The sequence below is a fragment of the Astatotilapia calliptera genome, chromosome 5 (assembly GCF_964374335.1).
Source record: "Astatotilapia calliptera chromosome 5, fAstCal68.1, whole genome shotgun sequence".
In the NCBI taxonomy this organism is placed as follows: Eukaryota; Metazoa; Chordata; class Actinopteri; order Cichliformes; family Cichlidae; genus Astatotilapia; species Astatotilapia calliptera.
In genome coordinates this window covers 36,839,584-36,911,672 of record NC_137426.1, presented here as the reverse complement: position 1 = coordinate 36,911,672, position 72,089 = coordinate 36,839,584, and the positions used below count along the sequence as shown (strand labels likewise).

General features: G+C 41.1%; 4 protein-coding genes and 1 long non-coding RNA gene across 5 annotated transcripts; 4 read left to right on the top strand and 1 right to left on the bottom strand.

The window, feature by feature from the left end:
* Window positions 1–17,181: 17,181 nt before the first annotated feature.
* On the top strand, window positions 17,182–27,955 carry LOC113023058 (3'-5' exoribonuclease HELZ2-like). Its single transcript, XM_080302168.1, has 3 exons — window positions 17,182–17,597; window positions 25,251–26,697; window positions 27,561–27,955. Exons 2-3 carry the CDS (start codon window positions 25,355–25,357, stop codon window positions 27,574–27,576), a joined length of 1,359 nt encoding a protein of 452 aa, XP_080158294.1. The 5' UTR covers window positions 17,182–17,597; window positions 25,251–25,354; the 3' UTR covers window positions 27,577–27,955.
* Window positions 27,956–28,144: 189 nt separating this feature from the next.
* helz2b (helicase with zinc finger 2b) lies at window positions 28,145–42,200 on the top strand. The gene is made up of 18 exons (XM_026169129.2): window positions 28,145–28,282; window positions 29,129–29,236; window positions 30,536–31,044; window positions 31,135–31,767; window positions 32,066–32,864; window positions 33,026–33,101; window positions 33,207–36,633; window positions 36,751–36,836; window positions 36,950–37,072; window positions 37,148–37,303; window positions 37,406–37,550; window positions 37,641–37,769; window positions 37,957–38,149; window positions 38,642–38,788; window positions 39,519–39,728; window positions 39,845–40,001; window positions 40,490–40,657; window positions 41,313–42,200. Exons 1-18 carry the CDS (start codon window positions 28,145–28,147, stop codon window positions 41,423–41,425), a joined length of 7,317 nt encoding a protein of 2,438 aa, XP_026024914.2. The 3' UTR covers window positions 41,426–42,200.
* A 151-nt stretch (window positions 42,201–42,351) lies between these two features.
* Window positions 42,352–44,232, bottom strand: LOC113023059 (uncharacterized). The gene is made up of 3 exons (XR_003272491.2): window positions 44,028–44,232; window positions 43,731–43,854; window positions 42,352–43,319 (listed from the first exon to the last, which is right to left on the bottom strand). It is a non-coding gene; the product is annotated as an uncharacterized LOC113023059 (long non-coding RNA).
* A 116-nt stretch (window positions 44,233–44,348) lies between these two features.
* LOC113023056 (serine/threonine-protein kinase 35-like) lies at window positions 44,349–57,917 on the top strand. The gene is made up of 3 exons (XM_026169127.2): window positions 44,349–44,856; window positions 49,664–50,405; window positions 55,712–57,917. Exons 1-2 carry the CDS (start codon window positions 44,349–44,351, stop codon window positions 50,380–50,382), a joined length of 1,227 nt encoding a protein of 408 aa, XP_026024912.1. The 3' UTR covers window positions 50,383–50,405; window positions 55,712–57,917.
* Window positions 57,918–65,693: 7,776 nt separating this feature from the next.
* On the top strand, window positions 65,694–68,539 carry LOC113021748 (P2Y purinoceptor 1-like). Its single transcript, XM_026166463.2, has one exon. It carries the CDS (start codon window positions 66,295–66,297, stop codon window positions 67,342–67,344), a length of 1,050 nt encoding a protein of 349 aa, XP_026022248.2. The 5' UTR covers window positions 65,694–66,294; the 3' UTR covers window positions 67,345–68,539.
* The last annotated feature ends 3,550 nt before the right edge of the window (window positions 68,540–72,089 follow it).

Sequence of the window (72,089 nt, the reverse complement as noted above, 5' to 3'; positions counted from 1 at the left end):
TATACCACACCCATGAGACACGCCCCACACCCATGCACCAATACAGTGAGTCCATTTAAACCGACCCACTTAGTCAGACAGAAACAACTCATATGGCTCATACTTACCATGTAGGAGACATACTGATAAACATGATCAATCTTTTATCAAACATTCAAAGATACAATTTCAATTCCAAATAAATAAATATACATTAATGCAAATAGATATTTCAAAAAAGTCAATTTTCATGACTCTTCTGTTTCCTGTAGAAGACACACTTTAGTGATCGGCCTGTCCAAACAACCAGTCAGACGGAAACAACTCATATGGCTCCTACAGATGTAACTACAGCCCAACCCATGCAGCAGTATATGAATGACTAACCTCGTATTGTGGATGGATTATCTCAGTTGTTCTCCTGGCTGAAGTTTGGTCCTTTTACAGCATCCTGCCATGCGATTACATTTGTTCCTGACCACCGAGAACACTCACGTTAACTTTTATCGAGTGGAAAAAAAAAAAAAGTTAGCTTGTTTATATTATGCTAACATAGCTGTGTCACTAGCGGTCACGTAGCACATCATTATATACCAGCTAGCCCAACTTCAGTAACCCTACAAACGTCACTGCTGTCTAGTTTTCCGTCTTCATTTATGCTGGAAGTGATGCAGAGCTGTACGTTTTAATTTGTTTCCAAATCCCTGCAGTCAGGACATGCTATATTGTATTTAGATAGAAGCTAGCGAGCTAACTCCCTGCTAACTTCTAACTCCGTTAAATGTCATAAATTCCGTTTTCATGGATGCCTGGATGTTAAACTCAATTGTTACACCTGGTAGAGCAGAACGCTGATCATTTTATTAAAGATGAAAGACTTTAGACAGTTTTTCAACTCTCAGTAATGCCATAGTGATCGTTTGATATATGGACCTGCAGCAGAGTTTAGACCCAGACACGGCCAGTGACGTCAGACTGAACAATCGGATTGTAGGACATGCACACATCAATGAAACTAAACACATTTTTGCTATAAATTCAGTTACTTTTAGTTAGTTTTGTGAACACTCATTACAGTTTTAGTTAGTTTTCCTTTTTTGTTTTTATTATATTTCCGTTAATGAAAATGTTTTTTCACTTCTATTTTTCGTTATTTCGTTAGTTTTCGTTAATGATAATAACCTTGCTCTGCACACTGGAATAAACATACAGTGGGGCAAAAAAGTATTTAGTCAGCCACCGATTGTGCAAGTTCCCCCACTTAAAATGATGACAGAGGTCAGTAATTTGCACCAGAGGTACACTTCAACTGTGAGAGACAGAATGTGAAAAAAAAATCCATGAATTCACATGGTAGGATTTGTAAAGAATTTATTCGTAAATTAGGGTGGAAAATAAGTATTTGGTCACCTCAAACAAGGAAAATCTCTGGCTCTCACAGACCTGTAACGTCTTCTGTAAGAAGCTTTTCTGTCCCCCACTCGTTACCTGTATGAATGGCACCTGTTTGAACTCATCATCTGTATAAAAGACACCTGTCCACAGCCTCAAACAGTCAGACTCCAAACGCCGCCATGGCCAAGAATAGAATAGAATAGAATAGAATTCAACTTTATTGTCATTGCACATGCACAGGTACAGGGCAACGAAATGCAGTTTGCATCCATCCAGAAGTGCTTTAGTGATATAGATATATTACAATATATATTAGCAATAATATAGATATGTGAGTATATTACAGAAATGGGTCTATTATGGTATGTTATAATGTACACGGTATGAAGTATGTTGTGAATATTCTATAACTATAAGTATGTACAGGCTGTAGTGAGTACAAGCTATGTACAGGATATGAATATAAATATGAAAAACTATACAGAATATGAAATAAATAACCAAAGAGCTTTCGAAGGACACCAGGAAAAGTATTGTAGACCTGCACCAGACTGGGAAGAGTGAATCTACAATAGGCAAGCAGCTTGGTGTGAAAAAATCAACTGTGGGAGCAATCATCAGAAAATGGAAGACATACAAGACCACTGATAATCTCCCTCGATCTGGGGCTCCACGCAAGATCTCATCCCGTGGGGTCAAAATGATCATGAGAACGGTGAGCAAAGATCCCAGAACCACACGGGGGGACCTGGTGAATGACCTGCAGAGAGCTGGAACCAAAGTAACAAAGGTCACCATCAGTAACATACTACAACGGCAGGGAATCAAATCCCGCAGTGCCAGACGTGTTCCGCTGCTGAAGCCAGTGCATGTCCAGGCCCGTCTGAAGTTTGCCAGAGAGCACATGGATGATACAGCAGAGGATTGGGAGAATGTCATGTGGTCAGATGAAACCAAAGTAGAACTTTTTGGTATAAACTCAACTCGTCGTGTTTGGAGGAAGAAGAATACTGAGTTGCATCCCAAGAACACCATACCTACTGTGAAGCATGGGGGTGGAAACATCATGCTATGGGGCTGTTTTTCTGCCAAGGGGACAGGACGACTGATCCGTGTTAAGGACAGAATGAATGGGGCCATGTATCGTGAGATTTTGAGCCAAAACCTCCTTCCATCAGTGAGAACTTTGAAGATGAAACGAGGCTGGGTCTTCCAACATGACAATGATCCAAAACACACCGCCCGGGCAACAAAGGAGTGGCTCCGTAAGAAGCATTTGAAAGTCCTGGAGTGGCCTAGCCAGTCTCCAGACCTCAACCCCATAGAAAATCTGTGGCGGGAGTTGAAAGTCCGTGTTGCTCGGCGACAGCCCAAAACATCACTGCTCTCGAGAAGATCTGCATGGAGGAATGGGCCAAAATACCAGCTACTGTGTGTGCAAACCTGGTAAAGACCTATAGTAAACGTTTGACCTCTGTTATTGCAACAAAGGTTATGTTACAAAGTATTGAGTTGTATTTTTGTTATTGACCAAATACTTATTTTCCACCCTGATTTACCAATAAATTCTTTACAAATCCTACCATGTGGATTCATGGATTTTTTTTTCACATTCTGTCTCTCACAGTTGAAGTGTACCTCTGGTGCAAATTACTGACCTCTGTCATCATTTTAGGTGGGGGAACTTGCACAATCGGTGGCTGACTAAATACTTTTTTGCCCCACTGTAATCAACATGATCAACCTTTTACGGCGTGTTATTTCACCATCTTATCGATTCAAATGCTCCATCCTTATGTGGTTTGCGACATTATGTTTATCCACTCTGTCTCTAAATGTTTGAAGAATTTTCAAGTTTGGGGTCAAATTTTGAGAATTTGACCATAAGTGAAATTTATGGTGTCATCACCCCCTTCGGGGCTTACCTTTCACAGTGTTGATGATATTCCTCTCTGTTCTTTGCAAGTACCCCCTTTTGGTGGCGAGAAACTGTTGGTGTGGTCAAGTGGGTGCTGTAAAAACAAAAGCTCAGGACAGAACAGTTATCAATCATGTACTTCATACAAAATTAGCATATATCGAATTTCATATTGATCCTCTGAGTGTAATGGTACATTTTAATTTTAATTTATCAAAGCTAAACACAATATTTTTCTTTATTTTGCTCTTGTTCTTGTGCAGCACCACCTCTCAACACATGCCCCTGTCGGTTCTATCCTACTTTTAGATTGCTGACTATTTCAATGAAAGCACCCAAAAGACGGGGACCAGTGTTTATTATTACATATCTCCATTTTGAATGTGACACGCCTATCATTCCCCTGTTATCCAGATATTAATAGAGGGGGTTTTTTTGGCTTTTTTTTTCCCCCCTCTATAACAGTTAATTGACTCTTTACAGTGGCCCGCTTATGGTTAATAATAACATGTTCAGTCATGAGTGAAATCAAACCTTTTCTTCACTTTAGCATTTAACATTCCCAACAATATAATGTGATACATTAATCGAAACACAGCTACTAAAACACACTTTTGTTAATGCAAACATCAGAAACTCAAAATTAGCAACTAAAGGGTTAAGTCTGCAGTTCACACTCATGTGAAGCTACAGCCTCCCCCTTTAGTCTCTGTCACCCTTCTGTTCTTGTAAAAACAAAACAAAGCCAGACACAACATCCACCCTTCTTTTACAGGCTGGGTGAATTGTTTGTGGACATTTACTAATCCTAAAGTCGGTACCGTTTTTTCTCAGTATCAAGTCAGTTAAAACTTTTAGTCGTCAGTCCATCACAGTCCAGTCACATGCATACATCCACACACATTCATACCAGATATTGCTGATAATGGAGTCTCACACGCAGCCTATTCGAGCCTCCCTCACCAGCAAGATGACGTCATCATTTTAAAGGAAAACAGTTCCTCGTTTTTTGGACTGGATTGACTCGCTGCAATCCTTTTGGGTTCAGGACTTCTCATGTGATCAATATCCCATATAAGTGAATTTCTCCTGAGCCCATTACAATCATGGAGAAAAATACTTTGCAACTGTTTTCAGTAAGAATATTTTTATAGCGCTTTAAAGTTCAATCTCTCAGGCCTGGATTAAAGAGCTGATTTGTTAAATCAAGAACTCACAAAATACCAAAATATCACCACCGGTGGATCACACCTCTCAGATGTTCTTATTTCAGTGCACTGTAACAAAAGCAAAAACAAACGTAACCAATAAAATTGTCAAGGATCGCTGTGTGGCAGGCAGGAGGAGGACCCAAATTGCAAAACTCACAGACTCGGGGATGAACTCAAAAATCACAGCTTTAATGCTGGAGAGGCAGAACGTAGGAAATACAAAACTAAACTGGGAAAACTAAATACAAAGCTCGCCAAGGAACAGGGAGGAACACACACAACATGAGGGAGAATGCGACACAGAACTGAGGGAGACGCAGACATAAATACACAGGTGACACTGATAATCATAACAAGACACGGCAGGAGTGAACGCAACACTGACGGGAAACGGGCAAAGTAAAACAGGAAGTACAGAGGTTCAGACAGGAGGAGAGAGAGCACGGGGAAAACATAGACATAACGGGCTGGGGAAAACATAGGGACAATATTGTGTAGGAATACAGGCACCGTAACTCCTTTTTGCACCGACAAAAGACATGTTGGGTTTACTTGATTCAATAGTGGACACTGGTTGCACACAAATGTTTTGCTTTGGCAGAAACTTAAACAACTGAGTTAAATCAACACAACCTTTTCATATTTCGTAAACCTGTGCATTTTGTGTTCATAAAACACGATTGAAACATGTTCAGATGGAGTAAGTTGAGCTCCTGGAATATTTTAATCCTTCAATTCTGTCATTTTATTTCAACACTATTCAGTAACTTTTATCCAAATACTACTTGGTCACTTAAATACTACATGTTGTCTTCATATTGCATGCGGTTCAACAAAATCTAGATTATGGTTACCATAAAAATTGAAGGGGTCTACAACAACTACCATCCTCCTATCTTTATACTGGTTGCAACAGGGCTGAGAAATAACCCTGAAGTGATAGGTTATCAGGCAGGGTACACCCCGGACAGCCGACCAGTCTATCAGATAGAAACAAACAGCCATTTACACTTACATTCATGGATAATTAACTAGTAACTTCATCAGTCATGACAGAAGCTAATATTTCTGTGCTAGCATCGTTTAAACAGTAACAGCTTTACTCTAATATAAGCTAACGTTTACACCGTAATTTAAGCTAGCACCATAAAGACGGTAAAACACGTAATAATATCTACAAATGCATCTTAAAGCTGTTATATTAGCACTTGGTGTATTACTAACATAAGCACATTAACATTATTGACACTCGCTGACTTTTAATAGTCATTCTATAAATGCTGTCCGTTTAAATCAAGGGTGTCAAACTCAAATACACAGTGGGCCAAAATTCAAAACTGGAACAAAGTTGCGGGCTAACGTTAATATTTATTGAAATATATTTATTCCTCCAGATATAAGAATGAATCTTTTCTTATGGACTCAAACACGTTTTGCTGAAAAACTGAATATGGAACAAGCAAAGCTTAATACTAAACAATATATATATTAGCTGTATAATACCAGTAGGCCAGCTCTTAATAGTAATTTGGTATGGCTTTGCGGGCCAAATGTAATTAGGCTGCAGGCCAAATTTGGCCCGCGGGCCAGAATTTGACACCTATGGTTTAAATGGTCTTACCTGTAAACACTGCTGTATCCACCGGATTCCAGCCAGAGTGGATTCTGGAGTCTTCCCACGCTCATGTTAGTGATCCTCCATCTGGATGGATGATAACAACCTTCTGAACAATCTAGCAGGAGATGGCCCATATATATGGGACTGATTTCTGCTAATATCGCCTGATGGACTCATAACATCCGAAGCGGATGAATAAAGTCACCCAGTCGCTAGCTGTGCCATTACCCAGCATACACCACTCCCTCCATAAATGCAATAAACGATACAAAAGTAATAACTATAATTAATTTATCTGCTGTATCTGCTGTTTCTCAGGTAGTTGCTTACATTGTATAATTTATTGTGTTCTGTATACGTCACTACAATGTGATTTCGGAAATATATAAATATACGGACAACAAGCTCTTCCGCGGCAAACTCTTATCTTCAATAAACAACGTTTAGGGAGCTCTATAGTATTCAATGAGAGGACCCTGCGTGTCGATAAGTGAAGCAGAGGGAGCCTGACCATGCGTCACACATTTGACGAGTTGGGAGTGAGAACATGTTGAAATGTGATGTCAGTGCAAACTCTTGCAAAGACTTTCTGAAACTCACAAGTTTCATTCCTATTTCATAACTGATTCATCAGCTTTAGACATCAGTTGCATTTCTACTCACTAAGCTTAAGTTTCACTTTCCACAAAGGCCCCAATGTTCCCTCTAATTTTTCACGTGTCTGAGCGAACACACAAACTCCCTGAGCGGTCCCTTGGACCACTGTGAGCGACATCAGACGTGTGCACTGCGGTCACGCTGGCATCTAATCCATCCAAGTTACATGGTTTGTTAAAATAATCAAATTACAGCATTTACATTTATGTTAGACTACTTTTAATTAACTGTTTTAGCCCATTTACAATGAAAATTTAAAAAAATCTAGTCATTGACTTGTGCAGTGTGTTAACAATATTGGAAGTAAAAATTGTCACGGTTCTGGGTCCGTTGGACCCAGTAATTTGAGTTTATTATGTTTTGGTTTACTTTTGCATCATGGATTATTCTTTATGTTTCTCTGGTACTTTGTGTTTCAGTTATCTTGGTGTTTTGGATTGTTTTCCCATTCTCTTGTTGTGATGATGATGATGTTTATTATTAGAGTTTCATGTTTTGTTTATCTATGTTTTAGGAATTGTGGTTTCATGTATTGTTTGAGTTTCATGTATTATTTTCTGTCCGCCCCTCTGTGTCGAGTCCGTGTCTTTTAGTCCGTGTACTTCCAGGCTGGACGACTGTAATTCATTATTATCAGGATGTCCAAAAAACTCCCTGAAAAGCCTTCAGCTAATCCAAAATGCTGCAGCAAGAGTCCTGACAGGGACTAGAAAGAGAGAGCATATTTCTCCTGTTTTGGCTTCCCTTCATTGGCTTCCTGTTAAATCCAGAATTGAATTCAAAATCCTGCTCCTCACATACAAGGTCTTAAATAATCAGGCCCCATCTTATCTTAATGACCTTGTAGTACTATATCACCCTATTAGAGCACTTCGCTCTCGCTCTGCAGGCCTACTTGTTGTTCCTAGAGTATTTAAAAGTAGAATGGGAGGCAGAGCCTTCAGTTTTCAGGCCCCTCTTCTGTGGAACCAGCTTCCAGTTTGGATTCAGGAGACAGACACTATCTCTACTTTCAAGATTAGGCTTAAAACAGAACAGGGTGATCCGAAGGGCCAGCTCTGTTCTAGGATGCCCTCTGGACCCAGTGGAGGTGGTAAGTGACAGGAGAACGGCGGCTAAGCTGTCATCCCTGATGGACAACATCTCCCACCCCATGCAGCAGACTGTGACAGCACTGAGCAGCTCCTTCAGTGGGAGACTGCGGCACCCACGGTGTGGGACGGAGAGATTTCGCAGGTCTTTCCTCCCCACTGCTGTCAGACTCCATAATAAAGACTTTAACTGATCAAGCACACACATCCATACATATGCAATAATACTAAGTGCAATAATCCTTTCTGTCATCGTTGTATTTTTACTCAGTTGTATATAGTATTTGTATTTGTATTCTATTTTTATCTTATTGTATATTTATTTTATTTTATTCTACTGTATATAGTATTTTATTTTATTCTATTCTGTACAGTTGTGTACTGTATTTATTCTTATTGTATTCTAATTTTTGCCTCATAACTTTTGCACTGTCCACTTCCTGCTGTGACAAAACAAATTTCCCACGTGTGGGACTAATAAAGGTTATCTTATCTTATCTTAAAACTTTCCTTTTTGCTAAAGCATATAGTTAGGGCTGGACCTCCCTTAGTTATGCTGCAATAGACATAGGCTGCCGGGGGATTCCCATGATTCCTTTCCAGTCACCTTTCTCACTCACTATGTATTAACAGACCTCTCTGCATTGAATCATATCTGTTATCAACCTCTGTCTCTCTTCCACAGCATGTCTTTTATCCTGTCTTCCTTCTCTCACCCCAACCGGTCGCAGCAGATGGCCGCCCCTCCCTGAGCCTGGTTCTGCCGGAGGTTTCTTCCTGTTAAAAGGGAGTTTTTCCTTCCCACTGTTGCCAAAGTGCTTGCTCATAGGGGGTCATATGATTGTTGGGTTTTTCTCTGTATCTATGAAGCGCCTTGAGGCGACTTATGTTGTGATTTGGCGCTATATAAATAAAATTGAATTGAATTGAAAATTGAATTTTAGTAGTGTTTCATGTTTCCTGTTTTATTGTGAAAGTCTTTGTCTTAGGTTAGTGTGTGCAGCTTTGTTCCCCCTGTCTCGTTAGCCCTGATCTCTCCCAGCTGTGTCTGCCTCCTGTTGCCCATTCCCTCATTACTACCATGTGTATATAAGCCCTGTGTTTTCCTGTGCTCGGTGTCGCATCGTACCCGCAGATCCTGCTTGTGTGTTCCAGTTAGTGTCTTCATGTTTGGTTTCTGTTTTGTTGGTGCCAGCAATAAAGCTGTGGTTTTCAGTATATTTCTGTCTCAGAGTCCTGCACTTGGATCCACATCTCCACCTGCCCGCACACAGAGCCCTGACAGAACGACGCAACCAGTATGGATCCAGCGGACTCACTTTTCACCTCTGAGGGAGAGAATCTCGCGCACCTATGGGTTCAGTCACCCATAGCTCAGTCAGTCATTACTGTTGGAGGATAATCCACGCTGCAAGCCCCTACAAGAGGCAGCTGGAGGTAGTGTTTTTTGATAATTTTTTGTCGTCCACTGCCTCCACCATCAGTTTTCTAAACATAAATGGACTTAAGCAAATAATAACAGCTCTAAGAGCGAGGCTAGCCTTCAAACTGTTTGGCATGGGCGGTCCAGGAAAGGACGATTCAGCTACCCTCCTGGAGTCCCTCACCACGTGGTGTTCTCGACGTAAGCGGCAGTTTTTGCCAAGGTTTATCGCCAAATCGTTTGATCCATCCTTGAAGAAGAAAGGCAACCCTAGGCATCACCACCCAACCACACTTCCCTTTTCTCCTGTAGTACGGACTGGTGCAGTTTTCATTTCCACTCCGCAGCAGCGTTTCTCCATGTCACCTTTTACCAGCCCTGATCCCATTTCAACTGGGAAGCGGCGGATGCGCTGCCAGCATTCACAGTCCCAGCAGGAGTCTGGGATTTTGTCTGAACAGCCGGCTAGGAATGTTCTGGATGATTGTCATGCTTCGAAACCTGTCAAGCATGTAGAGACCGCTGTTCGTCCTCAACTCAACACATCTGTGAGCGCAAACAACGTGTGTGTTATCCCAGATATTCATAAGCCCCTGCCAGGTAACTCAGGAGTAGTTAATTCAGAAGTTGTTGTGCCTACTCCTGTGCCCATGTTTAAAAATGACCAGTGTGTTTCCTGGCCTTCAGTTCAGTTAGCTGCCCAGCAACCACCTTCCACTCAGTCAGCTGCCCAGCAGCCACCTTCAGCTCGGTCAGCTGCCCAGCAGCCACCTTCATCTCAGTCAGCTGCCCAGCAGCCACCTTCAGCTCGGTCAGCTGCCCAGCAGCCACCTTCAGCTCGGTCAGCTGATCAGCAGCCACCTTCAGCTCGGTCAGCTGATCAGCAGCCACCTTCATCTCAGTTAGCTGACCAGCAGCCACCTTCAGTTCAGCTAGCTGCTCATCAGCCACCTGTTGCTCAGTGTCCTGTGTTTCCTGCTCAGCAGCCGCCTGTAGCCCAGTCACCAACTCCACCCCCACCACTTTCATCTCAAGTTCAGTCACCCATAGCTCAGTCTTCACCCCCGCTATCTATAGCTCAGTCGCTACCACAATCGGATTTTCTGCAAGCTTTGTTACAGTCCATGACCCAGTCAGTAGCTCAATTAGTGGAGGAATCATTAGCGTTGTCATCTGCTCAGTCAGCCGCTCATCTTCACCCTCAGCCAGGGGTCCCAATTGTCTCTGGTCCTGCATCTGCTCCAGCTGGAGGGCTCGAGGAGCCCGTCCAGCCTCACGGGGTGACCATGGCTCAGGGGGTTGGGAAGCGTATCTGTAACCGGAAGGTTGCCGGTTCGATCCCTGGGCTCTCTGTCCTGGTCGTTGTGTCCTTGTGCAAGACACTTTACCCTACCGCCTACTAGTGTTGGCCAGAGGGGCCGATGGCGCGATATGGCAGCCTTGCTTCTGTCAGTCTGCCACAGGGCAGCTGTGGCTACAACCGTAGCTTGCCTCCACCAGTGTGTGAATGTGAGAGTGAATGAATAGTGGCATTGTAAAGCGCTTTGGGTGCCTTGAAAAGCGCTATATAAATCCAATCCATTATTATTATTATTATTATTATGTGTTGTCAGCTGGAGGGCCCGAGTCGCCCGTCCAGCCTCATGCCACGTCTGCTGGAGGGTCCAAGGAGCCCACCCAGCACCACGCCTCGTTAGCTGAGGGTCCCGGAGGACCCAGTAAGCACATCCTCACATCTGCTGATGGTCCGGGGAAGTCTGTTCAGCTGTCACCTGCTGAATCATCCCCCGCGATTTCTACATCGCCGCCTGCAGCATCGCCGCCTGCAGCATCGCCGCCTGCAGCATCGCCGCCTGCAGCATCGCCGCCGTCAGGTTCCGCAGCCGTCAGGTTCCGCAGCCGTCCCGCCTCCGTGCCTTCATCCACGCCTGGTCCAGCCTCCATGCCTTCATCCACGGCTGGTCCAGCCTCCGTGACGCCGCCTTAGTCTGGTTCAGCCTCCGTGACGCCGCCTTCGTCTGGTCCAGCTTCAGCTCCGCCTTCGTCTTCGTCTGGTCCAGCTCCGCCTTAGTCTGGTCCTGCCTTGTCTGGTCTTGCCTCGTCTGGTCCTGCGGTTGCCACACCGCTGTCAGAGCAAGCTCGACCTGTTCCGCCTCGCCTCTGCCGGCCGTTTTCCAGGCCTCTAAGTTGGCATCATGGCCTTCGGGGACAGCCTCCGGAAAGAGTTTGTCGCCGCCGCTGGCATCGCAGCCGACCTCCGGACCTGCTCAGTGGCCGCCACTGCCTTCCAAGTGGTCGGCCTCCTGAACTGTTTGCCCGTCGTTGCCATTGCCATGTGCACAGTTGGTCCCCTGAACTTTTCATGGACTCTTGTTGAGCTCTAGTTTCATTTTTGATGTGTTTTCCTGCATTTTTGGACTCTTGTGCTCCTTGTTTTTTGTTTGGTACTTTTTTTGGACGAATAGGAAAGGAAGAGGGGGGTGGGGGTTGTTTTTGCTCACAGGCGGAGAGTGCTTTCGAGCCTTTGTTCTTATAAAACGCAGTTTTTACCCTTTCTTTCATCAGTACATACACTCAACAAAAATATAAACGCAACACCTTTGTTACTGCTCCCATTCCCCATGGGATGGACGCAGAGACCTAAAATTCATTCCAGATACACAATATAACCATCCCTCCCAAACAGTGGTCACAAATCAGTCCAAATGTGTGGTAGTGGGCACATCTGCTATATTGAGATAATCCATCCCACCTCACAGGTGTGCCACATCAGGATGCTGATCTGACATCATGAGTAGTGCACAGGTGTACCTCAGACTGCCCACAACAAAAGGCCACCCTGGAATGTGCAGTTTTGTCTCACAGCAAAATGCCACAGATGCCACAAGCAATGAGGGAGCGTGCAATTGGCATGCTGACAGCAGGAATGTCAACCAGATCTGTCGCCCGTGCATTGAATGTTCATTTCTCAACCATAAGCCGTCTCCACAGGCGTTTCAGAGAATATGGCAGCACATCCAACCGGCCTCACAACCGCAGACCTCGTGTAACCACACCAGCCCAGGACCTCCACATCCAGCAGGTTCACCTCCAAGATCGTCTGAGACCAGCCACCCAGACAGCTGCTGGAACAATTGGTTTGCACAACCAAACAATTTCTGCACAAACTGTCAGAAACCGTCTCAGGGACGCTCAACTGCATGCCCGTCGTCCTCATCGGGGTCTTGACCTGACTCCAGCTCGTCGCCGTAACAGACTTGTGTGGGCAAATGCTCACATTCGATGGCGTCTGGCACGTTGGAGAGGTGTGCGCTTCACGGATGAATCATGGTTCACATTGTTCAGGGCAGATGGCAGCTGAGAATGTCCCAGTTCTTGCATGGCCAGCATAGTCACCGGACATGTCACCCATTGAGCATGTTCGGGATGTGCTTGACCGGCGTATACGACAGCGTGTACCAGTTCCCACGAATATCCAACAACCTTGCACAGCCATTGAAGTGGCGTGGACCAACATTCCACAGGCCACAATTGACAATCTGATAGACTCCATGCGACGATGTGTTGCACTGCATGAGGCAAATGGTGGTCACACCAGATACTGACCGGTTCTGGGTCCCCAGACCCCCAATAGCGCAAAAAACTGCACATTCCAGGGTGGCCTTTTGTTGTGGGCAGTCTGAGGTACACCTGTGCACTACTCATGATGTCAGATCAGCATCCTGATGTGGCACACCTGTGAGGTGGGATGGATTATCTCAATATAGCAGATGTGCCCACTACCACACATTTGGACTGATTTGTGACCACTGTTTGGGAGGGATGGTTATATTGTGTATCTGGAATGAATTTTAGGTCTCTACGTCCATCCCATGGGGAATGGGAGCAGTAACAAAGGTGTTGCGTTTATATTTTTGTTGAGTGTATAAACAACGATAGTATTCAGGAAGTAAGTAAGTAAAACTTTATTTATATAGCACCTTTCAAGATAAAAATCACAAAGTGCTTCACAGAAGCTAAAACCTAAAAATAAAAATCAACAAAAAGCAAGTTTGAAGAAAACCAAACATTGCAGATTTTTTTTTTTTAATCACAACTCTGGTTTTAGTGACCTATCAACACGATTTAAAAACTGGTATAAAGTCGACTTTACTAACCCAAAATTGTTCCGTCTGTCCTGCTCACATCTCAAATGGTTGTACACGTTGTCATTAGCGTGGCTTCACTCCACATCAGCCACGTCGCTTTGCCAGCTAAAACACCGGTGTCGGCACATAAAGACGCTGTCATAGCCTGTCAATGACGTTGATATACGCATTATTGGCTGAACTATGGGATAAGGTGGCATCGTTCTAATCCCAAATGGTAGCAGCCAGTCACTGACTAACACTGCAAAACAGGATTGTTGAAGTATTAATTTTAATTTCAATTCAGGTTAGATTTTTTTTGTGCGCAACGCAGATTTTCTGTGCGCAGAGAGCAGTGCAGTGTGCGCAATTGCGCACGTGCGCAGCTTAGAGGGAACACTGCCCACCATCAGTCATTAATTTTGATGACCAAGACCTATGATTGAAATTTTGCCTTGAAGGTCTTATTTGTCAGTTTTATATGTACAGTTCTGTTCTTCAATTCTTCAGTCAACAAGTTGTGAAAGCAGATTCATAGGGGCTTTGGTAGGTGAGAAGGGAATGCCTCAAAGGGAGAAAATGACCATGAAAATGACCCAGCACTGACTGACTGCCTGAAACAGTCAGGTAGTGTTGAAAGAGAGCCAAAGTCATCAAGTATGGAGTTGCTTAGATTGCTCTAGTTTCACTAACTCAAATCGATATCTCATTCAACATTTCTTTCAGCTATTATTGTGAAAAACAGAAGTGCATTCTTAATGTTTATATTCTATATTCTTTCTGCACCATTTACTATTTTCATTCATTTCCTTTTTAATGTTCTGAAACTGTCCATCCCTGCCCAGCTGCGCTCCTCAGAGGTATCCAGTCCATTTTTCTATCCTCAAGGATAGAAAATCAACGCAATCCTACAAGGATAGTTTATGTGGTAGGCCTGTGGTAGCCTACAGGAGGAAAAGGATTTTGACTGTTTGCCAAAGCAATCAAACAATATCACGTAGTATGTGGAATGCAGCTTTTTAAATCTTAAATTGTTTTCAAATTTCAAAACTGCTTCTTAAGATTTTGTGATTTTATATAGACCTCTTAATTTAGTGGTGATAATGGTAAATAAATGGTAAATGGCCTGTATTTGTATAGCGCTTTACTAGTCCCTAAGGATCCCAAAGCGCTTTACACAACCAGTCATCCACCCATTCACACACACATTCACACTCTGGTGATGGCAAGCTACATTGTAACCACAGCCACCCTAGGGCGCACTGACAGAGATGATAATCTTTATATCTATATATTTTTCTTGCCCTTCCACATTGATGAGGATTGCTGTAAAGGGGACAGCTGTTAACAACAGGCCAAGTTATCTATAGCAACCTTTACTTGATCTCTTATTGCAAAACCAAAACACATCTACACCCATCTTACAGTGGCCAAACAGGTGTTCTTAAAATGTTCACAGTAGCATTACATAACTGCTTTGCCACTGTCCCTGTTATGAAAAAAATATACAAATTTCTAACAGGGCTTTCATATTTAAATATTTAATTTTTTTTTAAAAAGAAAAGAAGCACACAGTAAAATGCTTGGGGTCTTTTAATAGTGGTCTTTTTAACTGACCACATTTGCTTGAGAAATGTTATTGTAATCAGTGGGGTTTTGTGTGTGTGTGTGTGTGTGTGTTTTGTTTTTTAATGCTGGGACAAGGCATTTTAGAGACCGTAACTGGAGTAAAATTTTAAGGCACAGAGAAAAACACTCGTTTAACCATCTCTAGAATGAGGAAGGAGGTTCACGCCACAGTATAATGACCTCTTACACCAAAAGGATGTTTCAGAGACTAACCATGCAAGAAGAGCATGATACATACAGGAAGCTACTGTTTTGCTGCACCTATGATTCTGGATCTCTATTCCTTACATCTAGATTATTCAGTCCCACCATACCAGCATTTTCACTTCATCACAGTACCATAAAAATATACATTTTGCTCCGTGTGATGATGCAACCAATGTATATTATAACATCATGCGCTTTTCAGGTAAAGTCTTTAACAAGGGCGTAGATTTGGTTTTGACATTGGTGGGGATGGATGATTCAACCACCGAACCCTGCCCTGTTTCTTTTTTTTCTCCTTTTCGTCTTTGCTTCTTGATAAAAAAAAAAAGGAGAAATATACTTGCCTACATATGCTATTCTACATGCTTTTAAACCATTTAAAATTACAATTCATAGTTTTATATGTGAATTATATAATGTTAAGTTACTATTAAACAAATAACTGACTAAGTATTTTATACTTTAGTTTACTTCAACCATATTCCATATAAATCAGATATCATACAAAAATAAAAATACCTTAAAATACAGTCATGACAATAAAAGAATATGACTTTAAGGACTTAACATTACTTCAGTTATAGTACACCAACATCTCTTATACATTATCACTAAGGGAACACTGAATGACCTGGTGGTTTTTGTCAATAAAACTACTCATCTAAGATTACCACAAAGTAACAGATCTCTTAGCAAAATTATGCAACATTTTAGGCACACTATTGCCCCTATCAAGTCAGTGAGCTGGATGTTTTACTCTAAACATGAACTACTGTTACAGCAACAGACATGGACTACTGGTGTCCCACACAACAACTCAATGTCTTTCATGAACTGGCTGTGTGGAGGCAGATGAGGACCCAAACGCAAAACTCACGGAGACAGGAACTGAACTCAAAATCACTGCTTCATTGCAGGCTTCACAAAGAAACATAACTAAACTGGGAATGCTAACAGAAGACCGAGGGAACACAGAAAGACACACAGGTTCGGGGAGGAGACATTGACGACACGACACTGAACTGAGGGAGACATGCACATAAATACACAGAGGGTTAACGAGGGAAGTCGGAGCACACGGGGAACACAGCTGACACAGATAATCGTAACGGGACAGGGCAGGAGTGAACACAACATGAGGCATACTGACGAGAGACTGTCAAAGTAAAACAGGAAGTACACAGAGGTGCAGACAGGAGGAGAGAGAGCACGGGCATAGTGGGCTGGGGAAACATGGAATGAAACACGAGGGGAGACGAGGGCCCACAGATACATAGAGGGGCACACAGGGGATAAAAGTCACAAGGGGAAATCAAATAAGGAACAAAATACAAAAAGACATGAATACTAAGACTGCTGGGCCAACATGGCCCAGGATCATGACAAATGTCCACTATGTGAAGGAGCCAAACACATGCCTTCTCCTCTTATTAACTGAGATAAACTGCTGGCATATTTGTTTTACATCTATACTGTCCAGTCTCTCCTGGTGGACATGGTAACACGTTATTCATGGTTACATACAATTTTAGACTGATGTGGGCCAAAGCCTAAAACGATGTGCTGGGAGTTTGCTGTTCTCCCAGGTTCAGATATTTGAAGTTTGCACAGCTACATTCTCGCCTGAAAATTTTTTTAAAGTTTATTTTGCAACCCAGAAAGAGTAATAAGAGGGGCATGTATTGCCTTGCATAGCCTGTAACGTTATTATGATGGACAGATTTTATGAGTGAACTTGGCTTTAAGTGACTTACAGGTTTCTTTGAAAAACACTTTCTTATATCCAGGTTCTTCCTTTTTGCTGCCATCCTCCTCTCCTCCTTGCGGGTCCTTGCAGCGCAGGCTTGCCGCTGCTAAAACTAAACACAGCTCCCTGAAAGGCACAGCCAATCGCATTGGCCATATTTGTCACATGATATAGGACTCCAGTAGAGAACGTAATTTAACTCTTTCTGCACCGCTGGGTGAATGCGAAATCTACGCACTTGGTCTTTAATAATAATGTTTTTAAAAGTACATAATCAGTTTGCAGCAAGCAGAAAAACAGGAATGGGGAGTAACCCGACTAACAATGCAGGAACAACATAAAGAATACAGGAAGCTGCAGGTAATAGAAACAACATTTTTTTCGATGACCAAGCATTTGTCTGTGAACAAATGTGGGTGGGGTTAAGGTCGTGTTTATTATATCCAAACTGTTGCTGACGGAAGAGACGAGAAATGAAACTTAACTGAGACCGACGGTTGCAGCCAAGATGAGTCCAGGGTATGCTATCCAAGTCCCGCTGTTGTCGATCAGACTCACATTGGGATCAGTTGACAAATAGGACCTTGGTTTAACGGTAAGCATTATTAGTGGTATTATTATTATTAGTAGTAGTAGTAGCAGTAGAAGTCTCATTATGTGTATACAAAATGATTCTAAACGTGAATGTGGATTTTTTTTTTTTTTAATGGCCGGTATTCGGCATTTTCTCATGGTTATCAAATTGTTTATAAAACATTGGACAGTGCGAAACCGACTGTTAATGTCACACTTCAGTAACTCTAGTTTCTTTATAAGTTTTATTATAATAAGTGTTTTTTTTTTCTTGTTCCTCTGGAACCATTATAATAGTAATAATGTAAATTATGCTCTGTGTGATGACACGACCAATGTATATCATAACATCATACGCTTTTCAGGTGAAGTCTTGTTTTTTTTAATTTTTTTAAAGAAGTCAATAATCAGTTTTCAGCTAGCAGAAAAACAGAAATGGGAGGGAGGCTGAAGCCCCTGCATCATCAGACTAACCGTGCAGGAACATCATAAAGAATGCAGGAAGCTACTGTTAAAAGGAGCAGCATTATTGCTGCTGACGCAAAAGAAGAGAAATGAAACTTAAGTAAGACTCCAGCTGAGTCCACGCGATGCTGTCCAAGACCGAACAATCAAACTCACGGTGGGGTGAGGTGACATAGGACATCAGTCAGTGAAAATATTAATGGTATTATTATTATTATTATTATTATTATTATTATATGGGGAAGCCCACGTTACACCTGGTATTGTATTTAAAGATGTGTAATTACGCCATCTAGCGGACTTTAGACCCGCTTTACTTTTTCTACGTGGTTATTTATTGTATATAAATACAGACGTTTTAATAATGGTGGTGGCAAATGTCACTACTCGGCAGCCATCTTGAAGCGCATCGGGGCACTTCCTTAGGCAGTTATTTAGAAGCATTATCTCAATAAGTTTAAATTTCAGTGGTCATTAGGGTAACTGTCTATATATCACAGGTCTAATTTTATAAATATGGTTTTGCCCCATAGATTTAATTTCTGGGTTTATGAGTTATATTTTCTTATGATGTTTCTGGTTAAACACTGGTAGCTCAAATGCGAGAATCCTTTACAGACAGAGAGAATTCTTAATAGAAATCTGAGGGAGTTTAGTAAGCATCTTGAGTAAGTGACCTACAAACTGACAGGCTAATGCAGAGGCCGGGGTTCAAATTCACTTCAATTTGCCGTTTGCCTCCCCCTGCTCTTTCTCTCAGCTCCCAGCTGTCTGGTCTTATCTCCACTGCACTGTCGCAGTAAAGACACAATAGAAAAAACAAACTAAAATACCTGGAGCCACCAAATTTCTGAAAAGCAATAGCTTCCTCTACCACCCTAAGTAGACTATAGACTGCATATCTAGGTAGACTTAGTGCTTAGTGATTCTCAAAAAACTAGGAAAAACTTAACTTTGATTTTTGGTGTGGTTTGAATCCAGATCTCAAAGGGCAACTGTTGTTGCATAATTTTGTTTCAACACATTACACAATGTACAACCCCTCAACAAATTGAGAAACCACAAGATTTGCAAGATTTGCAAATTTCATAAACCCATATGTTATACACAATTAAAGCATAATTGGGGAGGGCTTGCATTTTTCAGTAAGACAGTGCTTATTGCAGCCATAGCTCCTACTACAAAGAAGACCCTGGGTGCTAAACTGCTTTGCCTACAGTCCAGAAGTGATTCTCCAATTTACTTAATCCATTTACTTAATATTGTAAACTGAATGTAATCAAAATTGTACTTAATATTAAATATGGCAAATGGCCTGTATTTGTATAGCGCTTTACACTGCATTCAGTCATCTTGAATGTGTGTGTGAACAGTGTTGGTCAAATTACTTGAAAAAAGTAATCAGTAACTAATTACTGATTACTTCCCCAAAAAAGTAATCCCTTTACTTTACTGATTACTTATTTTCAAAAGTAATTGATTACTTAGTTACTTTTTAAAAACACCATTTACAACTAGGGCTGCCACGATTAGTCGACTAGTCACGATTATGTCGACTATTAAAATCGTCGACGACTGATTTAATAGTCGACGCATCGTTTGAAGCTTTGTAAGATCACAAAGGACGCAGGAATGAGTAGTAGGATTTAAGAGTGTAATAACGGACTGAAACAGAAGATGGCAGCACTGCATGTACAAGGATGCCAGCTGCCGTTAAACCCCGAAGAAGAAGAAGCTGTGTCCCAGAATTCATAGCGCAGCCCAGCGCAGTTGTCAACAATGGTGGCAGCTAGTTAGTTTTAACTTTACTCTTATTATTCTTTCTGGGTCACAAAATAAACGTTTAACATATTTTCAGGCGAGAATGTAGCCGTGTAAATCTCAAATATCTGCTCAGTTTATCAAGACACCACGTATTTTCAAAAGCGCTCCGACGTTTTCGGAGACGTCTGTTACCTACTAGCTCGTTAGCTAGGCGGGGGCAAGGCTAACTAGAGCCGTGAGAACACCGGACTCCCGGCAAATCGTTTTCAAACCCACCGCCGTCTTTCGCTAGTCAGGTTAAACATATATATAAGTCACTTAGATAACTTAAAAATGTTATTGTTTGGCTTTCTTTAGTATTTTATTTGTTCCTGAGTAAATCGGTTTGGCTGAGATTAAAGTTATAGTTTTTGCACAGCTAAAACTGTCAAGCAGACAGCTGATTGTCAGAAGTGTGAGACGCTGGAGAATATACTCCGGTGTCCTGTTATATTTTAGAAAGCAAGGAGTTTATTAAACTTCACCGAAACAATCTGCAAATTTCATTAAAAATTAATAAACTACCATCTTGTCTTTATTTTTAGTTAGCACAAACACTTCAAGCTGTAAGCTAATGATAGTTATATAAGACCAGATGCTTCTGGTGCAATAAGCTGTACGCTGTACGTCCAATGGATGATGATCTAATTAGTCGACTAATCGCAAAAATAATCGGTGACTAGTCGACTATCAAAATAATCGTTTGTGGCAGCCCTATTTACAACCTGAATAGGTGATAAAGCGATAGATCTTTCAGCCCAATTCTACTTTTTCTGCATAATCATCATACAAAATGTAATCAAATGGAAAAGTCTCTTTTTAAAACTTGTTTTATTAGTTTTAATCTTTTAACTTCATGCATCAAGCATAAATGTAATTATATGCAACATTCTCTGACTGGAAGAAATTTGTTTAATATTTAAACCTATTTTCTGCACATTCCAGCACATTTTTTTTTGTGTGTTTACACTCACTCTTTCAAATAGATGCAAGTAAAACACAGCAGAAAATAAATAAAGTCAAAGACTAGCTGTCCTTTTGCTCTATTTTCACCTGTAAAGCAGGAGTGGGGTAGGCGGAGGTTACCCTGGTGCAGGTGTGCCGCAGAAGTCAGAGGAAGAATCCGCGAGTTTCTCTGTGAATTTCCCATTACGTGGTAGCTACTCGGTGCTTGTTCGGAAGTTTAGGGGGGTTTTTTGCTGTAAAAAGAAGTTTTCTTCCCACGCACAACGGACACTAATGTTTTTGTCACTTTTTATGGAATCAAACTCAAAGTAAGATCAGTACTTCCACGCTTTAAACGCTGCACGCTCATACTCTCGCCCGCACTGATATATTATCCATTGTTGCTCTGCACACAGCTGTTGTCACGAACGTCACACTTGCTTACGTCACTGTCATGAGACATTCTCGCAAAATAATCACGTTTTTAGTAACGCAGCGTTCCTACGGGAAAGTAACGGTAATCTAATTACCGTTTTTGCAATAGTAATCCCTTACTTTACTTGTTACTTGAAAAAAGTAATCGTTACTCCCCAACTCTGTGTGTGAATCATTCAGTCATTCACACACACATTGGTGATGGCATGCTACATTGCCACTGTGATCAATTGAATAACAATGCCTGGCAGCATGGCGCACTGACAGAGACAAGGCTGCCGGACACTGGCGCCACCGGGCACTCTGAGGTGTGCAGTAGGCAACCAGTTGGCGACCAGTAGGCGACCGAGACTGTCTGCGCCAGGGCTCGAACCAGCAACCTTCCGATTACAAGATGAACTGCCAACTCTTGAGCCAGGTTCCAGTTTCATGTTCCCAGTGCCTTTGTTGTTTGTTTTTCCCTTCATTAATAAATACTCACCTGCACCAGAACTGCCGCGTCCTGGTCCTAAATATTCCACACGGCTTGCCCTGGCAAACCGTGACAGTACGAACCAGCCACCATGGACCCAGCGGCAGTAAATCCGTCCGAGGAGCTCCGGGACGACACTACATATAATGTGGAGATTCTCCTCGGGCTGTGGCTAGAGAACCCTCCAGAGGAGCTTCGCCGCACCGTGGAAAGTCGGCTACAATGGCTCTTTTCTGGCCTGCCATGGCTTCTGAAGTCGCTTCCTCCGACCATGCAGGCTTTTCTCCAGCACACACCGCACCTTCTCTCAGCCACTCCTGCCTCACTGCCCAACTCGCCGGATGTGATCTTGCCCGGCCCGTCGGAGCCGTCTGCGGGGAGGAAACGCCGATCGCACACTCTTCTCAGCTAGCTGCCCCGCAGCCACACTCTGCTCGGCCACCAGTGTCTCCCTCTTTTCAGTGCCTCCAGTGTCACCTGTAGTTCAGGCCCCTGCGCCTCCAGTGTCACCTGTAGTTCGGACCCCCGTAGCTCCAGAGTCACCTGTAGCTCAGGCCCCCGTAGCTCCAGTGCCCCCGCTACCCGCAGCTCCAGTGCCCCCGCTACCCGCAGCTCCAGTGCCCCCGCTACCCGCAGCTCTGGCTCCAGTGTCACCGGTCTCACACACTCACTCTACGCAGGGAGAAAGTCTAAGTTCCAGTCAGGGAATTTCTCGCGCTTTAGCTGCTTCAGGCACCGTTCTGCACTCCAGGGCTTCCCCAGAGGCTAGGTCTCAGTCCCCAGCTGATTCTGGACCCCTGAAGTCTAAGCAGCCACCTGAGAACTGCACCATGTCAGCATTGCCTGGGCAGAGCCCGTGGTCAGTGCATTGCCAGTCGCCTTTGTGTCAGCTAGTGGCCTCCATGACTGCTGGCTTAGTGATGACTTCGTCTCCTGTCTCCACAGGAGGGTCCGAGGGACCGCTCCGGCCTTCGTCTCCTGTCTCCGCTGGAGGGTCCGAGGGACCGCTCCGGCCTTTGTCTCCTGTCTCCGCTGGAGGGTCCGAAGGACCGCTCCGGCCTTTGTCTCCTGTCTCCACTGGAGGGTCTGCAGCGCCTCTGGCTTCCACGCCGCCGCCTGCAGCGCCTCCGGCTCTGGCTTCCACGCCACCGCCTGCAGCGCCGCCGCCTGCAGCTCGTCATCCTCGCCTGGCCCAGCCTCCGTGTCTTCAGCGTCGCCTGGTCCAGCCTCCATGTTTTCAGCGTCGCCTGGTCCAGCCTCCGTGTCTCCGCCTTCAGTGTCGCCTGGCCCTGCCTCGTTTGGGTCTGCAGCTAAACGGCCGCTTTCTAGGCCGCTGGCCAGGCAACTGGCCAGGCGCCATCGCCGTCGTGGGCAGTTCCCAGACCCTCTTTGCCTGAGTGGCCGCCGTGGCCCTCCGCACGGCCGGCTCCGGCTTCCACGCCGCCGCCTGCAGCGCCTCCGTCTCCGGCTTCCACGCTGCCGCCTGCAGCGCCGTCTGGTCCAGCTGCAGCCTCGTCATCCTCGCCTGGTCCAGCTGCAGCCTCGTCATCCTCGCCTGGCCCAGCCTCCGTGTCTTCAGCGTCGCCTGGTCCAGCCTCCGTGTTTTCAGCGTCGCCTGGTCCAGCCTCCGTGTCTCCGCCTTCAGTGTCGCCTGGCCCTGCCTCGTTTGGGTCTGCAGCTAAACGGCCGCTTTCTAGGCCGCTGGCCAGGCAACTGGCCAGGCGCCATCGCCGTCGTGGGCGGTCCCCAGACCCTCTTCGCCTGAGTGGCCACCGTGGCCTTCCGCACGGCCGGCCCCCGGACCGCCATCGCCTGAGTGGCCGCCATTGCCTTCCGCACGGCCGGCCCCCAGACCCTCCTCGCCTGAGTGGCCGCCGTTGCCGTCCGCACGGCCAGCTCCCAGACCCTCTTCGCCTGAGTGGCCGCCGTTGCCTTCCACACGGCCGGCTCCCGGACCAGTGCTGTCGCCGTTGCCTTCCGCACGGCCGGCCCCCGGACCAGTGCTGTCGTCGTCGCCGTTGCCTTCTGCACGGTCGGCCCCCTGAACTGTTTGGACTCCTGTGCTGGCCGGCCCCCTGACCTTTTCTGTTTTGGACTCTGTTTTCCTGTGCTCTGGTGTGCTTCTTTTCTTTTGGTTTGGACTCGTGTTTTGTTTTTATTTTTGTCTTTTGGCCTTCTAGTGCTCCTGTTTTGTTTTGCCTTTGTTAGTTTTACCCAGTTTAGGTTCCAGTTTCATGTTCCCAGTGCCTTTGTTGTTTGTTTTTCCCTTCGTTAATAAATACTCACCTGCACCAGAGCTGCCGCGTCCTGGTCCTAAATATTCCACACGGCTTGCCCTGGCAAACCGTGACAACGTTATTGTTTCGGTGAAGTGAATTTCTACAATACTGTTACTGTTAATTGTTCTCTCTGCACTGTTTAAATGCTTACATATACACACACAGTTACTGTCCCTCCACACATACGACTCGGTTCTGCTTCTATCCCCCATCTTTGTTTACTATTTCCCACCGAGGCTTCTAGACTTCTGATTGGCCAACATTTCTACACAGTTAGGAATATATCGCCACCTGTTGCTTTGGCATGTTCTTAGCAGCGTTTTCCTTCATTTTTGCGTTTACATGTGGACGGGATTATTTTTTTTAAACGAAAACGGAAAATCTCCGTTTTCAAAAATACCTGTTTACATGTGGACGTAGCCTTAGATTACGATGACCTGGATGACTGAGAACCTTCACAGACACTATGCTCAAAGCAGTTCAGCTCTGGTGTTTTCTCTGTATTATTTCAAAGTGTTTACCTTATTACCAAATCACAACAACAGTCACCTCAAGGTGCTTTATATTTAAAGCGTGACTGTTGTGATTTAGTGTTATACAAATAAAATGTAATTGAATTTAACTGAACAGAATCTAACACCAATAAAATGCCTATATATTACAGAGGAAAACATTGCTAAGAATAAGTCAATGAGATTTTGTTTTGTTAACACCAGAACATGCAATTGAAAATATACTGAAGTGAATTAATATACCTCTATAAAGACTAAAAACTGTATGGCTATTTTTAAATTGAGCTGCTGAAAGTAAACGGTTTATTTAAGTCTGTCTAACCCGGAATGTGCCCCACTTAGTTTGCCAGTGCTGGTTACTAGCATCAGCATGGAAGTGGAAATCTAAGTTGCAAAAACACTTGAAATGCACTTTCTATGAAGTATGAGACATTTTGTATCCAATAATAGTAGTTTTGAGAATTAAATTAAATGTACATTGCTTCTCTTCACATCCCCAACTAAGTACTTCACTAATCTATCTTTACTGTTATATCTTATTAGTATTTTAAGTATTCTATCTATTTTATTTATTGAATTTTATTGTTTTATTTATATTTTGATATTGCTAGGGATGATGCAATGATCGGGGACCATTCTTAATTTCGTTGTTCTCATGACAATGACAATAAAGTTTCTGATTCTGAAGATTAAATGGCTGAGTCTTAGTAGATAATTTCTGCAGTGACTGAACACACTTCTTATAATTCTCTTTTTTTTTCCAGACACATTCAGGCCAAGCAAGAGATTCATCACCCACAAGACATTTCAAGGGTCATTATACATTTTTGTATTCAGTGCCTGGTTTAAAGATTATGATTGTATCAAAATGTCAGCAAGTGCTTCCAGACTGTCTCCTCTTTTATTGGTCTATGACCTCAAACTTGTTTGCACTCAGTGCTGTGTCAAGGAACAAGAAATTACATATAGATTGAAATCAGTTCAACACAAGTGCGGACACAATGTCCTGCTCTGCAAAGCCAAAGGTGGCATTAAATGGAGGCCCGTTTCTAGACGGCCAATATTTCCAAACCCAAATAAGTATATGGCCTGTTGGTACTATGTAGAGGGGCGTGGTTGCACCCAGCACAAGAACCGGTGCACCTTTGCCAGAAGTGATGAGGAAGCTGCAGTGTGGACATTTGAAAAGCACCAGGGATTGGATCACGCACTTCTCTGTAATCTCATTGCTGAGTCTGAGAGAGGAACTTGTCAGGCTAACATTGATGAACCTCTGGGTGACCTCTTGGCAGATGTAGATTTAAAAGCTGTGTGTAATTTGTGCTCTGTCAAGGTAAATGAAATAACATACAACGTTCAGTCAGTTGTGCACAAGTGTAGAAGATCTCTGCTACTAGCTAAAGGCAAAGCCTCCGACCTATGGAAGCTTGTCTCTAAGCGACCTACACTTGCTCAAACTGTTTGTTACAAAGTGTGTAAATATATTGCTGAGGACTCCAGATGCACACAACACACGCAGGGTCGAGGATGCACTTATGCCAAAACCCTTGAAGAGGCCACTGTTTGGAACTATCTTAGAGAGAAAAAAATGGATAAGAATGAGTTAATCAGACTTTTAACACAGTCTGTCTCATTAACACCAGAACATGCAGCTGAAAGCATGCTCCGGCACTTTTCAGGTGAATTCATTGAGGTCTGTAAAGACTGCTTTCAGGAACACCCACAAAAACTAACAACCAAAAGGTGGAATGATTTTTGTGCGGCAGACATAGCACATGCCTGGAACCCAGTCTTAGTTTATCACCTATCAGAGAACAGCAGGAAACATGTCTACAGTCAGGTGCGCCCGCTTCCCCCAAACTGTCAGTTTACATATTGTAGTTATGTAATACAAGGGAAGCCCTGCTGGCACACTGCCAGTGAATGCCAGTCTGCCCAAAGTGAGGTGGAGATGGCTGTGTGGAAAGCAGAGCATACCGGGCTCTGTGTTCGGCGTCACCTACTTCAGCTGAGTCAACCAGCGCAGACACAGCCCAGGAAAGTGACCATGTACTGCAAAGTTTGCCACCTGAGTCTTTCTTCCCCAGAGAGCTTCTATAAGCACTGCGCCTCTTTGGAACATGCCCAGTTAGTCGCCCAGGACACCACTACCAGGTGGAGAGGACGCGAGGTGCCACACAACCGGCGAGCTGAGCTTTGGCTTTGTGAGAGGTAAATGGCTCCAGTTTCTTTCACCATGAAGGTTCTGTAAGAAGGCTTTAAGCAAATACACCAAAGCTTTTTTTTTCTCAGTTCAGTTTAGTTTAAGCTCATTCTGTCATGTAATTTGTTCAAAGCAAGGACAAACAGATGTGGAACAAGTATTCAGATTCAGATCAACTGAATATTTTAACTAAAGTGGTTCTGTTGTCTAAATGTAACTAAACAGCAAGTGAGCAGAACTGAAATAGGACATAGTTTCATGAGTTATGCTTCCAGCACCTCATTTGCCAGCTTATAAGCATTCTAAAACTAATGTTAGCACAGTGGCATGGTGATTAGAAGTCTAAGGAGCTTGGAAAGAAAAGCGTCTGGACTTCTTTAAGTTGCTTGAAGACGTTTCACCTCTCATCCGAGAAGCTTCTTCAGTTCTAAAAGTCAAATGGTGGAGAGTCCCAGTTTTAAAAGTGGGAGTATCCCCCCAAAGAGGGACAAAAGACAGGGAGTCCTTTGATGACCTAATCAGATGAGCCAAGGTGTGAAAATGGGTGTGGGTCACAATCAGCCAGGGTTTCATGTATAGAGGAGTGGGTGAAATGCCTTCAAGCAACTTAAAGAAGTCCAGACGCTTTTCTTTCCAAGCTCCTTAGACTACGATGACCTGGATGACTGAGAACGTTCACAGACATATGGTGGTTAGAACTGTTACCTCACAGCAATGGTCCTGAGTTCAATTCCTCCATCAGGCCTTCTGTGTGGAGTTTGCATGTTCTCCCTGTGTTTGTGTGGGTTCTCTCCAGGTACCCCGGCTTCCTCCCACAGTCCAAAGACATGCAGTTAGTGTGGATAGATTGAAAACTCTCATTTGCCCATAGGTGTGAATGTGAGTGAGCCCTAAGGATGTGAGTTAGCCCTAAGACTACTGGGCTAGGCTGCAACCCCCCAGTGACCCTGAAAAGGATAAGTGAATCAATGGATATTATGAATATGATAATGACATCCATGTTATTTTCATAGATGGTTTACAAAGCATTGCTTAACATTTTTCTTTTATTTTTTACTTTAAAAATATTTAGCAAAATCTATTTAATTATTTGATATCGATGTATATTGTAAAATGTATTTTTGTCAAGGAGCAAAATTCATAATCATAAACTGTTTTCATGTTCTGTCATACCATAGTAACAATCATTACAGGAAGGGAAATGTGTTTCAAATTACTTTATTTGTTTCACTCTAATCAGATAAGTTTATATCTTCTATGTTAGGGAACAACAGAAAAATATAAAGAATTTAAACCTAATTGTTTATGTCTATAGTGGTAAAAATCATTGAAGGACCATTTCCATTTCTTTTGCTAATTTGACTGATTCATTTCACTTATTATTTGTCGAACTTGTCATTTGATCCTAGACCCCAAACTTGTGAGTACGGCAGTAAGTGCCCAAAAGCTCATTCTATGGAAGAGCTGCAGGAATGGATGATGCGTGCTGCAGAAGAGAAGGAGATCAAACATAACATTCAAGCCCAGGGTCTCATGTCTTATAATGATATGCTCTTGGAGGAATACAAAAACAGCAGTAATGAAGTGTACATTGTAAGTATAAGGCTTGAATCCACTGTAAACAATCTTCATATTGTCTTGAAGAATTTTGTATTTGATAGGGTATGTTGGTGGATCAACAAGGTATGCTACAGTCTTTGGCAGCATTTCCATCACAGGAATTTTCTCCAGTTACTGAAAGCACACAGGCTGAAATTAAGCATAAGGGTAATGACTTTTTGCAACTGTGACATGTTGCAGCCCTTAACATTTTTGACTGACAAGGTTGTTGTTTTAGTCCAGGTTCTAGAATGAAATAACTTATGGTATGGCTGAAATTTGTGCTAAAGCCAACAAAGTGTGACCAGGCATGCTATAGCCAGAAGTGATAAATACAACTTGTGCTTTACATTTTGTCACAAAGTTTTTACAAGGATGGAAAAAAAATAATTTCTTGAGGAAATAGCCTGTCAATTTTCAATTTTTAAACAACGAGTTACAACATAAACCGCTTGCACACAAACATCAACATGTGCAGACTGCTCCAGTGTGTTATGGAGGGGTGGGAGTCATTATCTATGAATGGCAGCAAGTCTTGCCACCATTCTGTCACTGATCACCTCCACCAGAGTGGCGATCTCATGCCAACAACAGACTCGGCCTTCCTGATGAGTTTGTTTGGTCTGTTTGTGTCCTTTGCTTTAATGCCTGCACCAAAGAAGATGGTGCTCGCAACAACAGACTGATAAAATATATAGAGCAGCAAGCCTGCCCAGAGCATAATTAGCTGACTTAATGCAATGAATCTTACTTTTTACATGTTGATTTATGAGTAGAATTTTTTTATTCATCTTTTGACTATTCTAAATGATGTCTTTCACTTTTTCAAATGCTGAACAGATGTCTGAACATGTTGACGATGTCAGCATCTCTTGCGATGAAGATTCAACTGTGGAGTGTCAAGAGATTAATGCAACACTAAAATGGAATTTTCAAATTGAGACAGAGGTAAGACTTAATGTTTTTTTTATTTTCAGAAAACATGTTCATTGCAGTTTTTTTGTTTCAAGTGTGAAATTTGTGTTCCCTGTGTCCAAGCACAGGTTTCACTATTTTGGGACCACAGTCACGAAAATAGTGAAATTTGCGCAAAATTGGACTCACACAATCAGCATAAAAGAAGCCAAACTTTTCGTTTAATAAAATGTATCTCAGAATAATGACACTAATGGCAGAATCCTCCAGCCTTGAAACAACACATTTTCTAAACACTGTTTGAATGCTTGAGCCTTGATAGGGTCTAATAAATCCAATTGCATCCTGGGGGAGGCTGGGGACCTGCAGTCTGAGTAGACCATGTTTAATTAACATCTCCTTTACAGAGGTAGCCTATTACAGCAGAAGCCTGAGAAGTTTACCACTGCTAGAAAACAGCAGTGATAGAGGAAGCTGTAAGGTTGAAAAAGGATTGGCTGGCACAGGGTTTTCCTGAAGCAAAAAACAGTTTTTCTTCAGTTACTACTGAAGAAAAAACATGGATGTATGAAGTGTCTAGGGGAGCTATAACTAAAGCTTTTTGTTTGGCCTCAAGTTCTAACAAACAATCTGGTAACTCAAGAAGGAGAAACAGGGCTTGGCTGTTCACACATGGAGACTGGTGATCCCAAACAGGAACTTGGTTTAATAGTGGAAAAATACTGGGGAGCTCCTGAACCCAAGCAACGCATCCTCAGTACAGAAGGCAAAGTCTGAAGACCTACCTGGGGGAAATCTTGCAAATTTTCCAGTAGTTAGTTGTGGTAGTTGCAAAACTCCTCAATGGCAAGGTGTAGGATGTGAATGAGATTTTGTGATGAGATGCTAAAGTCTCTGAATGTGGTTTAGGCTGACTCCCCGTTCAGTGTTGCGGAGAGGTACCTCAAAGGTGTTTTAAAGGGTCCATTAAGAAACATTAATTACTATGATTTTTAAATAATGGTTCATTGGTGATTAATAGTAAATTTATATGTCTGAATAAAAAAATATGTAAAAAAGAAAAATGAAAAAAGGTTGTTGTTTTTTTCCTTTTTCTTTTTTAAATAGTTTTTTATTTTTTGCTTTTATTTGAATAACAAGGATATTTCTGAGTAACCCCAAACATCTGAATGGTATTTTAGACTGAACAAAGTAGACTTTCAGGCTTTAACAGTTAGATCTTTTACCAAAACACTAATTTTGTGTGGTCTGGTTTCACTGCTCAATGCAAAATTTGTATTGCCCAAGAAAGGTTCGAATTATGTTACAGTATCCAAATTTGTGTTCAAACAGAGAGAGCTTGTGCATGTGGCATTGCTAAAGCAAGAACCAGGAGCTTCGTTCACCCTTGGTGATGCAGATTCCGAACCTTGCATCTACTCATCAGGTGAACCTTTTCTCAGGGAGGATGGGACCTATGACATTACCCTATCATTCACATCCATCAACCCAGGCTTGTACAGACAATGGTTAGTGCTTGATTTTGACATGAGACCAGTGCTCTTGAAAAAACTCAAAGTCAGAGTAGGCCATTCAGTAGTCACTGAACAACCAGCTGTGAGCAGTGGAGCAAGATTTCAGAGTTGTGAACGTTGGCACAGAGGGAACAGGATAATCATCCCATGTTCGTCGAGGACAGAAGAACAGGATGAGTTATTAAAGATGTACAAGCCTCCACAGATTAGTTTCCTGTATAAATCCTCCCACAACATTCAAACACCACTGAATAATGAAAACTACAAAGAAAGAATGCACCATTTCCTCTACAATGAAGAATGTGCAGAAGACCAGGTTGTTTCAAGGTAACAGGTTTTTGTATATCATTTAAAATTTTCTGTTTGAATTTGCACATATACTCAGTTGCCTAAGTTTTTTTTTTCATATTTTTTTAGACTAAATGTTTGTGGAGAAATTACAGCACTGGATACATTATACAGTTTGCAGTTTGGTGTGGAGGCTCCTTGGGGGCAACTTTTTGGTGTTGTCTTGATTCCTTGTCACATTACACAAGACAGCCCTGAGGGACTGACACTACAACGAAGCATCCGATCTGCCCTGATAGCCCCTTTAACTTCTCGCCCAAACTCTAAAGTCTATGAAGCAAGCGTGTTGCCATACAAAACAACTGAGAATAAACTTTTTTTGCTACTGTCAAAGCAATGTTGCTTTGATCTTGCACTAAAAAGAAATGAATCATATCAAATGGAGGTGCAATTCCAGCTGGACCGCCTCAACTACTGCACCATGCACAGGGCTGTCGATCTTCTTCCCGATACAAAGACTGTGCTGCCAGTCCTTAAAAGTTGTGTAATTCCTGTTGGTAACATTACCTGTGAAAATCTCAACACAAAGCAGCAATTAGCAATTGAATTTATCACAGGGAATTCTAATGTCAAAAACCTTGTGGCACCCCTCCTGATTTATGGACCTTTTGGAACTGGGAAGACATTCACCCTTGCAACAGCAGCCAGAGAGCTTTGTAAGGATCCTCAGAACAAAGTTCTAATTTGCACCCACACCAACAGGTAATATATTGAAAATATATGCATCAGTCTGGGCAGTTTTCTCTTTATTCAAAGTTTGAATAATTTTAGACTTATTCAGAGTCTAAAATTGGGTTAAACTTTGTTCTAAAGTGAAGGGTTGGTATATCTCAGTTAACATTACACTTTGGTAATATTTCAACAACATTTTAATAACTATACATTTCTTTAAAGAACAAATCATTTCTGAGTAGATAGAGCAGGTCACTAACTAGAAGGCACTTAAGCACAGAAAAAAAATATAATCAAATGCTAACATTTACTTGTCATTTCCTTTCAGTTCAGCAGATCTATATGTCAGAGAACATTTCCATCCAATCATCAGCAAGAAAAATGGTGGAATCAGGCCAATCAGAATAAAAGCAAACAAACAAGGGACTGCTTTGCATGCTACTGATAGCATTACTTTGAAATACTGTCTCCTTTCAGAAGAAGGACATTATTTTCTACCACCTACAAAAGCTGCTCTAGATCAGCACAACATAATCATAACTACCACAACCATGGCAAGACATTTTCATGACCTAAATCTTCCAGAGGGATACTTCACCCACATTCTGATTGATGAAGCCTCTCAGATGCTAGAATGTGAAGCCCTAATGGCCCTTGGTCTTGCTGGGTCAAACACAAGAGTTGTTCTAGCAGGAGATCACATGCAAATGGGACCAAAGCTTTTGTCCGTGCCTGACCATGATCGTTCCAATCACACACTCCTCACTCGCTTGTTCCACTATTATCAAGGCCAAAACTGTGATGCTGCTAAGAAAAGCAGAATCATTTTGCATGAAAATTATCGCTCAACCAGAGAAATTGTGGAGTTTGTCGCCACCCATTTTTACGTTGGTAAAAATGATTTCATCAAAGCTGCTGGAGATGTTCCAGCTCCTACAAACTGCCGTGCTCTGAAGTTTCACCATGTCAGGGGAGAGTGCCTCTTGGAGACAGTATCGATGTCTTGGTATAACAACGCAGAGGTGACAGAAGTGGTTGAAGTAGTGAAAGATATTCTTAAACACTGGCCAGCAAGCTGGGGTCACAAGGACCAAAGCTCAATCTGCATTCTGTCAGAGGGATTTCAGGTAATAACTTTTTGTGTTGAGTCCAGTTATAATCAGACTAAAAGATAAACATTAATCACAGTAATGATAAATACAGGACTTTAAGATTAATTTCAAGACACACATGTAAAGATATGATTAATAACATTTAATGTTTTTTCATTGATTTCCTTGATTTATAGGTTCCTCGAATTAGGACAGCACTTTCAAGCAGAAACCTTGCAAACATCAAAGTTGAGAGACTTGCAAATGTTCAAGGTAAAGACCCCTTGCCAGATTCTTCATTACTGTAGACAGAAAGGTAGTCTAAACTAACATCGCTATTATTAACATTTTCAAATAACACCTTGCATGTGTCAACAGGAAAACAGTTCAGAGCAGTCATAATGACAACTGTGCAAACATGTGACAGCCTAAAAACATCTCACCTGCCTGGTCTGGAGATGTTCAATGATGCCCGTGTTTTAAACACTGCGATGACAAGGGCTCAATCCCACGTGGTTGTAATTGGAGATGCTGCCGCCCTGTGTTGCTTTGGGAAATGTTCAGGAATCTGGAAGAGTTTCATAAACCACTGCATCAACAGCAACAGTGTTGCACCACAACATTTCACTAAAGAGTTCTTTGAACAAGATATTATGGAAACTGTAAAGTTTCAGAAGTTCGAACATGTGGATGAGAGCCATACTCTAGATGATGCGATTCTTAAAGAGCTGAAAGATGATTATGAGCAACTGAAAGCAGATGAAGACAGTTTGGAATTTCAGATGACCTTTTCAAATCACGATGGGTCAAGGGCACTATACAATTTCACCGATACTGGCACAGATCTTTTAAAGATGTGTAAAAAACAACCGGAGATTTACAAACATGGGAAGTTTTTCAGGGAATCACACAGGAAAGGCTACGTCATACCATTTCATAATCCGACCAAACAAATAAGCATCGTGGGACAGGCAAATCTTGGTAAGGCCTTTACTGGAGATCAAGTGGTCCTCCACAAAACAAAAGTTGTAAGCATCACCAAGAAAGAAGAATCAGCACGTGTACTTCTGTGCCTGCTTGAGGATGAAGATCACAGCAAATCACGACAGAATTCTGAAAGCAAATTTATCAGAAGGATGATGATACCGATAAAAAAATCGGAGCCCAAAATATGTATACTGATTTTAAAGAAGCAGCGCAACTATATGCCAATATGGGAGGAAATTGATGGAGAATGGACAGTTGCAACACAAAAGTATATTGATGAAAATCTAAAACAGAACAGTCTATTCAAGGTGCAAGTGATTTGCTGGAACAAAGACAATTTTTTTCCATTGGGGTACATCATAGATATTCTTCCAGTTGGCAGCTCTTTGGATTCTGGACTAAAGATCCTGAATGAAGAATTCAAAGTTGCATACCATCCATGCAAATCAGACAAGGCTGTTTACAACACTGATGAAAACAATACAAACAGACAGGACTTGCGTAAGATAATCACTTTTACTGTGGATCCTGCAAAAGCAAAGATCCTGGATGATGCTATCAGCGTCAGGGAACTTGAAGATCATTACGAATTGGGACTCCATATTGCTGATGTGGCAAGTGTTGTGAAGCCAGGTGATGATTTAGATAGGGCTGCAGAACAAAGTGGCACTACCTACTACTGTGCTGAGGAGAAACCTATTTACATGTTTCCCCAGGACTTGAGCATTCAACTCAGTCTGCAAGAAGGTCAAGATCGCAGGGTGGTCTCACTGATGTTCAAAGCAGAAAAGGATACAAATAAGATAACAGGAAAACCCAAATTTCAGCTGTCTACAATCAACTCTGACAAGCAGCTGTCATATTTAGAGGCAGAGGACATCATCTCCAAAAGCTATAAAGAGACCCCCAAATGTGATACTGTTGAGCATTGTGTAACGGTTGCTTATTGTTTTGCAAAAGCTCAAAGGAAGATAAGACTTGAATCTGATTGGGCTTATTCTCAAACCGATGCTGACAGATTGCCCGGGCAGCGCAAAGCACATCTGATGATTGAAGAGCTTGCTGTGTTATTTAACCAACATGCATCCAAGACTTTGATCAGCTGTGACAAAACCAGGTATTCCACACCACTTCGCTGTCAGGCAAAACCAGATCCTGTAAAGGTAGAAGAATTCAAAGAGGAATGTGGAGAATTTATACCATTGTCTTTTCTCGTGCGGCACAAAGTAGACCATGAACAACAAAGCCCAAAGTGTCAAAACTTTCGCATACTCCCTGAAGTGTGGAAAGAAATTGTTGCAGCTACCAGAACAGATGATACAGACAAAATGATAGATCTAGTTGCTGCTGACGAAATCCACCCTCTGGTACAACCAGTCACTCAAAAGTTCAGAAGGTGCTTCAGTAAAGCTTACTTCATCTGTTCAAAATCATCTCCTGAGGCAGAAATAGGGCATTATTCTCTGAACCTAAAGTCTTACACAAAAGCTTCCTCACCAATACGGCAGTACATGGATGTCATCTTGCAAAGACTCTTGCATTCTTACATATGTAATACAGATGTTCAATACACTAAATCAAAGATCATGGCTTTGTGCAGTCAATTTCAGGAGAGCCTCAAGAATGCCGAGAAGTATGAACAGAAGGCTGAGCAAATTTCATATGCAGTGAGCATGAAAAAACAAAGTGCTTCAAAGATAGCCTTTGTTGTTCATGCAAATCCTGAAGAAGACAGTTTTGCAGTAGCATTTCCCTTTAACAAGAACATATTTGTTGGGAATTTGCGAATTATGTACAAAGATTTGCAACTAGACGATCAACCATTTTACGATGAAGAAAAACACAGTGTCACTCTTAAATGGAAAAGGCGGATCTATTCAGCTGATGCCATGCAAATCCACCAAGAGCTGAAAATGATGGCAGATAGTCATCCTTGCATTGAGGTTCCATTGAGAGTATGGAAAGATACTATTGAGGCAATTGACAATGGAAAATTAGATCATGCAAAGCGTCTCATAATGCATGCTGATGCTGATTTGAAGGAACTGGGAAAACAAACTGTTTTGCCTCAGTCCTCTGAAGGTTACTATGTTCAGGCTGAAAAGTGTCTCTCTGAGGAGCAAGAAATACCAGAGATGCAAACTGAGCATTTTGTTGACATCCAACTCGAGTTGCAGCCAGGTGACATCCTACAGGTCCAATTGACTTCAAGCATTAAAAGAGGTTATCAAATGCCCACTGTTCAGTTGGTACACATTAAACCAAAGTTTGAAATGTGTGTTGACCATGTCAACAGCCCTATCACATGCTTCTCCAGATTGGCAGATATTCCTTCAAGGACTCATTACAATGATACCAAGGAGTATATACGGATCTGGAAACCTTTGTGTGAGATGGAATCTGCTGCCAATGCAGTGAATGAAAGTGATATCATTATCATTGAGAACCTCCAGGTAAAGTTTAACCAAGAGTTGGAAGGCATACTCAAAGGAAGCTTTTTCTTACCGCTACAATGGATCAACGAATGGGCCATTGAATTTAACCTTCGAAACTGCTTTCTGTGCATACGGAAAAGAGGTCTCAAACTGGAAACTTCAAATGTGGAAACTTCAAACGTGGAAAATTCCACCCTGGTAGACCCAAAAGAGTTCACATGGGTAGCCCATGGTTTCACAAGTAATGCAGAAAAATTAAAAAATGGTGGAAGTAAAGTGGAGTTCTACATTAGTCACCTGCCTATGGAGACCATTCCTGAATGTGTTTTTCAGAAAAACACTCATTTCACTGTTGAAATCATTCCAAAACTCATCCCTGACATGTAAGTTCAATTGTAGTTCAGTTTTATATTACATTGCTTACTGGATAGTTGAAACTTTTTTTCAGTTACAAATTTTCTTATTTTGATTGACACTGATTTACTTCTTTATTTATGTAGCCGGAAAGAAAATGCTGTAGTCAACATTACATCGGCATGTGACTTTGTTAAGGCTATAGCACTAGGGCAGCGCATTCCAAAAGAGGGTATGTCCATCATTCATCAATAAATAGTTTGATACTTATATCCACATTAGTTACACAGAAAATTACAAGCTCCAAACCCAGAATTTATTTAAATCTTTTGCATTGTCTTTCAGTTAAATCAAGCTTAAATATTGTGAGGAGAAACATAAATGGACTGCCAGAGCTGAACCAGAGCCAGCATCGTGCAGTAGATAAAGCTCTAAATAATACCTTCACACTGATACAAGGACCCCCTGGTAGGTGTGTCAACTTGTGTACCTTGATGGTTCATATTTTCTGCTAAGTCTTAAACCATTTTCTTTGCCTCTTAGGAACTGGAAAAACAGTAGTAGGTGTGTACATTGTACACAGTTTTTTTGAGCACAACTCTAAAAACAAAATGAAATTGGATGACCCAAAGGATAAGGAAAAGAAAAAGGTCATTCTCTACTGTGGGCCATCCAACAAGTCTGTTGATGTTGTAGCAGGCAAGTTATGTTGATTCTCTGCAGAATTTAATCTCAATTTCATCTTTGAAGTGGTCATCAAAACCCGTCGTGTTCCGTGTGTCTTTTATTGCTGTAACACAGGGTACTTAATGAGGTTTAAGGACAGCCTAAGGCCCCTCAGGGTTTACAGCCAAGAAGTGGAGATGCTTGATTTCCCCTTTCCAGACTGCAAGCTGCAGTTTTCCCAAAGAACCCTTCGCCAAGATCATTCCAAACCAGAGCTCAGGTACTGCAATCATATCAGTTGGTGACTAACTGCTTTTGGATTGTTTTGTTGATTGTTAATATAACACTGGCCTTTTTTACATTAATTTAGGGATATCACTATGCATCACCGCATGCGTCAGGACCAAAACATTTATTCAGTTAAAATAAGAGACTTTGATAAACGTATTAAACTTGCTTTTGAAAAAAAGGGAGAACTGACTGCTGAAGAAGTGAAAGAGTAAGTTATTTTTTTATTTTTTTATTTTAGTGCCTGAAACATTATTTTTTGACCATTTAAATTAATGTATTGTTGGAAGATTTTGGAACATTTTTTAAATAAATGTTAGTGAAACTATTATTTGCAATAAAAGCAATCAATTTTGCATAAAAATCAGTTGAAGGAACTGTATGGATTGTTTTCCTAGATACAAAAACCTTCTCAGAGACGCTCGGGCATATGAACTACAACAGCATGACATCATACTGTGCACATGTACGCAGTCTTCCACCCCAGTCTTGACTAAGACTGTCACTGCACGTCAAATTCTAATTGATGAGTGTGCTATGGCCACTGAACCCCAGGCCCTGATTCCACTAGTCTGCAACAAACCAGAAAAGGTTTGGACATCATCAAATGCTGTGTTTCCTTCCTTGAGTTGCCCTGCTAGGCCTTTATAGAAACCACTGCTGCCTGTTCTGAGGTCTTTCTGCATTCTGTCTTCTTTAATAACTAAAAAGCATGCTCTCTTGGACTGAAACCAGGGGGTTTAAAGAAGTTTATAAAAAGAACCCCCATCAGTACTAAATGTGGTTAATAAGTAAAAGATAAAATGATGTTGCTTCATATTGCTGACAAGACATTTAAAAAAGATATACTTTTGCACAGAAACACACTAAGCAGTTTTCTGTTGGTTAGAAGTGTAAAACAAGGTTCAAGTGGTTCACCTAGGACTACTACTTCATTTTCATTTATGACTACTCCTAACTTCAGGGTATGATTTTTTGTAAATAAGACCCCAAAAAAGAGGGTGCCTCATCGCTGCTTTGACAGTAGTCACTCTATTGCTAGTTACTCACTCTGTCTTACACTATCACCAATATAACTTTCAGATTGTTTTGATTGGGGACCACAAACAGCTACGACCCATTGTGAGGAACGAATTTGTGAGGAAGCTTGGAATGGCCAAGTCTCTGTTTGAGCGCTACTATACAATCCATGAGAAGAGGGCAGTTATGCTGGACATCCAGTACAGAATGGTAAGAACATTAACTTTACACGATGTATAGCACATAATAAATATACTGGATTACAAAAGTTTAAGACCACATCAAAAATCTAATCTTACCATATTAAAGTTTTTATGCTAAACTTAATAAAGTACACACACATGCGCAATCCTGTATGTGTGTGGGGGGAATAGAACAAGAATTTAAACAGCAGATTAGTAAAATTGCCCGTGGGAACACATTTGTAGCCTGCCATGGAAGTAGGTTTCAAGTGATTCAGGTGAATTTGATCTACTCAACAGAGGCTTGTTCAAATCAATAATTTTGCTGTCATTATTCACCTGGATGCTTGACCTGCATGTCAGTCAATTTTTCATCAAAACATTGTTGGAAAAGTAAAACATCACTGACTATGTGGGGGTATAAATATGGCCTCAGTTATCAGATTTGAACAAACTTTTGGAGTCTCTGCAGCTCTATAGTTAAAGGGGGCCAAACAAATACGCTGTAACTATTTACTACTGACAGGTTTCACAGATTCACTCAAATCTTACTCACTCCATTCGTCACTCAAATTGTTTAGATAGAGAGTATCTTGCCTATATTAAGTCTAATTGACAATGCCAGATTAACAATTTGTTAGTATACTTATTAGTATAAGTATCTTGCCAAGTGGTCTCATACTTTTGGATTGCACTCTTTATACACTACATTGACTACCACATTCAAATTCTAACTAAACTGTTATTTACTTTGATAGCACGAGGACATATGTAAGTTCCCATCAAATGAATTTTATAATGGAAACCTGAAAACTGGAGTGGAACAGCAGAGGAGTGTCTTTCAAGTTGACCACAAGACAAAACCCATTGTTTTTGGGGATGTCAAAGGAAAGACGATAAGTCTAGTTGTCAACACAGCCCAAGGCAACCAAAACTCTAAAGCTAATCTTGAAGAGAGAAACAAAGTGGTACAGTATTGGATGTTCTTTTGTTTCCTCTTAAACAGTAACATTTAAATATAAAAAAGCAAAAGTTACTGTAAAGCTACTGGATGCTCAACTATTTCAATTTGGTTCTCTTGCAGATTACCATTGCTGAAAAGCTAGTGAAGACTGCCAGAATTGCACAGCAAAGTATTGTGATTTTATCACCTTATAATGCCCAGGTGTCAGAAATCAGGAATGAGCTGAAGAAAAAGAAGATGGAACAAATCCCAGTTACCACGATCACAAAAAGTCAAGGTGAGCTACTCTGTTACCCAACCACAAAACCTTTCCTAAAGTTTCCTAAAGAGGAAAGGCTTCAGAATATGTTTCAAAATATAGTAAAATATATTTAGAATAAATAAAACATTAAAACTATATCAAAATGTAATATAAGATAAACAAAACATAATTTGGAAAAAAGCCAACAGAACAAAAAAACTGTTCAGTTTAAAAAAGACCCATGTGTTGTAGTTTGCAGTTTGTTTTGGAATATAAAACCAAATATAACTGACTTCATTTAATTCAGTTGACATGGAATTCTTTTTCTGGGTATGATTCAGGAATTTCTCACAAAATCATGAAACCAGAAGAACTACAACAAAGGATAATAACTAGGAAATTGGGGGATTAGGATCAGTTTGCATAATAAGCAATACTCAAAAGTGTCAAAGGATAGACACAGGAAAAAGTCAGTTATGCTGTTTAATGATAGCAAAATATGTGACAACAGTCTTGTCTTTTAGGAAGTGAATGGCGTTATGTCATCTTATCTACAGTGTGCTCTCTACCAAATGAAGAAATTGAGAAACAACCAGAAAGAAGCTGGCTTTCCAAACATCTGGGCTTTGTTGGTGATCCCAATCAGATAAATGTAGCCATCACCAGGGCCAAGGAGGGACTCTGCATCATTGGTGAGATAATGCAGCTGTGCAGATCTGTTTTTAAGAATTATGCAGACGTTGCTGAGCTCCTAATATATAGTTGTCTAAGAAAATCACTCTTGTTTACACTATTAATTGAGTTGTGGATTTTTTGAAATTACTACCACTGTCATATTCCTAACCTAGTTTCACTGAATAACCAATAACGATTATTTTAAAGCATGTTTTAAAACATTTTGGTAATTAAAACCTAAAATGTATTCAGTTATAAATATAATTTATTATTGTGTAGAGTAAACTATTCAATTCTTCATTATTGATACTCATAAGTCATAATAAGTTTTAATTTTAAACATTCACAATGCTACTTGTACATGGCAAATACCTCACCTGAGTAAAAAGTCTGACTTTGGTGCGTTGTCTGCAATTTGTAGGCAGCTTGTATGCAGGAGGCCATATTAGCAGTTGTAGTCTTGTTTCATATTTGCTTTTTGGGTGGTAAATGATGATGCAAATCAGCTGTATTGCCACTGTATTTTTGGCAAGACGTTTTTATACAGGTCAGTTTGATGACCAGATCATTATCTAGTTTTCAGCATCACTTTTTAAAAGTGGATGTTTCTAAATTCAGCAACATTACAAAGATGAACGAAGCAGTCTCTAACATGTGTCTATTGTTTCAAAGGTGACCAAGAATTGCTCATGTGCAGTCCAACTTGGAGACATCTCTTGAACCACTACACTCTTCACAATGCAGTGACAGGTGCAGACAAGATTTCAGTGTGTTCAGCCACCTGATTGATTCTGTGCTTTGTGAAGTTTGCAGCAGCAGACCAGAGCTCCTACGGGGAAGCTAGTACAATTTTATGATTTTTTTTATGTCATTAGTTTTCTTCTTTTTTTTCAGTTCTGTTTTTAAGTTTATATTGGAAATATTTCTTTTATAACATTCACCTTACTCATTTGAAATATGAATAGTAAGTAGGAAATCCTACAACACTTCATTACATGAATTGCAAATATTGAATTTTGTATCACAGTGGATATTTCAGTTGTGTATCGCTAGCAGGAGACTTGGCATGTTATTATAGATCTTTTAAGTTAATTTAGGTATACTTGAGCTGTATGAACTATCAAATTGTCAGTAGTTCCTGCTTATTGATGAATTATTTTGTTTTCTTACCTGAAACCTTGGTTTAGCACTTAAACAGCCTCACCATTCAGTGAGCCTGTCACTGTTTTTAAGGAAATATTATAATATTGCTTTTTTTTTTTCATTTTACATTTTTTTATATTGTATCTTCAGGGATCAGCTTTAGCTGGAATTTTGGACCAAAATCCTGGTTGTTTGTTGTATTGTTGTATGTATTGACATGTGTAAATTATAAGTTTGAATTTAAATGATATTGCTCCTTTATACCATGTTTCACATTGAACTCTGTCTTCAAATATATAGTGTAATAGTAATAATGCTCTCAAATTGATCAATATTCACTGTGGGTTTTGTCTTTGATTGGCTAATGAACTGTATTGAATAAATAATTAATAAACTGCTCAAAAAAATGTAAACACATCCAAACTCAATCATGCTGGATATCTTTGGTGATAAGGACTGTTAAAAATGAAACAGTGCCACATTTATTTTGATGGAAATTAAAATCATCAGCTTACAGAGGGAAAAATTCAAAGACATCCAAAAAATAAAAGTAAAAACAATTTGCATGCTAGTCCATTTTGCCAAAGTTTCATAGAGCCACTCAAAATGGTACTCAAAATAGTGTGCACTATTGAGCCTGACAGTGCTTTGTAATGAGCTTTTTTAAAAGGAAAAAAGCTCATTACAAAACAAAGCTTCTTCGTTAGCCCTCATGCCATCTCTTTTCAACACCAAAAATATTACTCAAGAGGACAGCAGCTGAAATATGAAATCCAAAGATTCTGAACTGATCGTGCCCTGGGGGATCTCCTCCCAGACTTGTATCAGGGCATCACTGAGCTCCTGGACAGTTTGAGGTAGCATTGGATGGCCTGAAACATGCTCAGATGAGTTTGGGGGCCAGTTGGTGATATCAAATTCTTCATCCTCCAAGAACTGCCTGGATAGTCTCACCACATGAGCCTGGACATTGTCGTGCATGACCTATGCCACCAGCATAGGGTCTCACAATGGGATTTCATCCCCATACTAATGGCAGTCAGGGTTCTGTTGCCTAGCCTGTAAAGGTCTGTCCCTGGATATACCGCCCCAGACCTACCACCAAACCAGTCCTGTTAAACAATGTTAAAGGGAGCATAATAAGCTCCCAAGCCCTTTTGATGTCTGTCACATGCACTCGGGGTGAACCTGTTCTCATCTGTGAAAATCACAAGGTGCCAGTGGTGTACTTGCCAATTCTGGTATTTTATGACAAATGCCATTCAAGCTCCACAGTACAGGGCAGCTCACTAAATGACACCAGGCCCTCAGGCCACCCTTGTGAAGTTTGCTTCTGATTGTTTGGTTAGATATACTGTATTTAAACCAGCCTGGGTCACTTTGTAACTCTGGTGCTCCTGTGTTGCTTCTTGCACAAAGAAGCAGACACTGGTCCTACTGGTGGGTTAAGAACCTCCTATGGCCCTGTCCAGCTCTCCTAGAGTAACTTCCCATCTCCTGGAATCCTCTCCATGCTGTGCTGGACACACAGCAAACCTGTTGAAAATGAAACACATTGATGTACCATCCTGAAGGAGTTGGACTACCTCTGCAGCCTCTGGAGCATCCAGGTATCATCTCATGCTACCAGTAGTGACATTGATCATATTCAAATATAAACCTATGAAAAAACTGCTGGAAAAGATGAGGAGAAAATTGTCAGTGGCCTCCACCATTCCTCTGTTGTGGGTTTCTTATCCTTGCCATATAGTGCAAGGATAAGAATAGTGGTAATTTCATTAACAACAAAGCAGCTGAAACTGATTAATAACCTCCTCTAATACAAAGCTTAATTGACTTGATGCTATACTCAGATTAACAATGTAGTATATATATGGAAACGCTTCGAGCAGAGAACCCATGTCAGTACAAGCTTCAGTGTTTCGTAAAGCTTAATTTGTCCCTTACTGCAGTGCAATTTCAAGACAGCTGCGATCAACTCTCCCACTTTTCCTTAAGGATGACATTTTTATCCAGGTCATGGACGGGGATGGAAGTATGCCTTCAGCGAGGGACACGCCCACGAAATCATCTATTGAAATCATGCAGGAGGATTAGAAGCCAAGCAAATATAAACAATCAATCTAAATGTTAAACAGATGTTTAAACAGAAATTAAATTTTCTGTTAATATCAGCAAATTAAATATTTACAACATGCATAATTCATAATTCAATACAATTTAAGTACTTGCAGGGCCAGTCACCTTTTTCCATGTTCACTGTGACATTAAGTTTTGTAGCTACAACACCAATAGTAAAATTCTCACGGAAGCAGCAGAAAAAAAGGAAGTGTGTGTGTGTGTGTGGAGAGAAAGGGACAGACTGTTATGTAACGCAGGCCTTGCCTTTTATTGTGAAGGCCTTTGCCGGAAATGCTTAATGTTTCCTCACTGTCGTTTCTTCCTGTTTGTGTTTCGTGCGATATCGTTCCACATTGCTGTGGAAGTTTTCTGTGTTCTCTGTAGAAAGGTGACGAGACACACGGGAACTGTTGCTGGAAAAATGTGACCGTTTTTGTTGAAAGGATGAGCGATTGTCGCGCGGACACCGTCGGTGGGGATAACTGGCGGAGACGTACAAGGAGTGCGCGAGCGTGCTGCAGACAAACCACCGAAGCGGGAGTTGACGAGTCCAGCGTGCTTCGGTGTCTGAACGTGGGAAACACGGAAGAGGACCATGACATGGAGGAGGACACCAGCCTCTTCAAGCAGGACGGCCTGGAGCAGAAGGTCATGGCGCCCCGCTATAGTCTGCTGCGGGAGGTGGGAAGGGGAACGTACGGCGTGGTGTACGAAGCTCTGGCCCGGAGATCGGGTGCTAAAGTTGCTGTAAAGAAACTGCGGTGCGACGCGCCGGAAAACGTGGAGCTCGCCCTGCAGGAGTTCTGGGCGCTAGCAAGTCTAGAAAAAAGGCATCAAAATGTTGTTCATCTAGAGGAGTGCGTGCTGCAGAGGAACGGTATGGCACAGAAAATGAGTCATGGAAACAAACTGTCCAAGCAGTACCTGCGCCTGGTGGAGACATCATTAAAAGGTGGGGGTCGCTCTCGCTTAGCCCTACAGCTTTACCTGTTTGAGCTGAGATTAGATAAATTGGATAAAAGATGTGTTCACAATTAGTGCCGAAATAAAATAGCATCCTAGGTATTAGATAGTTGTGCTGTGTAGCAACATGTTTTGCTTTTAGGTTAATGTAACCAAAATAAGAGGATTATTCAGTGTACTTTTGACTTTACGTTCTAAGGACGGGGCACTGCGTCAGATTTAGATATGGATTTGCTGCTTGTGCCACGGTTTTGTCATATTTTGCTTCAATTACTAATCATTGGGGTTCATTAGTTATCAGTTTCAGTTCTGGCTTGGTCACAATTTGGATCACTGGTGACCTGATTGTTACCCAGAGGAGGCTGTTTAATCTTGCTGGTTTTACTTTTTGTGATTCGTGCCTTGTGCTGGCCTGTAGCTATCTTTTAAAGGCCCATAATAAGGTTCTTATGCTTGCAAAGGTTAGTTTGGAGGGTTAGCTTTGTCATTATAGCACAGTTGTTTTTGTCGCCATGACACAGACTCGCTGGGGGATGGGTAGATTTTGACACACTAAAATGGAGTCTGTTGCGTTGCTTGTGTTAGAGGTAATTTTCACATTCCACTCACAATCCGTGCACTTAAGACAAGTTTACACTTACACCGTTTTTGCTTTGTTGGTTTAGCCTGTCTCGGTGCCATCACCTCCCTGGCGATGCTATCACCTCCCTGGCGATGCTTTCTTTAAACGCACAGTGACAATGTTATCTTAGGACAGTTTATCTCAGGCCCACCAGTCATTGATTGGTAGGTTTTCTCAGTAGAAGTGGCTTTTGATATGTGTATTAACATACACCACATCTGTGTTCTTCTTTCATAAGGGGGGGGGGGGGGGGGTGTAGATATGTCTCACCATTTACTTAGTTTACTTATGTAACAAGTACAAAAACCCCATCAAAGATTATTGCCTCAAGAAGATCAAAGAAGACGTGGGCAGTTTGCCTTGGATTAAAAACTGTGTTATGGGGCAATCGTGGCTCAAGAGTTGGGAGTTTGCCTTGTAATTGGAAGGTTGCTGGTTCGAGCCCCGGCTTGGACAGTCTCGGTTGTTGTGTCCTTGGGCAGGACACTTCACCCGTTGCCTACAGGTGGTGGTCAGAGGGCCCGGTGGCGCCAGTGTCCGGCAGCCTCGCCTCTGTCAGTGCGCCCCAGGGTGGCTGTGGCTACAATGTAGCTGCCATCACCAGTGTGTGAATGTGTGTGTGAATGGGTGGATGACTGGATGTGTAAAGCGCTTTGGGGTCCTTAGGGACTAGTAAAGCGCTATACAAATACAGGCCATTTACCATTTCTTTACAAAGTATTTATAAAATTTATTAACTTTTGTTTTTCTACAAGAAAACATAAGCTATAGACTGGTTGTTCAACACCTTTTTGACACTAATTCTTAGTGACATAAAATATTCCCACAGTGTACTGGTAACACATTTTCTTGGTAAGTGAAAGGTTAATTTCAGGCAGAGACGCAAATCCCCTTTGGGGTTGCGTCAGGAAGGACAGCAGGCATAAACTCTGGCAAGTCAAACTACGTGACAAGGGAAGCATCTAAAAGTAGGTTTTCCTAAAGACATGTATAACATAGACTCGATAATACACAACCACTTAAAAGAGAGTACAAATAATGTAGCAACTTGTCAGTACAGCATAGAGCAGGGCGATATGACCAAAAATATTTATCACAATATACATTTCAGGGCTCTCAAAATTTCAAAATCCCTGGTAGCCCTTCGGGCAGGGACTCTTCAGTTTTTGGTAGCCCAAAATAAATTTAAGTAGCCCGAATAAAAAAAAGAGCAATTTTTTGATTAATGTTTTGTTTCCGTTATAATATTATACATTAAAGTATAATATTGTAACGGAAACAAAACATTAATCAAAAAATTGTTGAAACACAAATTACAACATTGTATAAAAATTACAATCATCAACTTAAATACTTGGTTCTAATTGAACAGAAATTTCTATGAACTTGTAAGAACTGTGTAGTAGGGCTGCTCGATTATGGCAAAAATGATAATCACGATTATTTTCACTGAAATCGAGATCTCGATTATTTGACGATATTTATTTAACAATAACAATGTATTGAATAATGACTTTAAAGACTGTCAAAAAATAATATAAAATAGTGTGCAAATACTGATAACAGTGCAAATGTTTGCAATATAAAAAATAAATGAAAAATGTAAACATCTGTTTAGTGAACTTTGCAGTGTTGCTCTGTGGTGCAGCTACGACACTGTAGCAAAGTTTACACACTATGTCTACTTGATCCACGTCTGTTTTTTTTTTTTTTCTTTTTTTTACCTCTCTTTTCAACCAACGGCAGTCACTCTCCTCTCCAAATAACTTCTGCTTAGCTTTCCGAGCTTCCCTCGGGTCCTCTTGTTGTGACACGTGTTCGAAATGCAGAGAGGTGCGCTCGATTTGCCACACGGAGCAGCGCGAGAGTAAAGCACGAGGGAGGGGCTAATAATCGGCTCAGGCATTTTTAATGATCGTTGAAAGCCCAGATCGTAATCGTGATTAAAATTCAATTAATTGAGCAGCCCTACTGTGTAGGACATGAATCAGTCTGTGTCAGATCCTGAATTTGAAATTTCCACTGAAGTCACGGGTAAGAGACAAGTGGAACCAAGGTCGAGGCCATTTGCTTTTTGAAGTTTGCAAAGACTGCTAAATTTTGCCAGTGGTAGTTCACTCTTTGCAACATAGTGCGCTGTTCTAAACAGATTTTTCGGGTTTATTTTTAGTAATGCATTTCTCATGGATTCTAATGGGGGCCTTTTTTAAAATTACTGGTCCCAGTAACAAAGGCGCTTGTCGATCGAGGGAAAACCAACAACACACCCGGCATTCGTTGTCAAAATAAGACGCGCACCAGATAAGAAGTTGCAGCGTGCGGGACGTCGGGCTAGCGATTTTGCGAGCCCTGCTTTTGGAAATTTGCGATAACGATATAACTGACGATATAATTGACACTAGACAAAATACTCCACAACTTTATTAGTGCAAAAAAAAAAGAAACCCCATTAATGTTTTTTCACTTAAACAAGCAGCTGTTTTTTATGTGCATTAAAGTTCTATAAATAAATAAAATTTAACAGTGCAAATTCCTCGCTGACAGTTTAACCAAAAGGCATTTCCAGTGGAAACTGGCCGACATATCCTCAGCATAACCATGTATAATATCCACAAAACTTAAAAAGAGGTTATACACACACAATACGGTAATATTATGTTGAAGCACAGTACGTATCACTGCGCGAGGCTCCTGCCTACGATAGTCCATCAAGCAGTGCGGCTTAGTAGCTTAGCAAAGTCATACTAAAACATTTGACAGATTTTCGAGCGCCGTGTACATAAAATCGTTTCAAGGTGAGTAAGCACAACCAGAATTCATACATAAGGCACACGGGATTACACTGTCAATTTTCAGAAAAATCAAAGGATTGATTTTAAACGTGCTGTGTGGTAATAACGACGGCCCGCTAGCATGCTCTACCAAAAATTGTGGTTTGTTGTGTATCTGACGGGCGAAAGATAAACCAGTTCCACACCACCGAAGTTGCAGCATTTTTACAAACCAATTCTGGTTCATCTGTTTCATTCAACGATCCGCTTTCGCCCTTCACATTCTCTGTCGCCGCTATGCTTTTTCCACCATGTGTGCATGAAAACAAAGGCACTGCGCAGGCGCATTTTACCCATATTCTATCGCGATATTCCTCTTTCTTATCGTTGCCTAACATTTTACCGGTATTAATGTGAACGGTATGATGTGGGCCAGCCCTAGTACAGCATACCCTGTTTATCATACATCTGGACACTTACGAGGACCATAACTTGCAAAGGGATCATTCAATTCAATTTTATTTATATAACGCCAAATCACAACAACAGTCGCCTCAAGGTGCTTTATAATGTACAGCAGATTATACAATAACAGATACAGAGAAATTATAGCCAGCCAGTGCAGCAGCCCCAACATGTCAGTAAATTTGACACATTTTGCTGCGTCTATTTCTGTAATTCAGTGTCAGTAATGAAAATGAATGCACATGCTGCTGTCAGTGCTGTAGCCTGTATAATTATATCGACAAAGGAAAATAAAAATATATTCTTCAGCCGACCAGAAAAATCCCCAGTATGCTAGATTACCAGTGCAGCCCTGTATATAGACCTTTTGTAGATTGTGTACAGTGTGTATCACTGCTAGATATCAGTAGATTACATTTTCAGCCAACTGCAGTCAAAAATGTAATCAAACTGTTTGTCAGAGGGAAACTGAGTTTTAGCACAATGTCGGGAGTAAATAAGGATTTTTATGCACATAGTGTGTGTGTGTTAGAGCCCTGATTTCAATTTAGGAGATGAGTTTTGAGGTGAAGTGGAGGAAAGCTGTGGAGGGGGCAAAATGAGAGGGAGATAAAGAAAATCATGTTAAATGGTCATATATAATTTGAATGGGGCTGCAATGATTCATCGAGTGACTGGAGTATTTCTTATCCGATTACTTGAGTAATTGATGACTCATTAAATTACTCGATGACTAACGGTTTCCCATCTGTAGAACTGGAAGTCTTTTTGCACATCGAGATGCCTGCTGGCCATTAAAATGAATGCAGGTCTAAGGCACTTCATCATACCACATACACATCACTTTGATAAACTGTGTCATTCTACATTTTTTTTCTCTCTTTTTTTTTATCATTTTTGTTTTTGCTGTCTATCTGATAAGTGTCTCGCTGTTACAGGTGAGAGAGTGCTTGGCCCCCCAGAGGAACCTTGTTACCTGTGGTTCGTCATGGAGTTCTGCGAAGGAGGAGACCTCAACCAGTTCATCTTATCTCGGCGACCCAACCCACGAACAAACAGCAGCTTCATGCTCCAACTAACAAGTGCTGTTGCTTTCCTGCACGAAAACAATATTGTTCATCGAGATCTCAAACCTGACAACATCCTAATTTCAGAGAAATCAGGGACTCCAGTTCTGAAGGTGGCAGACTTTGGCTTGAGTAAAGTTTGCGCTGGTTTAGGAAACACCAGTGAGGGAAAAGACTGTGAAGACAAGAACAAAAACGTCAACCTCAACAAGTTTTGGTTGTCATCTGCTTGTGGCTCAGACTTCTATATGGCTCCTGAGGTGTGGGAGGGCCACTACACAGCCAAGGCTGACATATTTGCCCTGGGCATCATCATCTGGGCCATGCTGGAGAGAATTACTTTTATTGATTCTGAGTCTAAGAGGGAGCTATTGGGTACCTATGTGCGACAGGGAGGTGACATTATGCCTGTTGGTGAGGCACTTCTCGAGAATCCAAAGATGGTACTGAGCATCCCACAGAAACGCAGGTCATGTATGTCAGATGGAGTGAAAAAGCTGCTTCAGGACATGCTCGCTGTCAACCCTCAGGACCGACCAGATGCTTTTGAGCTGCAAGCCAGAATGGACCAAGTTATGTGTACTACATGACCCTCAGCCATACTGTTCTACAGGTACACGTCTCGTTTTAATCACCCTCCAGCATTCTGTTTTGCTGACGGTTATTCTGCCTTCAGTTCGTCTGCTAGTACTGTTTGTATTGTTTAGCTAACAGCATTCCTTGTCCAGATTTGCTCCCTCTGCTGAGTCAAAGTGAATTGAAAAGAAAAAAATCGATCTGAACTCATTGTACATTACTGCTATCTGAAATGTTCAGCCTGCTCTGTAATGTACTGGAGAAGTATCATATGAAGTAACTTCAGATCATCCTTTAGACTGAGACAGTTTGGGGAATTTCTCTAAAGTATTGCCAATGCTATGTCAATACTACTTCATATGAAATCAAGATATTATTGTGGTTTAACATCAAATATGCTTAGTATTGACTGCACAGGTTTTATTTGATGTTGAGGACCAAGAAAATAGAAAACTAGCAAAGGAACCAGCCGCCAAGGAAAAGTACAAGATAGGAAGGCCTTGGGCTACCTAATTAATTCTTAAACTTATTACTAAATATTATTTAGTCAATATTACTACTGAATTTTTTTTTATTCACTAAGTACCTTCTGACAGAAAAGTGGGAAATATCACCAGCCGATCTCCAGTAAGTCTCTTATTCTGTAAAGGAATAGAACCTTCCAGTCTTGAACTGCAGCTCGCCCCAGTGGTAATTGCTCAGCACATAAACCAGTCTTCCACCTGCTGCAGCTTCTGTAAAGACAGGCATACACTGTGTGACTTTTTTTTTTTTTTTTTTTGGCCCATTTTGAGACTATTTTTCACCTGTGTGTCGTGCATCGTGTAGTATACATGGGGTAATGAGAGGCGATTAAGACCTCATGACCATCTCCCGATCAACGGTCGTATGGTCACAAGAAAATCAAACCTGTTTGAAATCCTGGTCACCCCTCGTGAGGGTATCTCACTGATGAAGCAGTGTCACAAGCTGATTTAACGCAACCTCTCACGCTGCGCATGCGCAAACACAGAAATAGAAGTGAAAAAGACAGAGCAGCATGGCAGTGCAATGTGGGATCTGGACACAGATTGCAGTCTCCCCACTTCCGGGTTCCTCTTACATTTCCGGAAACAAGAACACCACGTGTTGTGTATGGACGCACACTGTGAGCAATCAGGTTACATCAGCACGTCGGGCATATAGTGTGAGAACATGCATTATGAGCTACGAACTTCTAACTCCTGCGATTCAGTCGCACAGTTTGAGCAGGAGCTGAATAACGCGACTGAAAAAATCGCAGTGTATGCCCAGCTTAAGAGTGACCCTCCAGCTCACTGTGGATCTCCAGAGCAGATCAAGTGCTGCAGTCCACAAAGGTGGAGACTGAGAGTTATCATTCCATAGGATGATATGATTTTGGTTAAGTAGCTGAATGATATAAAACACCAGTGCATCAGCAACCTAGCCAGCTAGCCAACATAGAGTAAAAACCATAGACAGCAGAAAAAATAAACGCAGACTGTTCGATATGACTCCACATGAACAACTGATTGACTGAGGTGGATCATCCACTAGTAAACTTATGGTGTCAATAATAAGTTGCCATATGTATTCAGGAAAACGGTCCAAGTAAAGTGTGTTTGGGGAAGCCGTGCGTTGTATATCAGGCCAGTAAAGTATGGAGACAAATTTGCCTCACAAAGGTAGCAAGTACGTATGATATGATCCACAAGGGTAAACTAAGCCTTAGAAATGTTCTGTGATTTATGTGTAACATTTAAGGACTCCCGCATGTGCTTCAATCCATACAAAGATATGAAGCAATCTGACCACATGTAAAACTGTTTTACTAATGCATATATCCAAACCTGAATCAACACTGATCATGTACGCAAAATTTATGAAGTTCAACTCATGAATCTGATCATTTTCTTGATGTATGCATTTGTAAAAGAGTTTTACATGTTGTCAGATTGGTTCATATTTGTGTGTGGATTCCCTACTTTACTGGCCTAATATACAGTGCACGGTTTCCCTTCTCAAGGATTGTTCTGTCTCCAGCCTTGGTGGGGCTGTTCTCATATTGTTCCCTTGCCATTAAGAATACACCTTGGATGGTTCAGTGGAGAACAGCTGGTTTATTTTCCTGGCTTCTGTTCCTATATCTCTTCGCTTTGCAGTTTTCAAAGACTCCGGTATGGACAGTTTGCTGTACTTCTTAGGCATCCCTTTCTTCATCACACTTCTCTACATTACAGATAGTTGGCTGCCTTCCCAATGTGTTGCCTTGAGCTTATCTAGTCTCCTCCTCCATGTAGAGTACTACTGCTTTTGGCTGTTCATCTTGTAGCCAAGCATCTGAAGGACCACTGCTGTATTTCTTTTAATATTGGCTCTGCCCTGCTGTCAAATTAAAGAGAAAATCGGATCGTCTTCTGAGAAACATCTTTGGATCGTCTATTGCTGCCTACCTGTGCTTTAATAACAATCTATATTATTCATATGAGAATTCTCATTTCTGTTCCAATCTGGTTCCTGTACGTTATTTGCCTCAAATTACATTTGAGGTGTGAGCTACTGGGACCTATTATACAGAATTAATTTATTTGTAATAGTGGGCGGGGCATTTGTTTGTGTAGTGCCTACATACTTTATTTAGTGACTGGACTCTGGATATTTGTTCTCACATGTATAAATGCCTGTGTGTATTGTGGTGGTGCTAACCAAGACCACTGGTTGAGTGACCAAAGCCCCAGTTATCCTTTGACCTCTGAGCCACAGATGGCTGGTTATAAAGGGAGCATACATTCCCTTATTGAACATGGTCAGTGCACATGATGGGTGAGCGTTGTATGCCGTGACTGTACAACACACTATGCTTGTGTTTGCCATTGCATAATGTGACATTGGGGGGTGGGGGCACTACAAACCCAGCTGACCCCCGGTCTCTTGCTCTGCTTTCTTCCTCTAAGTGTTGTGAAGACTCCCACCACCCCTGCATGCATTGTTTCAGCCATCCCCTGCTCATCTCCCTGCACGTTTTCCATGCTGAGCAAGACTGTCATGAGTTCAAATGGGCTGACTCATTTACAGTTTAATAATTAATATTTATGCAAGTAAAGTCACGAGCACAGATTTTTTTTCTGCAGTGCAAAATTTTGCATCATTGGATAAACATCAGAGAATGCGTATATGTTTGTTTTTCTTCATTGCAGTCACCGCATGCTCCTTTCAAGGCTAACACACATAGTGATTCACTAGAGTCAAACACACAGATACGCATGCACAAAAACACATGAATACACACCAAATCTCCAACATCCAGAAGACACAATACTGTCAGTTATTTTGTCTCCTACTAATGTGAAAACAACAAGAAGAAAGAAAGGAAGGGTAAAAGCTGCCAGTATTTTTGCATTTTTATGTGCGTGATGGTGTGCTAGTTGTTCTTCAGCAAGGAAGGAGGGACAAGAAGACTTGTAGAGGTTTGCTGACCCAATAGGTCTGGAAGAATTGCAGCCTCAGTGTGTACAGAGATACGAGAGAGAGATGGTATTTGTTCTGCTGACATCCTAGTTAACTCTCTTTGGCTTAGCTACAGTTCACAATGACCTAAAAATCACCAAATATTCATGTAAAGGTAAGCTCTCCATCACACAATTGCTCCAAAAGGTAGTCCTGTGTGATGAGCGTTTTGAGTATATAATAAACCTGTTCTGAATAGTATGTTGCAAAGGGTCTATCAGATTCTCGTGTTGCATGAAGCAACACTCATAAGTCAGCACTCATTATCAATGCGTATTCAGATTGCAGGATGAAGCTCCAAATCCCTGTTAAAGCTATCTAAGTCACTTATGTAACAGTACAAGTGGAAATGCATGACTGCATAACTGGGTGCAGTCTGCAGGGAAAGGCGTAATGGTTAAGTCACATTTAACAAAGGGCCTGTTTGTGCTGCAGAATTCAGCAGAGTTTTTGGATCCTCTCAGCTCTACCATAAACACATCTGTGCAGTCTGCCATGCTGCCACATATTTTTAATGTGTGAATATGACCAGGGGATGCAAGGTTTTTGGGAGCTGATCACATAAACCAGGTTTTCACAGATTCCTTTATTTGACCACCAGCGATTTGGGGTTGGTCTGGCTGAGATGGATTCTTTTATGATATACCCTGGGATCTGCCAAGTCAAACATTTGTTTTGTCTTGACTCTAGAGTCAGCTTACTCACTGTTCTTGTAGGTTACAGTATTGATATTCACTCATTTGATATACTGCTGACTTTGCCCTTGAAGATATTTCTGTGTAATTTAGTTTACATTCATTGTCCATCTGCTGGAAGCAAATGTGTCAATTGCTTAACGTGTGTGCAGTCTGCAGTGGGCATTGCTGTAATAAATTTGGGAGCTATTTACTGCAACAGGTACTGATTCAGCACATCTGCTGCTCTTTTCACATACTCGCCACTGCACATAGATCAGCCTTGTAGAATGTATGTCACTGAGGTCTGTCCAGCTGTCTCTATGCCATACATGTTTTTCTGAATCTGAACAACACCTGGCACCGATCTGAAATCCTCCAGGGGACAAGGAAAACACTTTTTAAACATGTTATTATTTTTAATGGCAGATGTGCTGCTACCAAACAGAAATGTGTCAGGAGAAAAGCAGTGTGCAGTTTGATCTTTTAACTCCAAAAATCAGCTAAGATTGACACGCTTGGTTAGAATATTTGAAGTCACAAATGTGTGTTAGACAGATGTCACAAGGCCCCGAGGCACATGAGGCACATGCACATGGCCTCTAGTGAGGTCAGCTGCCCATTGCCTCTGGTCGATCCCAGCAACAGTCGCCTGGGATTTGGTGCTGTATAAATAAAATTGAATTGAATTGAATTGGTTCTTTGGGACTCTCGTCCTTCTGCTGGGTTGGATACACAGTTGTTGCCAAAATGTGTGGTCTCAGGTACTCTTTTGGGCTGTGGATGGCCCGATCTCCTGGATCTATCTCTGTCTGCCTTTGGCTCCTGGGGATTGTTATTGCAACTAGCCACCCTTGTAATCAAGTACATTTTGTAATTTCTCTCTCTCTCACACACAGTCAAGGAACTTTGGCACAACGGTGCATTCAGATCATAATTCTGATGGCAAAATGTGCCAGACATTACAGGTTGTTTTTTTTTAATTTCTAACTTTATAGCAAATGAATTTATCCTCTGTATTTGTAATATAGGACTTTAGAAAAACAAAACAAAAACTTTGTCACTTTGTCCCAAGCTTGTCCACCTCCATGTCCCACGTGTAATAAACCAAAGGTTTTGTGCATCTGTCTGCTTGTTCACTGGTTCTCCTGCTTCTTTGCAGATGTGTGTTGCTGTCCAAAGCTGGTGCTGCCTTCATTCAACCTGAAGACTGTGAAGATAAAGAAGTAAAGAGCAGTTTCTCCTGTAATGTAGATGGTGAAATGGGATCATAATTCTTTTGCTTGTTAGATTAAATTCATTTGCCAGTGCTACTGATAAATGATTTGTTTCATCTTCACGATGGGAATAGATGGAACGGATAAAAGAGATGCAGCAACATTTTTCATTTCACACTTGACTTGAAATGGCGACACTTTGGTCGCCAGCCTGGAACTCTGATGATATTTAATGAAAACACTGTGATGTAAGATAAAAACTGCTGCTGGAAAATTTTCACTTGATGCGGTGGAGCGTGTGTGTGAATTTTTTCGTTTTGTTTTGGGGGTGTTTTTTTTTTGTTTTTGTTTTTTCTCTAAAAAGTGACAGCTTTCTGATCTTAGGACATGATAGAAAAGCATGTCAGCTGCTTTTTTTTTTTTTCTCTCTGTTGGGTTTAAATTCTAGAATTAAGTAATAATAGCTGGTAAACTCTGTTAGCCACTGTAATAATTCCAGATGTTTTAAGCCTGAATTTGTGTTGTGGTCCCATTTGCCATCTTTCCAAGCTGCTTGTAGGCTGTCTTGCAGGCCAAGGTGTCAGTCCAAGCTAGTCCTTTCAAAATTTACTAATCATTTAATCTACAATGTGCTTGTCCATCACAATCCACGACAATCAGATCTACTCAGCTGAAGGTAAAAGGGTGTATCTTCACATTTGGGAAGTGGGACCTATTCATTACACTCCACCCCCTCCTGGTCACTACTGCATGCTTTCTTACTGCAGATTGCACCACCTATACAACATTTTGGCTTCTTTTTTGAATATCTCTCATTGAAGTTGAACTTTAGTGACACATCACCGCTCCATGTGTCATACCTTTAAATTCAAATTTGCACCAGCTGCTTCACCATCTTTGATTTTGCATGCAACTACATGATCCAGGGTATATGGGCCTTGATAATTTAGCTTCTTCAGTATTTAATTGTAATTATAGAAAAGGGAACCATGAATGTAATTTTACCCAAATAAGTTTTCCATTAATTTCAAATGAGATGGTGACTCAGCAGTTTGTTTTTTTTCTGTTCTTGGAGCTTTTGGCATGCAAAGTCACATTTTTACTGGGAACTGCAGTTGTGCTGTTTGAGCAAAGAAGCAAAGCTGCTGATGTCTTTCAAATTTTATGCAGTTTAGTTGTGCCTGGTATCAAATGTTTGAATGATTGCATTTGTAAGCAGAGGGAGATGTTAGTGCAATGACCCCCAGCTCAATATTTTGGATTCAGTTGGCTGCAGAGTTGCACTGAGCTGACTAAAAGTTGTCTTTGTAATCGTGCTACCTCCTGTTTCCCCTTTTCATTGAGCCATTCCTCACACATTCTGGGTAGATTTCATTTTTGCTTCCACTCATCAATGTCTGTTCTAATTTTCCTTGATGGCATGTTTAAAAAGATTTGCATTACAAGAACATCACATAGGTTTTGAAAAATCTGCTGCTGCCTTGTTTCTTTGTTTTTCCTTTTGTTCAGTGTGTTTAAAAATTAAAAATAACAAAACCCTTATTAACACTGACAGAGATGATTACATTTATTTAGCCCCGGATAGGTCATGAAGCTCTTAAAACAAATGTTAATTTCCTGACCTTCTGTGATGAACATACCTCAGCTCACCTCCTTTGTTTTATTGTTTTTTTAAATGTTTTATTGATAAACTGGAGATGAGTTAATTTGAAGAGGGAAACTTGAAATGACTGTTTTGTTGTTGTTGTTTGTTTTTTAAATCAAGACTTCTGATCTATTGTTTGATTCAAATGACTCTTCTTAAAATATTATCCATATACATTCTGCTCCCGCTTTGTGCTTTCTTTTGCTGTTCAGGTTATGGAACTATTATGCCTGTCTAAACTTCAGTGACTGAGTCACTTGTTTTCTATGCAATCCAGCCCTGGCTAATTTGGTTGTAGCCCTTTGCTTCACATCTCTACAAACAGTTGAACACAATGAGGTCCAGAGTTTAAGTGGCTGACCCTTTGCAGCAGTCCTTCGTTCTGCCTTTGACTGCTAAAGCCATTTGAATAAATGGAAATGTTTGTGGGGGTTTTTTGTGTTTTTGTTTTTTTTATTGCCAACTACATAAAGGAACTGTTTTAATAAAGGTTGGAAATGCCTCTATTCTGTGTGACTTCTTAACATTTAATCCTAATATTTGTCATCAAAAACTTCCCCTTACCTACCAACACTCCAGTCGCTGTGATGTCAGAGTCAAGTTTATTGTCATTACACATGTATAAATACAGGGTAATAAAATACAGTTAAGTATACAGATGTTTATATTGCTATACAGAGACCAAATGAACAGATGAACTCCAGACAAATGTAGTGTTGTATACATATGTACAGATGTACCGAGTGCTATGAATATAGCTTTCACTACTTAAACAGTAGCAGAGGTGTAGCGCTCTGAAAAGACTATAATACTGAACAGTGTACGCTCTATAACAGAGACTATGCTATGTCAGTGTCCTGAACTATAGCAGTATCCAGTGTGAGCATATGGTGGAGGCTGAGAATGAATGACAGTCATGATCTTGGTCATCGGGAGGGATAGGGGGGAGGAGGGGCGTAGGAGGGTTGAGTAAGTGTGGATGAGAAGGTTCAGCAAGGGACTGAGTTCAGTACGATGACAGCTGTGGGGAAGAAGCTGTTCCTAAACCTGCTGGTTTTACTCTGAAGGGTCCTGTAGCGACATCTGGAGGGGAGGAGCTGGAAGAGTTCATTGGCAGGATGAGAGGAGTCCCTGAGAATGATGCGTGCCCGGTGTAGACATCTCTTCTTGTGGACATCCTCAATAGCAGGAAGTGGAGTCCCTATGATGCGTTGGGCGGTTTTCACCAGTTCCCATACCAGACCGTGACACAGTTGGTCAGGATGCTTTCTATTGCACAGCGGTAGAAGTTACCCAGTATGTCAGCAGACAGGTGGTTCTTCCTCAGTGTCCTCAAGAAAAAGAGGCGCTGATGAGCCTTCTTGACCAGGCTGGAGGTGTTAGTTGGCCAGGACAAATTCTCAGAGATGTGGGTGCCCAAGAACTTGAAGCTGAAAACCCGTTCAAAATGTATCAATTTACTTCCGTCCATGGTCCATCCGTAAACTGTCTTCTGTATATATATTAAAGTTAATATGAATTCTAAAAGTCTTCCAGAGCAGTAAGTCGTGAAATGGTGGGTAGGTAGAATAGGTCTTGAAATAGGCAAATATACTCATATTGAGTATGCAAGAAAGTGCTGAGATATTGGGGGAAACTAAAATCATCCATTCGCTTATCCTTTTCAGGGTCGCGGAGGGCGCTGGAGCCTATCCCAGCTGTCATAGGGCAAGAGGCGGGGTACACCCTGGACAGGTTGCCAGTCTGTCACAGGGCTAACACACAGAGACAGACAACCGTTTGTGCTCACATTCACACCTATGGGCAATTTGGATTAATCAATTAACCTATCCCCACTAACTGCATCTCTTTGGACGGTAGGAGGAAGCCGGAGTACCCGGAGAGAACCCACGCAAACACGGGGAGAAAATGCAAACTCCACACAGAAAGACCCCGGCCTGATGGTGGAATTGAACTCAGGACCTTCTTGCTGTGCGGCAACAGTGCTAACCACCGTGCCAACGAAAACTAAAATCATAAGGTTGCCAATTTAAAAAGGAATGAACAGTCTTTAAATGTTATTTTAGTTTAAGTTTAATGAAGTGAGAGACCAAAAATCCAGAAAAAACAATTTGCAATAAATTTATCCGAAGTTCTGTGGTAAGATGAAACCAAAACTGTGCTGGACATGCTTTGTTTGGAGGAATAGAGATGCTGAATATGACCCAAACAACACCATCCCCACAGGCAAGCACAAAAGTGGAAACACTATGCTGTTATGCTAAAGGCAGAAGACAACGTCACTGTCTTCTGCACCAATGGACAGGGCCATGTACAGTAAAATCTTGAATGAGAATCTCCCACCCTCAGCCAGGATGCAATGGATTGTGGACAGAATGACAATGAACCAAAACATACTGACAACAACAAAGTAGTGCCTAAAGAAGATGCACATTAAGGTCATAGCTTGTGTCCAGACCTCACCAATAGTAAATCTTTATAGGGAGTTGAGGTTTGAAGTTATCAAGTGGCAGCCAGGGAACCTAAAGAATCTGGAGTGTTTCTGTAAAAAGGAATTGGCCAAAATCCCTCCTGGGATGTATACAAATTTGGTACGCAACTAAGAAAGGTGATATCGCTTGCCCACAAGTGTTTCTCCATCAGCTGCTAGCCATATTTTGCTTGGGTATCAAATCCTGATTTCATTCAATGAAAATCAATTATCAATTAATACATTTTATGGGACATGCTTTTTTTTCTTCAGGATTTTGGTTAATATTTTGTCTACCATAAAACTTATAGACTGTTTATCTCTTGATAAGAGAGAAAAACTTACAAATTCAGGAAGGGATCAAACATTTATACAGGGCTTTTAAAGCGGTCAATAGAATTTCAAAATTAATTCTGTATTATTTTTTGTTAACAGCCTAGTTGCTGTATTCTGGACTAAGGCTACGTTCACACTGCATGCAAAAGCGCGTCAAATCCGACTTTTTTGACCCTATGCGACCCATATCCGATCATGGTGTGACAGTGTGAACGGCACAAATCCGATATGTTCAAATCCGACCTGGGTCACTCTGGTATGTGGTACTGAATCCGATACATATCTGATGTTTTAGAAAGCGACTGCTGTTTGATGGTCATGTCGCATTAAATCTGTCTTTTACATCACTGACACAAGACAGACGCCGATTATCAGCGCCAGAGAAGACATCGCGAATGCTTCCTGTCCATCCCGTGTAGATGTCAGTGAAACTGTTGGGAAGACAACGTGAACATTTTATTTATATTGTATAATCTGCAGATTCTGACAGAAATCTGCAACTATCCTTTGAAGCACCGCTCCTCTAAAACAGCAATAAGGATCATTAGGCCATATGTAAATAACAAAATAACTTAAAGCAAAATTGGGGAACGTAAAGTCCGAAACAAGTCTTTATATCTTAATATAAAGATATAATCAGTAAAACAATACTGATTACATCAGTCAAACAATACTGTTTGGTCTGGGTCTGAACAGAGCGCGTTGTGTGTGACGTCTTCTTTTGCACAGCGGGCCGCTTTGAGGGTTTACACAGGAGCACGTTTGCTGTCACATTTTATTTGTAGTGTGAACAAGCAGACAAAAAAATCGGATTTGATCAAAAAATCGGAATTGAGCTTTAAGACCTACAGTGTGAACGACTGCAACTCTCACAACCACTGTCCACACTCCAACTACACCTCACCTCACAGTAAATGATCATTTCCATTTTAAGCATTTCCAAATAATCATTTTCCATACTGCTAGTATAAATATACACAGTATAATGCCATCACTACAATATACATGTTTTACACACTCCTTTTGTTGTTGACATTTACAGGCTGTGTGCAAAAGGCCACACTCTTCAAATTCATGCCAACTAATATTTTTACGTCCAGTAGGTGTCCTGCTAGAGCAAATGAAGCTTCAAGAAGCTTTGCGCTGGGGTGAACCAATTGGATGAAAAGCTTCAGTGCTTCATGGAGCTTCATCTGCCCATCACTAGATTATACTATGAAAAAGGAAAAGTTTTTAATTAAATTGCTAAGCAGATAAACTACTCAGAAACACCACTATGTTTGAGCAGGAACAGGAAGTGATACTCTACCACAAAGCAAGCGAACACCAAGTGACAGCACCAACAAGATGTGTGCCACATTATAAATGTGGCACTTACTAAGGCACTCTGTCTTCTGCAGTTTGAGCCCGACCTCTGTCTGAACTCTGTTTTGAACCTGAACTGAATCTGAAATTGACAAGCTGTTGCACACCAGTGCTCATTTCACAGCTGGAATGTGACAGTCCAAACACTTTCCAAACAGATTCCAAGATCATCAGTTCAAACAATTGCACATAAATGCTTACAAGTTATTTGGATATGTCACCACTATATGCCAAGGTCTGCAAGACCCAAACTGTCACCCTCAGATAAGAAGAAATTGGTGAGTGAGCCCAAGGACAACCAAGGACCACCCAAGGATAAGGACAACCAAACAGTCACAAAAAATCACTAAAAGCCCCAAATTATGACGGTATTTGTGATGACTGTACGTAAACTTCTGACCACAACTGTACTTTCCGCATCTGTGTGCATGTGAGGTAGTGTAGACCAAGTGGCTAGGAAGGCGATAAGTAGACAGCATCAACATCAGTTTCTTTTAAGTGTACTTTTATTTTCGGCATCTCTATTATACCATTTTAAAACCTGGTAGGTAGTGATGGTCCGCTTGAAGCTGAAGCTCCGGTGCGTGTGTCAAAAAAATCAACACACTGCTTCAGAAGCACTGTGTCGAAGCTTGATTCGTTTGGCCAGAGTCACGTGATCAGTGACGTCCGAAGCTTCATTTAGAACCTAACTGCTTCGGTGTCTGATTCAATGGTTTATAAGGAAGCGAATCATTCGCGGGATTTGTGGTGTTTTGATGGTGACAGATAGCAAACCACTGATCATTCCATTGAGAGATTTGGAGCCAGCGAGGAATAGAGGAGGTTCTGTTGTGTGGGAGAATTTTGAGTTGATTTTGGTCAGTTGGGTGGGTTTTCCAGCTTTGTGTTCTGGCCGTTTGCTTTTGTTTTGTGCGTGTTTATTATATCTTATAATGGGAAAAAACTTAAAATGTCAAAAAAAAAATCTGCTTTCATAGTATAAATATCATTAAATAACTTTAGAAAAACTTCCACTTGACTCTTTACATGTAATGTTATAAAAATATATATTTTATTGTTTAATTAATCTGAAAATGTTAGTCTGCCAAATGTGCAGCAATGTAATCTATTTATTCTCTTCAGCTGATAGTTTGTGGGGCCCAGGTAGACTGTATAACTGCATCTCTACCAGTTTCTCTGCATTCCAGCCTCCTCTGTTCCATGTGAAGGGATTTGCCTTAAGGCAGGAGAAATGATCTCCACGAAAAGGAACAGGTTCGGCCATCGCACAGTGGAACAAATTCTCTTCTTAAATAAAAATGAGAAAGAGCTACTTTAAATGCATCATGTTTTTGTTCATAAGCATTTTCCCTTTCCATTTCACAATCAATTCTACCTCCAGGTCAAAAATATGTCTAGGAAAATTTCCCTAATATATAATATTATATATATTATATATGCTCACAGCAGAAGCATACTCCACAATGTGTTGTACATTATCATATGTATATTATATGTAACGTGGTATTTTTCAATTATTGTATTTACCAACATGTAACATTTGTAAAGCGCTTTGGGGTCCTTAGGGACTAGTAAGGCGCTATATAAATACAGGCCATTTACCATTTACCATTTCAACATCAAGAAGTCACAAGCAAAGAAAGACCACGCCATGGTGCATGTTTAAACAAGAAGAGTTTACTGGTCAAAATTATTTATTAAACAAATAAACCACATTTTCTTAACCTCCCAAAAATAAACTTTCAAAGCAACGGCGGCCCAATATCAGTCATAATGAAGCAGTTGGTTTTATTTTGTGGATTCAAGCTGCTCTTCGTATTTTTGGCCACCAGATGTCACCAGAGAGGACTGTGTTGAAAAGCTTCGAGTAATGAACCGTTTTTCAATACAAGCTTCAGAAAGCTTCATTTGGCCATCACTACTGGTAGGCAAAATCTCACTTGCTTTCAACAGGACTTTACACACACCTGAACCTCATTAGTCTCTACCAATAGGTTGGAACAAACACTACAATTCTAATCAAAAAACAGGAATACGATTATGCATCCAGTCGACAAACTAATTTACCCAGCTAAATGGCCTGAAAAGTAAAACACTGCATACAATACAACTAAAAATAAAATAAATAATACTATACAAAATTAAAAACCCTCTAGTTGGTTGTACCCAGTTGGGCACCAATGACATCATGACCCTATATAAACAAGTACTGGGGCGGCCCCTCCCACGCACCTGTTTTAGATCTAGGACCTGAACAAATGGATAAACATGGTAAGTATAACCAAAGCAACATAAGCAAACATAATTTGTTAGAAATTGACCTGTGAACAGAAGAAAATTCAAAAGACTTGATGGTTAGTATAGTATTTGCTTTAGAAATATATGCATGGATGTAATGGATGTAACCAATTCTACCACAAACTAACCCGGGAAAGTATGTAAAGCAAAGTTACACCAGCAATGTCTAAATTAAAGCATTATGGTCAACTGTAAAAAAACAAACAAACAAACAAGGGATAAATTATCAATATGGTAGAGGGAGAAGTGATAAATGAGTTCAAGCATAGCTACTTTGTCACAGTGCACCAGAGGGTCCCAGTAATTATGTTTATCTTCAAAATCTGAGGTTTTGTAACCGTCATTTGCTAAGACACAAACTGCATATGGGCTGAAAAACCAGAATGGACATTGAATGTGAAAAGCAGCTGTCTGTTTCTTCTTACATGTGTACCAATAATCTTTAAATGGGCGGAGACAAACAAATATGCATTATGTCATCTTGTCCATGTGCACTAAAACATAGTCAACATCTCCATGACCATGGTATACTGTTGTGAACTGGAATCTTATACATTATATTGCCAAAAGTATTCATTCAGCCATCCAACTCACTGAATACAGGAGTTCATCATTTCCATGGCTACAGGTGTATAAAATCAAGCATGCTTCTACATGCCTAGGTGGATAGCTCTCTGGGGCTCAGTGAATTTCAGTGCCAGGATGCCACCTGTGCAGCTGTGAAATTGTGTCCACTTGTGAAATTTCTTTATTACTAAATATCAGTCAAATAGTCAACTATTAGCAGTTTTATAATAAAGTGGAAACAACTGGGAAGGACAGCAACAGTCATTAAAATAGTAGGCGATGTAAAATCACAGAGCGGGGTCAGCGACATCACTACAGACCTCCAAAGTTCATGTGGCCTACAGACTGGCTCAAGAACAGTTCATTGAGCGCTTCATGCAATGAGTTTCACTGGCTGGGCAGTTGCATCCAAGCTTTACATCACCAAATACAATGCAAAGCATCTGATGCAGTAGTTATAAGGCACACCACTAACTGATTCTAGAGCAGTTGAGACACTTTAACAGGTACATGGCAGAGTGGGGCACAGAAAGAAATGGGCATGAATACTACTACTGTCTACTGGTAGACAAAGCAGTTGCCCAAGACTGCAACAAGACCAGACATAAGAACAGTCATTTTTTACTATTCACACTACATTTCTCATTTATGTATTGATCAAACTTATATTTTGATTTCTTTGATTAAGAATAGCAGTGCTTTGTTATTAGGAAACAGGGAGAAGCTCTGTTTTAGCACTGATCATTTTTACTAACATCAGGACCTTTTAGTCTGTCTTGGCTGTGATGTGAAGGCAATCTCTTTCTGTCACAGGTCACTCACACACATACATCTATCTATCCATACATCCATACATCTATCTATCCACACACACACACACACACACACACACACACACACACACACACACACACACACACACACACACACACACACACACACACACACACACACACACACACCCACCTAGTGGGGTAAGCCACTAGGTGGCGACAAATAATCAGCATTACTAGTATAGTACTTCGACTTCCATTGTGTCATTGGTCTACTTCAATACGCACATGTAAATAGAACTGAAATAAGAACATATAAGAACCCAGTGTGTCATATATTATATCTTAGCCTGATTAAATCAAGTAGATTAACGATTGCTTATCTAGTTTGTGGCTTGCTGGCACCAGAGGTCAGAATAGAATGGCCAGACTGGTTCCACAGACAGTGTGACAAAGGATTATAGAGACTGTACATACAAAAAAGGGGAACTGGGACAGAGTAGAGACGCCTGGGGAAATTAATGTCATAAAGCAGAATGTCTATGTTGTGACATTCTGTACAACAGAACAGTTTTTTGATTAATCTTTTAATAAATCCATATTCTTTGATCTTTGAAAACGTTTCTGTAGCTTGTTTAAATATTATTTCATTTCATTTTTTTTTATGTGTTTCAGTTGGTTGGGCCACATACCATCGAAGTCATTTAAATATTATAAGGTACGGTGAGATAGCTAGCTGTATCCTTTAGTGTCGTTTTACACAGCAGTGAGCTGACTGCATCTGTGATGTCAAATGATTTAAAGCAATACATGATTTAATTTGTACTTTGTGCGTGTCTGTTTTTATTTTTACTCCCCCCCCCCCCCCCCCCCCATTCTTTACGTCATTATGAGTGTGCTACCATAGCTGGAAAAAAGTGGGCGGATACCCTTTTTAAATTGCATATTCACTTGTGGGTTTTGTTTTTTTTTTCCACGATTAGCTTTCAGTGGAGGTCATTGCTCTGAGCGAGCCGATCACTGACTGCTGTGTTTTTGTAGGAGATTTTATATGACAAAGGTTTTACATCAATGCGAGAGATGTCTGTAAACAACACAAAAGGACCTTGTGAGGGCAACCTAATCAATCTAAATTTTACGCACAGCTTTTTGCCGCCCGTCTTTATCACCGTGTTCATTGTCGGGACGGTGTCCAATATCTGTGGACTGAGAAGCGTATGTGTGAGCTGGAAGAAAAACGGAAACATCAACATCTTCATGTTCAATCTCGGGGTGGCGGACCTGCTGTATCTGTTTACCCTGCCGTTCCTCGTCTACTATTACGCGCGTGAGAGTGACTGGCAGTTTGGCCAGCCTTTCTGCAAGGTGACGCGCTTCTGCTTCAACCTCAACCTTTATGGCAGCATCGGCTTCCTTACCTGCATAAGCATCTATAGGTACCTGGGCATTGTGCACCCGATGAAAGTGATGGGGAAAATCACCAGTCGCCACTCTCTGGCCATAAGCGCTCTGGTCTGGGTTTTGGTCATTATTCAAATTACTCCTGATATATTCTTTGACAAGAATGATGAAAAAAAACCAAACTCGTGTTTTGACACCACCTCAACCAACCTGACCAGATACTACCTGCCATACAGCATCAGCTGGACGGTCACCGGGTTTGTCCTGCCTTTGGTCATCATTTTGGGCTGTTATGGACACATCGTGGTGGTTCTGGGAAAGAACGCCAATGTCAACCCACTGCTGAAGCAGCGATGTTTGAAACTGGTCGTGATTCTGGTCATACTTTTCTCCGTCTGTTTCATTCCCTACCATATATTTCGAAATTTAAATCTCACTACCAGGATTTTGAAACAAGATGGGCTTTGTCACCACCTCTTCGACGACATCTACATTGCACACCAGGTCGGCAGATTCCTGGCTTGTCTAAACAGCGCGATAAACCCGCTGATTTATATAGTAGGAAATGATGATTTCCTGACTAAGTTTCAAGACTTCAGTAATCGGACCAGGATGTCTCTTGCCGGACTCAAAAGCGCAATTATTTACCGCAAACCCATAGAAGCGGACGTGGATTTACCCGCAGACATGTGCACCAGTTTCGACAAGAGGAGTGGATAGGGCGCAGAATCAGTTTACGCGAGTTGCTCGTCTATACATGTCACGCACCGCCAGCACTTCCACAGATCCGTGAACAAAGTACGTGACTGCGACTGATGATTGTGCTTAAGGGAGGACTGGCGAGGGGTAGGTCACTGAGGTGTCAGTGCACAGAGAAAGTCAAGTGTCCGGATGGTTCCCTGGATGTTACCGAAAAGACTTAAAGCTGAAGCTCCAGCTCATATACCTCTATTTTTGAACTGTTCCAAGTGTTAAGCATTGTAACAACTTATATATTTTTATTTTCTGCGTATTTAGTAAGCCTCAAATCTTTCTTCTGTACAGTGCAGCAGGAAGTATGCTGTTGACACTTATTTGTGTTATGTGCTACACTGCCCTACCTTTGGACTGTTAGATGAAGCTTTGATATACTTCACCATGAGTTGTATTTTTCACCTCAACATGTAACCGACTCAGACTCAAACCATAAAAGGGATTTTAACAGCACTTGTTTTAAGAGTCTGGCACAGCCTAATTACTGCCGTTTGTTTAGAGAAAACGGACACAATACAGCAACAGCTATGTATGAAACTGGAGTGGACAGTCTGAAGTAGAAATACCACTAAAACTTTTCAAGTGCTCTCTTATTTCTTCTTCTTTTTTTCTTTAACCTAAATAAAAAAGTAATATCATCAAATGAATCCGCGTGTCACAAAGGTGAAATAATCTAATTATATCTCATACAGATGGGTAGCAAAGGCGATGCACATTATGCGGAACCCTCACGCGGTTCCATTGAAGTATGCGTGTCAAACATGCACCGTGGGAATAAAAGTTGCTGGGTTTCAGTCTGGTCCACTGTGTTGCTTTGCAAAATTTGAAAATCACAGCGAAGAATTAATAACGAATATACTGCCATCTCTGCTATGGGGAAACCACCATTACACAGGAATAAGAATACGGGCAAATATAGGCTACATGGGCTACAGTCAAGTATTTTTATACTGAAAAACGCGAAACTGTCTGGTTATTACATTTGCAAAGGTCTAACTTGTAGACACCCCCCCCCCCAATTCTACAGACATAATAGCATTATTTATTTTTTTATTTCGTTTTTAAAGACGCACTTTAAACACTAGTCCTCTGTTTTTCAAATGGTTGCTTTATTACAATCAGGATTTTGATCATCTTTACAATAAAAGAAAGTGTGACATGGTCTGGTTTTTGTTGGGTCCTTTCCTGGTTATTGTGATTATTGTGAGGTTATTGTATTACAAGTTTTTAGTTTACTTTTCATTGTTATTCTTGAGCTCTAGTTTTGATTTATTATTATGTTTCTAGGATTATTCTAGGACTATTCTAGTCTGGTGTTTTAGAAATATAATAATGGATTCTTTGTGTGTTAGTTGAACGTAGCCTCTCCTGTGCTTTTTCTATGTTTAATTAATTGTGCATGTCTTATCTTTAAATCTAGTTAGCAGGACTGTTTTAAGGTTTGGGGCCCAGATAAGAGAAAAAAAATCCCTTTTGGCCCGACCACTTTACTATTGCAAACCATGCCAGCCCTAAATCTGTAACACTTTGCAGACAAGGATCAATATTCTGTTTAAATAGATATTTTTATTTTATGCATGACTGATGAGATGTGTGCAAGTCATTTTTTACATTTTAATATTTTTATTGATAACATTACATTAAAAATATTTATTTATTCATTTATTTATTGTTTATTTATTTTACAGTGATTGGTACTTTACACAAAATATAACTATAAAATATATGTTAACTTTTTGGATGGAAGAGTATTTAAATTCTTATCTATAAAATGGTGAAAGTATTTTTTTTATAATATTAGGTATTGGAAAACATAACTTAAATAATCCTTTGGGTAATAATTAAACAAAGTATAGCCAAACAAAATAAGTTTAAATGTGATTTTGCAGCAATCACAGGCAGTGTGCAAAACATATGCAGAGCAATGCACACTTGTCCAAAAATGCACTTTATGTGATGTTATAATGATAATGGATTATTAATTAAATTAATCAAATTAAAACATTAATAGTGCATGGGGAAAAAAGTCCCAAATGACATCCTGCAATTAGACATGTTTTGTTTTTTTTTACTTAAAATAACTTACCTCATTCTTCACATATCAGTGGGGCTGGTTCAGTGTCAGGAGTGTGGGTGTGAGGATACAACAGCCTGAGCCAGAGGTTTGATCTGTTTGGCCTTGCAGCAGGTAGCAGATAAGTGATTTAGTACATTTAGTACAATTACGTGTTGGCTAAAATAACTCAAACACGTTATTTTTTGTTAGAAATTAAATATATTAGCTAATTAAGTCAAACAGTGTCTGTGGACTTTATTTGTTTCATTTCCCCCTGTCTCTTTTCTTTCTTTAAATACAGACTTCAATTTTAACTGAGCCATCCTAACGTCTTACTGCTCGGCATCAGGTAGGAGCAAGTGCACCTGGACCAAGCCAAACTGAAATAAAGAGGGTGGAGGCGAGGTCAGAGGCTGTTGATACAACAGAGCATGTTGTATCAACTAAATGGCAATGCTGAGCGCTTCTACAAACACTGGTGAAAAAACAGGTCGCTCAAAGGAGCCAGCATTAAACTTCAAAATGTGACCCAAGTCTTCACTGTCTAAAAGCAATGTTTAATTAACAAACTGGACATTTGCTGATACTGGACCTGTCCTGGGTTTGTGCTCTTCAGAGTACGCACTTGGAGCACATGAGGTTGCCTGTTTGCAGTAAGCTCGCTTTCAGTCTTTGCTGGATTGTACTATTTGTACACTAACCACAATTGGTAACCCTGGATCTCCTGTTTGCAGTGCAGCTTTGCCTATTCATCTGTTTTGGCCAACGCTGTAGGAATGGTATTGAAGATGGTTGCCATAAACATTGAGGCTACAGATCCAGTGTAGCTTCTTTCTTTAGGAAAAATATCTGTATCAATAAATTATTACTAACCTAATGCCAAATGGGATAGTAATTTAAAGTGAGTGAGGATATTGTCTGTATTTTCAGTTTTGATAATCACAGTGGTGATACACACCATCTCTGACTGGAGTTTTAGGTTTTGTCAGTCAGCTAGGACAAAGACAGCCTGGCTCTGCCGAGGATCTCTGAGAACGTGAAACGTATTATAAAAGAGCTCTTTCAAACATTATCAGATCATGCTGGACTCCATGTGTCAGGTTGAAGTCCATGAATCTTGAGTCATCTTGAGTGCTGTTGTCATCAAAGCATTAGAAGGAAATTGAGATGGGTTACAGGTACACTCTTTAGGCATACTATTTTTAAGCCATTTTAAAAAATAGTTTATTTATCGCACTGAGAAGGTCCAAGTTGGAGAAAGGGCCCAGCCAGGAACCTGTTTGCTGTGAGGTGACAGCACTAACCACTGCAACACCCTGACATTTTTAACATGTTCAGCTAAGAGTGTTCAAATTTGTATAATTTGGCAGGAAAGTTTGTATTAAACATAAATTACATTTATCCAGTGGTCTCAATGTATTTTTGATGTCCATTTCAGTAAATACCTGTTTCTTTAATGCCTTTCACAAAAGCACCATACATTTCTTTCCAGATGTGGAGCAACTTGGCAGTAAGCCCAGCTGCTAGTTATGTCATGTGCACATTTTCAGGAAAGGGTGTGCTTACAGTGGGGCAAAAAAGTATTTAGTCAGCCACCGATTGTGCAAGTTCCCCCACTTAAAATGATGACAGAGGTCAGTAATTTGCACCAGAGGTACACTTCAACTGTGAGAGACAGAATGTGGAAAAAAAATCCATGAATCCACATGGTAGGATTTGTAAAGAATTTATTCGTAAATCAGGGTGGAAAATAAGTATTTGGTCAATAACAAAAATACAACTCAATACTTTGTAACATAACCTTTGTTGGCAATAACAGAGGTCAAACGTTTACTATAGGTCTTTACCAGGTTTGCACACACAGTAGCTGGTATTTTGGCCCATTCCTCATTTTGGATCATTGTCATGTTGGAAGACCCAGCCTCGTTTCATCTTCAAAGTTCTCACTGATGGAAGGAGGTTTTGGCTCAAAATCTCACGATACATGGCCCCATTCATTCTGTCCTTAACACGGATCAGTCGTCCTGTCCCCTTGGCAGAAAAACAGCCCCATAGCATGATGTTTCCACCCCCATGCTTCACAGTAGTGTTCTTGGGATGCAACTCAGTATTCTTCTTCCTCCAAACACGACGAGTTGAGTTTATACCACAAAGTTCTACTTTGGTTTCATCTGACCACATGACATTCTCCCAATCCTCTGCTGTATCATCCATGTGCTCTCTGGCAAACTTCAGACGGGCCTGGACATGCACTGGCTTCAGCAGCGGAACACGTCTGGCACTGCGGGATTTGATTCCCTGCCGTTGTAGTGTGTTACTGATGGTGACCTTTGTTACTTTGGTCCCAGCTCTCTGCAGGTCATTCACCAGGTCCCCCCGTGTGGTTCTGGGATCTTTGCTCACCGTTCTCATGATCATTTTGACCCCACGGGATGAGATCTTGCGTGGAGCCCCAGATCGAGGGAGATTATCAGTGGTCTTGTATGTCTTCCATTTTCTGATGATTGCTCCCACAGTTGATTTTTTCACACCAAGCTGCTTGCCTATTGTAGATTCACTCTTCCCAGTCTGGTGCAGGTCTACAATACTTTTCCTGGTGTCCTTCGAAAGCTCTTTGGTCTTGGCCATGGCGGAGTTTGGAGTCTGACTGTTTGAG

Coding starts and splice junctions, on each gene's coding strand:
- LOC113021748 (XM_026166463.2), top strand. CDS start 66,295: ATGCGAGAGATGTCTGTAAACAACACAAAAGGACCTTGTGAGGGCAAC.
- helz2b (XM_026169129.2), top strand. CDS start 28,145: ATGGAAGAGCTGCAGGAATGGATGATGCGTGCTGCAGAAGAGAAGGAG. Junction 31,768..32,065: donor ATTTGCACCCACACCAACAG/GTAATATATTGA, acceptor ATTTCCTTTCAG/TTCAGCAGATCTATATGTCA. Junction 37,304..37,405: donor GTCTGTTGATGTTGTAGCAG/GCAAGTTATGTT, acceptor GCTGTAACACAG/GGTACTTAATGAGGTTTAAG.
- LOC113023058 (XM_080302168.1), top strand. CDS start 25,355: ATGTCAGCAAGTGCTTCCAGACTGTCTCCTCTTTTATTGGTCTATGAC.
- LOC113023056 (XM_026169127.2), top strand. CDS start 44,349: ATGAGCGATTGTCGCGCGGACACCGTCGGTGGGGATAACTGGCGGAGA. Junction 44,857..49,663: donor GGTGGAGACATCATTAAAAG/GTGGGGGTCGCT, acceptor TCGCTGTTACAG/GTGAGAGAGTGCTTGGCCCC.